Genomic DNA, 55,196 nt, shown 5'->3' on the forward strand with positions numbered 1-55,196 from the left:
TTGGCTTCTTCTACCAGACAAACTCTTAACTGGAAATTTATGAGTGGATTAAAGGATCCTGCCTCAGGAATCCTTCTGCCCTTGGCCAGGCATATGCTCCTGTCTATGCTCACACTTCTCAGCTTTGTCTGTGCAGAGCTGACTTCCCTGTCACAGTTTTGCCTCTGTATCTGTTTTTACTGAGGTATTCCAGGTAAGCAATATTTCATAAGGATTATTTTCTGAGAGGTCTGACTTGCTTGTTGCCTGTCACATAGTCATGACTGGGCACAAAGAGCAGCCCCTAAGGCTGACCAAGCTGTGCACTTGACAAAAGAGCTGACAAATGTCACTGACATGTGGTGTAGGGCACTGAGCAGAGCACACAGTGCTGAAACACAGCCCTTGCCTCTATCCATGAGAGGGGATTGATGGCTCATACACATCACATTGGGGTGCAGATGCCAGTCAGGTTTGGTCCTCAGGTTCATACTGCTCTTGTGCTGGGCAGTAGTGCCTGATGTTTTCTACTAGTTTTGGCTGTACATCTAATGCACTGCATGTTCAATTTTTTGTTGATTATTTTTTTAAACAAGCTTCTATTTCTCAGTACAGAGGGTATCATTATCAATTATCAACAACTGTTGTTTCCTGAAGCTGTGGTGGTATGTTTGAAGCATGGATGCCTACACAGCTTCTAGTCAAAGCCTGTGTTTTATCTACTGACTACAGAGCTGCCTGCTATCTAGCAAGCTGTAAAAGTAACCTTCCTTTTGGGCAATACAATCTGGCATCAGGAAGAAGCATTTTGAAAATAGAATTAAAACAAAACAAGCCATCAGATTTTCAAGATAATTTTCTTGAATACTTGCCAGAAGAATCAGTTCATTGTAGTCAGATAAATTACAGCAAGTCATTTTCATATGACTGCTATATCTTTTAATTACAGATTGCTAATTTTAAAAAATGTATCCTAATCTTATTAGTGACCTGGCAGCTGGTTCAGGCACTTCTACCCCAGTATGCTTATAATCCCACAATCATCTGAATGAGCTTCTTTTGGATTGACTTATGCACTTCATAATTAATGCCTAACAGATTACAAGTAGGTGTAATGTAATCGCAATTAAATTCAAGGTGGTACAGTTTTTTTTAAAGCAAGGAACCACAGAAAGATAAGCAAAAAAGCCTTTATTAAAAAAAAAGCCCTTATATAATAATACAATAGGAACTTACATACCTTAGATACTTACAAAGACATGTATTACATTTAATATATAAACAATAGAGTTTCAGAGACTTCATGCTTATGAATTATTAATACATTTTTTGGTAAAAAGCAAGAAACTGCCCTATTAACACATTCTTACAACACCTTTATTTCAATAAATAAACAAGTCTCTCTGCAACCACATAGAATATCAAGATAGGAATAATTAGAATAGAAGCAATATCAATAAATGAAAAAATTAAATATTACTTTAATCATTCTAAATCACTCCTCTACTAAAAAGTAATAGTTATGAGTATTTCATTAACTATTAATTAACAAGTCCAGAGAAGAGCCATGAAGATGATTAGAGGGATGGAGCACTTCTCCTGTGAAGAAAACTGAGAGAATTGGGATTATTCATCCTGGAGAAGGCTTTGGGGTCAGCTATTTGCTGCCTTCCAGTACCTGAAGGAAGCCTATAAGAAAGATGGGGAGGTGTGGATATTCTCAGTTCAGTCAGAGGGAAAAAGAGAAAGATTTCTGCCAGGCTAAGCCTGGGAGAAGAGAGATTCTCCTGTTTCCTGTTTTTCAGACTGAAGAGAATTTCCCTAAGATTGAACACTTCCCCATCTTTCGTGGAACAAGTCCCTCCCTCTGGATATTCTCAGTTCAGTCAGTGGGAAAAAGAGAAAGATTTCTGCCAGGCTAAGCCTCAACTCTCAAATTGAGAGAGCAATGTGACCAGTGGAGAGTGAGCCTGGTGAAATATTTCCCTCGTTTGCTGGAATATTTTACTCATTGCTGGTGTGTGTGTAACACGCAGGGTGGGAAGGAAGCAAGATTTGCTCTTGCTTAACGTTAGGCAAGAAAGCAGTAAAACTGGCTGGGTTTTGTTATATCTGGGACCTAAGTATTAAAACAAACGTGAAGGCCATTAGTGCGATTAGTGGAAAAGTAATTCTGTTTGTGTTAGTATTTTAGAGGAATCCCAGAGTTTTGAGATGAAAATCTAGCTTCTTCAAGGGAGCTGGAAGAGAGACATAGAAATTCTTCATTAATGTTTGCTACAGAAATGCTGGTGGGTTGTCCCTGTGTGTGTGTGTCACCATGAGTTCCCCTGAAAAACATCCTGTTTCTCCAAGTTTCAAGGAAGGAGTGTTGAAGTAAGAGAGGGAAAATACTCAATTGGGCACCAGCCAGTTGAGAAAAGGGGGCAGGATGAATGCCTCAACTTTGAGAGGAAGCTTTGGAGTTGGTTCTCCACTGAGTTGGTTCAGAGAAGTTCTTCTCTTCTCTGAACTTGCAACCTCTTGCTCCTGTCGGAGCCGGAGGAGAGCCTTCTGGTTCAGAGCCAGCAAGAGTCCTTCTGGTTCTCCAGTGCAGGCAATATGGTATGGGCCCTTTGACAGAGCCAGGCTCCTGTGCATGTTCAGCTGGAGGCACCTTACAGAGAAGCACGAAGAAGACCCAGAGCTGTCTCTGCACTGCTTTTCCCCGCCGAGAGGACTCATGAGAAATGCCCCAATGAGAAGGTCCTCAGAGCAAACTTGCACCAGAAGAAGTAACAGAGGCAAATGTGGCCTATCCCTGTTTCTGTCCTCTGGGTCCCCTGGGGTTCTGCATGGAATGTTGGGCTGTGCCTGTAGCAACTGTCGTTGTCTCCTACTCCTGCGGCCGTTGGTGGAACACTGGTGGAGCAGCGGTGGAGCAGCAGCTGCAGGATCTGCTCCTGGGCTGCCCATGACCAGCCGCCTTATGGCCTCAGCACCAGATCTGGCCTCTGGATCGACATCCTCATCTCCTTGTCTGCTGCCAGGCATCCCCACGGCACTTTGGGACTGCCAAAGGTAAGAAAATTCCTGTTTGCCCTCAAACCACTAACAGAATGGCAGGAGGCTCCAGCTGGCTGTCCCACCAACCATGACAGATGTGGTTTGTGGTCACTTTCCCCAGTATGACAGAATTTTCTGGGTTGGACAGGACTCCCGAAGATCATTGAGCCCAGCTCATGGGCCTGCCCATGACAGCCTCAAAAATCATAGCCTGTACCCAAGAGCAGTGTCCAAACACTTTTTGAGCTCTGTCAGGCTTGGTGCTGTGACCCCTTCCCTGGGGAGGCTGTTCCAATGCCCAACCATCCTCTGGGTGAGGAACCTTTTCCTTATATACACTGGCACATCTACCATGCCATTCTCTTGGGTCTTCTCACTGGCCCCAAGACTGAAGGGAGTAGTGCATGGCCTTCTGCTTCCCCTCTTGGGGAAGCTGCAGACTGCTAGATGGTCCCGCCTCGGAAATTCCAAGTGAAAAAGGCAGCAATTACACCAAAACTGAGGGGAGCTGGGATGGAGGAGCTTATGGTTTGTAATGATGAGGATGAGAAGGAAGGCTACAGACACATTTTGGCAGAATGATTTTTATCTGGAGAATTGTTTTGATCTCTTTCAGGTGGAAAGGAGAGGCACAATGAAAAGGACAGGAGGAGCCAACATTCAGCTGTGAGTTTTGGCGCAGGGGTTAAAGGATAGCAAACTTGAGGAATGGCAAGGAGGAGAACTGCTATTTCAGAGTCAGGGTGGGATTGGTTCAAGCCTGTGGGTCCATGGGAGGTGTCTCTTGACCATTTGCCTTTCTTACGTTCACCTCCTTCTTCCTTTAGGCACATCAATGTTGGCAGTGACTTTCAGGCCGAACTCCCTGAGCTGCAGATCGGACTGCCAAGTGAGGATGAAGAGCCTGCAACCCTGGTCTGGAAGCCCTGGGGGGAAGATGACTCTGACATGGAAAAAACAGACAGAGGTAGTTGTCAAGCTTTTTTTCCACCCCTGAGATACTCGAGTGTGTAAAACTCTCTTTTTTGGGTGAAAAGTCTGGTTTTTGCAGGCTCTGCTTCTCTCCTTGTCTCGCCCATCTTCCCACGTGCGAGTGTTAGAGGCAAGGAGGATGCTCTGCTTTTGCAGCAGAGCAGGAAAAAGAACAACTGTCCTGCTCTCCAAATTGGTCAGAGGCATTTGCCACTGGAAGAGGGGAGATTGGCCCCCACTTCTTATTACAAAAGCTGCTTTGAAGGGAGAGCCAGCACTATGTGGGCCCTTGGTTCAGCTGCCCCTTTCTTTGCTCTCCTTTTCATGCTCTCCAACCTGCTGTCTTAAGCTCTTGTGCTTTCTTTCTGCCTTGTATGGCAACCTTTTCCCTTCCTTGGCTCAAGCCTGACTTTCGGTGGGATTTGTTGTGCTTGCAGTAAGAGAACTGTTGGACATGGCCAGCTCCCATGGCATTTCCGGGGCAGCAGCTAACCTGGAGCTTGCCCTGCACTGCCTGCACCAGGCACGCGGCAGCATTCCGGTAAGAAGCGGCTGTTTGGGTGCAGAGAAGAGTGGACAGGGAATTAATAATGCCCGGGCACTGGGACAGCCTTTACTGGCTGCTCTTTGAAGAAGGGAGTTAACAAGAAGCAGAGCACTTGCTGCCTGCCATGTCTCCTCCAGCTGCATCAGGAGTGAGCCCAAATGGCTCGAACAGGGAGAATATCTCTCCTGGAGGCACTGGTGGAGGGTCCTGCAGCCTGCTCCCTTGTAAATCTCCTGGAGATCCGTGTTCTCTAAGACATTTTGAGGTGCATAGAGGGGAAATTCCAAAAGCCTCAGTGGGCTGAGGCAATTCTGGGTGCAGGAGGAGCAAAATCATTGAGTTGGTCAGCAAAATGCCACCCTTGGGCACCAGGATCAAAGGGATGGGCAGCAAAAATGAGGAACTAGGAGCAAACCACAATGTTTGACCCATATGAGCTGCAGTGGCTGGAATCTCTGAAGAGGCAAAGTAGCTGAAAGGCAGCACTTCTATTTTTTGGCTCCTTTTTTTGTTCCGGAGCAGCTAAAACCTTTTTCTGTTTGATCCTACAGGAGGCTCTGGAGATGTTGCTCTCGGGGGGGCCTCCAACACCTCAAGGCCATCCCTTGGCTGATTATCATTACGCAGGTAACCAAAGCACAGCTTGTTCCTTCACTGACAGGTGCTGCCGTCCTCTTAATTGCCCTATCAAGCATTTCTGCTTAAACAAGTAACACCGGCACAAGGTCTCATCTTCTCTGGGGGCTGGGAAAGCACCAGCATCTACTCCTTCATCTTGTTGTCCATTATTTTTTCCCTGGGGAATGCCTGCTCTTGACTTCATTACCTTCTGAGGGAGCAGACATGTACACATGTGAATAATGGATGGCGCTGATTTTGTTTCTACTCCAAGTGGAGAGAGGGATCAATTTACCTGCTGCTTTTTATTGCCAGACTCTGATACATGGACACCTGAGGAGAAGGAGTCCTTCCAAAAGGCTTTCCACACCTCTGGCAAGGATTTTCATCTCATCCAGAAGCAGGTAAAGCCATAGGACATTCTTTACTTTAGTAGATCATCAGAAGGAATTGTTGCTTATTTCTGGTACCAAATACTGGAATTCAGTCTCTCACTTCTCAAGTACCAAAATGTTAAAGTAGTAACGAAATGGGACATTGAAGGCCTACGTGAAAATGATGATCCTGCCTCTCCAGCCCTTTTCTTCAAGCTGTTTTGGAAAACGAGGATTTATTCTGTCAGACTTCTCTTATAGGTATGCTGGTGCTTCCACAACACATTATGTTGGGACAACTGCAGTGAACGGGGGAAAGAAGAACTGTGCTAGATGGATTTCTTTTTGATCTGTGCATTACATCTGTTACCATGTAGCTTAATACAAGGTTTACTACATTGCATAATGCCTCTCTCACTCCATGTTGATCTCATTTTACACCCTACTCAGTTTACTCCATGATTTTAATTCCTAGTTTATTCCATATTCTACTTTTTCTCCAATGCACCTTACAGGATGGCCATTTTAGATTCCTTCTTTTTTTCTTCACAACAGATTCAGAGTAAGACTGTGGCACAGTGTGTGGAGTACTACTACTCCTGGAAAAAAGAGCATAAACTTGCCAGCGCTCTTGCTCAGGTGAGCAGGAAGGAGATCCGGACATGCCAGGAGGGTCAAGAAACTGGGAGAAGGGGACAAAACCTGCTGGCGAGCTATGCGAGACGCTCCTTTGCCAGGATCACATTGTCTTATGCACTGGGAAAGGCACAGCAGATGCTGCCCAGGGCTTCATTGTGCTGCTGCCCTGAAATCCTAGAGCATAACTTTGACCCAACAAAGCAGCACCATCACCAAAATGGGTTTTGACTCTCTATAGACTGATTTCTCAAGGGCTGGCACCCTTGCTGATTGCAGTCAGATCCTTAATTCCCCACTGCTTGCTAACATCAGTAATCTGGGCTGCATTCATGGAGATGCTGCAGATTTTCAGGGATCTTTTTGTAGCATCCCAGTGTACTCCTGAAGAAGGAGCTGCCAATGCTGTGGCTCTGTTAAAACTTTCCTTACCGACAAACAACAATTTGGTTCAGAGAAAGAGAGAGAGAGAGAGAGAGAGAGATATTATTTTAGTATTTTAGTAGAAAATGGGTAACCATGTGTCTTCATTAATTTGACTGAATTTAATTTGACCCATTCCCTAGACATTTGTGGAGGAAAAAAAGAGATAAATAGATGTTAGGCAGAGAGGTATAAATAAGAAATGTAGAACTATGGATACCCATGTATTTATGCCACCCCTTCGGGCTGTAGAAAAGAGGAGTACTTTCCTGCAAGTGCTGTGTTGGCAGCCTGCTGCAGCTCGCTGCCAAATCCAGCCATTTTCTCAGCTCTTCAGGATTTGAAGGAATTTGCTTAGGCCAATAGATTTTTGTGCTGGGCACTCTGAGTTCCAGCTTTCTGAGAGGAAGGAAACATTGATAAGGATTCTTTGATTTCCAGACTGTGGGCGAAGCAAAGAGGAACAACAGCCCTCCCAGAAAGGAAAACGGGGAGACAGGGAAGAGGAGCCGCAAGAGGGCCCGCAGCGCGGAGTGTCCCTGCTGCCAACCGCACCAGCCACCCCATTCGGCGGGAGGCCCCTTTCCATGCAGGCAGTGCAAACGGTGCGGAAGTTCCTCCTCTTTCTGCTCAAAGCTGTGCCTTTGGACTAAAACAGGCTGACCATTTTCAAAGGCACCACTGGGGAAGCTGAGGGCTCTTGGAGGATCGCCCCTCACAGCCGTGGTCAAGGTTACAACCCACTTTAAACCCAAACAGCTTAGTTAAAACCCAGCATTCAGAATGAAACCTTGCCGTAGCCCAACAAGACACAATTCATACAGGTAGGAGTAGATACATCAAAGCTTGGTTTGATGGGGCTGATCAAATTAAAAATAGGATGAAGCAAAAGGAGGAAGAAATTTGAAGGAACTGAAACAAGATAGATCAGACTCATGGTGCTGATCATTTTACAAGTGTGTCACAGCCTGAAAAGACAGAAAGTCATACAAAAACTGAGATCGCGGTGCTTGGTTTAATGGCGTGTCTTAAATTAACAATAGATGGTTTGTCTCCTATCTTCCAGGGTATTTGAAACCATGAAGGAAAGGAATAAACACAGGAGAAGGCATTGCCCACGGAAGGAAGCAGAGCCTCTCCCCAAGAAAAAAAGACCAAATTAGCCCTGCAGCTGTCCAGGGCTAGCAAGAGTTAGCTAACAAGAGGACTAGACAGAAATAAGATTGTTTGTTAAATTTTTAGGGTTGTTTATTCTTCTGCTTAGTTTACTAGATAGGAATCTCTCCATTTATTAGTTAAGATTCATTAGTATTATTAAAGATGTATTAGTATTATTAGATTTATCAGTAAATGTAAGAGGTTTGGTGTTTGCTATCTTTTGTCATTTTGTCTTTGTTGAGACACAATATGTCTTTATCATTAAACCAAAGTTTGCTCCACATTGTCTTTTTGTCTGTATGAAATCACTCAAGCAACGTTTGTTACATTTGCTGGGTGTTGCAAACACAGCGTTTACCCTGAGAGAAAAATCTGGGCACGTGAGTCCCTCATAAGCCCAGCCCTTTACTGCCATTGAAATAATTACTGCCAATGAAATAATGGTGGGGTTTCATTCTTTGATTCCTAAAAATCTCGGCTGCGAGTCAACTCAGAATCTCAGGGCTCTTACTTTATAACAGACTATACTGTCTTATGAACAATGATGTTATTGAGCGGTCTTTGCCTCATTGAGCAGAAATATTGGGAGTACCTGAACAAGGTGAGAGCACTGCTGGTGGAAAGAAAACACAAAAGCTAGATTGAATTCTAAAGAAATATTTAAATTGCTTTTCTTTCCGACCTCTTTCCTTCCCCTTGTTTTTCCTGCACCCAGTTACTTAAGTCAGGGTCACAGTAAAGGTTACCCATTTTGATACTCATATTTGGGCGGCAATTTCCAGAAGGATTTGTTATTCCACCAACAGTGCTGGGTTGGGGTTTTCCCTCCTCATGGTACTTGGTTGCAGCTTAGCCATCCTGGGAAGTGTCTGCCCAGACAAACACTTCCAGTGACTTTGAAAGGGTTTCCAGCTGCACAATCAGTGATTTCCAAGTCCTGTTTCAGGCACTTATCTTAGGCAATAGACAAACAAAAACCCCCTTTCCCTTTACGGTGATTGTTGAAAATTGACTTTTTATTTTTACATCCAGTGCTTTGTAAATGAAAAAAACAAATATTTATCATTTTATAAAACAGAAAAAAGCCACTATAGCCACCACTGAAGGTAGTCTGCCCAGCTCAAGTGGTCTCATAGGACCCACAAGAGAACATATTGTACACCATAGCTTTGGGGGCTGTTTCCTACTGTCAACTATCTGCAGCTGACCTTCCTCTTTGTTCACTTTGCAGCTTCTTTACAGTCTGGGTGAGATACCTACCCAGCACCCAGACAGTGTTCATAGTCTAAAACATTATAGCACAGGAAGAGGATTCATAATACAATGCAGGGCACAATTAAAACATGGGATTGAGTAGCAGCTATCAGGTTTTAAATAAATGATCTAAGAAAGTGCATCTGATAGTGAACTACCTCAGAAATGTTTCTGGCTTAAAAACCTTATTCTATCAGGGTCTTCCTTGTAGTAATGGAAGGGAGCATCTAAAATAGCTCATGCTCAGTCTGTGACAATTCAGAAGAGAAAGTAAAAGAGAAGAATAATGTGCCATTATGGAGAAATCACACATTCAGTCTGTCAGATCCACAGCTTGGAAAGATAGCTCCAGCTTTGCAGATTTCACTCATATTTTTTTTTCCAGGTAGTTTTCTTAAAATATAAGTCTTCTGGGCATTTGATTAAATGACTGAAAATTACCATCAAGCTTTGATCAAATAACTAACATTGATCAATGAATAAAATGACAAAAAAAAGACTACTTGTGTATTATATTGTACTCTCTCATATATGTTGAGTGTATAAAGGTGCATATAAATTACCACATTTCTGAGTAAAAACACAAGGTTGTGTTCTGCACTTGTAATATTGCTAGCTATTACACTTCTTTCATCAATACATTAAGAAAGCTGAAAATAATGATATGCAAGCCAAAATAGATTTGGAAGTGCTCTTTGTTGGTTTATAGCTTATAATTTTAAGCTTTCTAGCAGTTTTATTTCTTAATGAGACCAGATTTGTCACAGGCAATATGCAGCTGTTACTCCTCATTGCTTTCTGTTTAGAGCTTGTTTGCAAACATTCCTTTCCATATTTTGAGTAAAAAAACACACAGCAGAGATCATAAAGAATTGAAAGCATCATGTGAAATCCTGACTCTGCTGAAATGAGTGACACAGCACTTAAGTCACTCAGGTCAGCATTCACCCACAATATATGTGTTCCAGGGAAAGAAAAAAAAATATATTTGTAAACACAGCCATATGATTTATGGGACAAAGGAAAAAGGATGTAGGAAGCATGTGCATGAAAATCCTTTTGCCACACTGGGGAAACAAATGGTCCTGTATTAGGTCCCTCCAACTGTATTGTTCTTGGAGATCCTGACTGGTGTCTCTTTCCATGGAAGCCAAGATATTAATTCAGTTTGTTTCCAAACCTGTTCCCTGAAGTAGATACCAATTAATGTAGCACAGAAATGCCTGAGGACCAGCCGCTAAAAGTCTCCTTTAACAAGGCTTTGCTCCAGTTAATCCAAAGCCTCAGAGGCTTCAGCTGGGATAGACAAGATGGACGGAGTATGAGAAAACAATAAAGATGGAATAAAGGAATATAGTCTGCTGAGCTCTTATTTTTAGGGTGATTTTTGTGCGTGGCATAAGTAAACATGCACATAGATCAGAGAGAAAGTACAGTGTAATAAAGCAGAAAAACAGTATAATGAGGTCTAAGGCTGAACCAGAGAGATTGAGTGGCAGAGAGAAGAAGAATGATACAGCCACTTATCCCAAAGAAAGAAAGTATCTGTAACACTGGAAAAAAGTCTGAAAAAAAGTTCCCATTGGTGTCCTTACTCCTTTCCGACCTCCTCTGGCTCTTCCCTGAAGTTGTGTTACTTAGGAAATGCAGAAGTTCTCCTCTGGCCTTTCTGGGATCACCTAATTATTCTGGAAAACCTCTATATTTTAGAGATGAACACTTATGGAAGGGAGAGTTTTCTCATACAAGAAAAATGATGATTGATATAAATTCGATATACTTGCTTATCTAAGCCAATTTCTTCAAATTGACTTTTCTCTGCCAATGGAAATCATCCTGGCTATATTGCAAAGAATACATGGAAGCATTAGCTCGTGAAGACACCTAACCCTAACTTAAACAACTCAAAACTTCACATATATGACTACAGATTTGCTTGTTAGGAGCACATGGAGCACAAGAAGATAATAAGCTTTTAATAGGTTTGTAATTCATTACAGGAAATAGCTACTTAGTCAAGTCCAAACTATATATAAAGCATAGCTAAAACATTTGCAGAAATGTTGCAAGACAATAGCACTACTTAACTGCAACAAAGTTTCAAAAGACATGTTTTAGTACAGAAAAGTAATACTTAAGATATGATCCTATTCCCATAAGGGTCCATAGAGTTATCAATTTTAATCTAAAAAACAGAGATCAAAATCAACTTGAGTAGCAAGAAAAAGTATACTTCCCACCAATCCTAAGCTATCAGATTCTAATATCTATACCTAAGAATTGAAAACCAAACAGTGCACTTTCAGATTCTGCACAGAATGACAAGGTACCAAGAAAAAATATTTATTCAATGGGAATTTGGCTTAGTTATCAGGCACTGGTAGAATCGGAGTATAATTACCATTTGGATTGTGTAGAGAAAATATAAAATCCATATGGCATTTGTAATTTTACTGACTGTTGTGTTATTGTTTATGTCTGGAAAAAACTGATGAAAATGTTTTTTTCAATCTAATATATTTCATTCTAGTTCTGCAGAGAATTACTGCAAGCAGAAGCTTCATTACAGCAGAGAAATGAGTGCGTGTTTCTACATCAGTTAACTATGTCAAACAGTAAAGGAAGAAATGGCCACATTATCTCAGCATTAAAGCTGTTTACCATATGGACACCTCACCCTCTAAGCAGAACATGCAAAGAACCATCATTCACATCTTGGGGCTTTTTATTGATAAAGAAACAGAATATTTGAAGATCAGTCCTGAAAACATGTTTTTCTATATGGACAGGGTTTATTTCTCCCTAGGTGTACATATGATTATCTGGGGTGATTTAGATTTCTAGAACCAAGAAGTGTCACAAAAGATGCAGCTCCTGACAAGGGTATTGATAAGATGTGTGTGTGTGTGAAGGCAGTGTTTTGGGCTGTGAGTGACTAACCATTGTATTCAGAGAAGCAAATTTCCTGAAGGCTAGAAAAGGTATGTGACTTTCTTGTACTGTCCTGAAATTCCTTGGTATAGATCTTGGAGGTCTTGGGCACTGAAACACCTTTCTTCCTCTGGAAAGGTCTTGAAAGTATTAAAAAAAAAATTCAGCATAACAGAATCACAACATATTTTTTCATCATGTTTCCCTGTTTAAATAAACTATTTATTTATTGTGTGTGACAAATCCAGACTTGCCCACCATGGAAAAAATTGACCCTTGCTGAACTTTTACACCACTTTTTTTGCCTCTTGAACACCTATTCCAAGAATAGAACTGTTTCACTTGATTTGTAACTGAATTGAGAGAAAGCCAGAGATTTCTGCTATGCAGATTATTATGGTGATTGTAAAATCACTGGGAATACCTGTTCTGTGAAGAGGCCACACAGGGCAGAGGTTTGGCAATCAGAGCCAGCCATGACTGGAGCCCATGGAAGAACAGGACTGTGCCACATGGGCTCAGTAAGCGGCCCAGACGTGACAGGGTCCAGCTCCATTTCAATGGAAAACTCAGGGCATAAATCATATGCAGTAGGTTTGGCTAGCAGCTCCCAGGCTGAACATGCCACATATTTGCACGTGGACATATGGGCAAGTATATTTTTGCTGTGCTCCAAAGAAGCTGAGGGTTTCTGCAGGTAACCCAGCATATCCAGTAATTTCTATGGTAATTCCTGAATTTGTGCCTACCCAGCTCTCTGCATAGCACCTGGTCTGCCTGGAGAAAGCATGTAAACATCTCTTGCCTTCAGCAAGTAGGAAATGTCCCAAAGTACCTATTTTTACCAGAGTGGAGTTGCTATGCTACAGCTGAAACAAAGAGTAATTAGCAATTCATTGAAAAGATACAAGAAAAGAAATCATACAAAGGGGAGTCCTTGCTGCTATCTCACTTTCCTGATTCTTATCTCTTACTTCCTATTTCTGGCTTTTCATTTTGGACTTAGCAGCTCAGCTTCCTTTCGGTGTTTCCCTTTGAATCTTTGCTTCTCATATAGCATTGTGCTTATGGCTTTATGAAAAGGAAGCCTGGGAAAAAGTTGGCTTGTTCAGGAATGTTTGGTAACATATTTTTAGTTTAGGGACTGTCTTTTAGAAAAGAGCAACAAGGGTCATGTATTAAACATTTTCCTATGTTTAAAGAGATATTAGTGCTTCCTGCTTATCCCAACTTTATAATTCAAAAGACTGGATAGTAACAGTAGCCAGAATGCTTAAATTGAGAAGACTGAAGGTGAATGTTTCTCTGTCTAAAGAGTAAAATTAACAAAACCTATAAGCTATTGACGAGACTGTGCCCATATACCAGCACAGACTAATCATGCATGTATCATGAAGATTGCCGTTTCGCCGGGATTTTTGACAGGCGGGAGTCACACTTTTCAGAGGCCATAAATGTAACCTCAATATCGTCCCACGGGCTGGTTTTGCTTGGGAAATAGATTATTTACAAAAGAAATGCAAAAATGGTTCTCAGAAATATTCTGCTGGAAACACAACTCACTGATATTAGATTGTTGGTTCCCTGTAAAGCATGGAACCCAAGGGTTGAAACCTTTTCTTCTGCTTCTAGAAGGAGTGACAAACATTATATATGGTGATGTAATTATGATGTAAGCTGGCAAAAAGACAATTTATGCTGTAAATTTAGGAAAAAAAATTAGCTCTGATCTGAGCCAGAAGGTCTTCAACCTTTGAAATATATTTATATCACAAGTTAAATAATGGTGGCAAATTTTCTGCTGTTGATATCTGGGGAAGCTCATTAATTCCCATTGCATCAATTTTCATGGAAGAACATAGTTCAGGGTTTTACAGGATTAAACTCCTCACTGGAAAGGAAAGCTTAATGGATTCCACAGATAAAACAACAGAGAAACATTAAAACCAAAGAGAGTGACACTGGATTTATTTTACTATTTGATCAACAGACAGTGTGGAAGATCATAATAGCCTTATTTCTTCCATGATACTCATGTATAATTCAGATATTTATCTGTTCATATTATTTTCTTCCATTACATGTATTTTTAAATCTATTGTAATAATTTACTTTGGCCTCTAGCTCCAAGCATAGGATACAGTTTCCATCTTATTCCAAATAATATTGGCTAGTTGCTAGGAGAATGTGCTGATTCCTTTTATGATTTCTTTTCCTCACCACATCTGTGTGTAATTTTTTTATTTATCATCTCTCTAGGACATTTTTCCTGTGAGAAACCCAAACGTGAAATGTAGCTCTTTCAGATCTCATTTAGTATTTTAGACAAGGAGCATTTCCTATAAATATTTACTGAATAGGATTTTACCAGCTGGTAGTTAATACCAGGCATAAATGTCTAAGTATATGTGTGGATGGGTCTGCACTCTACACATCATCTGTTATCTCCTCTGAGTGAGCAAGCAGGTGAGTTTGAAGTGCAGGTGTGGATTAATTTAAGGGTGAGCCTTCCTGCTCCTTACTGCTGCAGACCTATGATGCACCAAGTGTGAAAAGCTCTTTTTTTGGTTATTTCACTCTTAGGAGCAGATCTGACCTGAGTATTGAGTTACTGGCCTTAGCTGTATTCCCTGGTTCTCTGATTGAACTTAGCATCTCTCCCACATGAGGGACTGCCCAGTGGGGTTTACACTGGTTCTTCAGCCCCACAGCTTACAGCCTGACCTATAAACATAAACCAATGTCAGTTTTAGTCAATTCTATGCCAGCAGACATGGGTAGTGGTTTATATTATTCTGCTGACCTGAGAACTATGGAAGAAATATTGGGCAGTTTTTTTTTTTTTCTAAACAGACCTTTTTTTTTTTTTAAACAGGACATAAATTTCTAATTGATCTCCTCATTATAACTTAAACTTGTGTTCCTCCTCTGGTTTTGGCTGCAATTTTATTTCCATCTTAGGAGTACTCCTTTCACTTCTTAGAGGATAGATGCTTCGTAGTTTGAAGATAAAGCTGTCTACTATTAATTGAGCTAATTGGTGTCAGCTCATCCTTACTAATAGTACTTCCTTGGTTTATATGAGACCTCAACCTAACTCTTTTATTTTTTACCTTTTTTTTTTAACATTGACTTCTGACAAGTGTTAAACACACCAGCCCCTCCCCTCCCCTCCCCTCCCCTCCCCTCCCCTTCCCTCCTCTCCCCTCCCCTCCCCTCCTCTCCCCTCCCCTCCCCTCCCCTTCCCTCCCGGATGTTTTTTTTCTGACCAGCTTTTAGTTCTGGCAGTAATCTTTGAATGAAATGTTTAATTCACCTCCACTTAAATACTGATTAAAAAGTACTGTTTCAATGTAGGCAGAAAAAAACTACCAAAAAATCTGAACTTGGCTATTAAATGACATTATCTCATTTAATTCCCCAAAATAACCATCCACAGTCCCTAAAAGAGTATGGCAAAGATTTATTCTATTAAAGGTTATTCTTTCAGCAGTAAGATGATTCAGTGTGATTTTCTTCTGGCCATACATGCTGTGATAGCAAGGCAGAGCTCTCCTGTCAGCAGTGCACCCAGCGTCAGAGCAATCCCTGTCCTGCAGGAAGGTATGCAACCTCCTTGGGGTTGATTGTTTTGTTTTGTTTTTTTTTTTACTCTTGGCAGACGTCCTTGAGCATTTGAAACCGATGTGAGAGAGTTTTTAGTCCTCATGCAAAACAACCAACTAAACATAACACATTACATCAGCGCAGGCTTTTCAATTCCTGGATGGCAGCAGAGTGCTAATCCAACCTTCATCCTGGATTTCATAAACTGAAACAAGGGAGGCTGGCAGGAGCAGCGCTGCCGGATTGAGGAAGCTGACGACGGTGCAACATGTGGGCAACACACTTTATAAAGCTCATAAACTTGTAGGCTGATGTGTGCAGCTACTACTTTGGATTCTGTACCGCTGCTTCCCTCGGCAAGAGGCACCAGCAGGCTGAGCACTGAGACCTGCTCTCTGGGATGGAGCATTTACCCCTGCAAGACATGAAGGGCTTTCTGTTCCTCACACTCCTCCTGATGCCCGTGCTTGCTGGAGCTGCTTGGAATGCGAAATACGCAGTAGATTGCCCTGATCCCTGTGACAGTAATGCATGCAAAAGTACCGCACGCTGTAAGCGAACGGTGCTGGATGACTGTGGCTGCTGCAGAGTGTGTGCAGCTGCTCTGGGGGAGACTTGCTATCGTACTGTCTCGGGTATGGATGGTGTCAAGTGTGGTCCTGGGCTGAAGTGCCAGTTTTACACTGAGGAGGATGACTTTGGTGATGAATTTGGTATCTGCAAAGGTAATGATGTTCACTTTGTATGCACCCACTGTGGCAATTTGACAGCAACATACATGCAGAGTTTGCCACTTGCTTGAAAGGAGTTAAATGGGATTTTTACAGCTCATCCCTTAGCCAAGAAAAAAGGGAAAAAATACCTGCTGTCATTAGAAGGCATTACATGTACTGGGGCATGTTTATTAATGGGTGTTATTGTTTACACCTGGGGACATGTGTGAGGAAATACAGACAGGCTGTGCTTGAAGATGAGATTTTTGACTGGGGCTTTAGATGCCCAGGCACTAGTCCTGTTCTTTCTGTAGATTTGGTGGGTGGCTTTCTATAAATTATAAAGACTTTAATCCTGAAATCCAATGTTGTCACAGGTCCCTGTCACAGCTGCAAGTTCCTGGGGGTGATGCTTCCTCTGGCACTGCCAGCTGCCTGCCCAGGGACCAGGTGCTCATGCAGGGGTCTGGGGGATGGAGAAAATAGCACTGCCTGAGTGCCTGAAGATTTTGCCCTGTTTAATTTAGTCCTGCCTTTGAGGTGCTCAGTCATCCTAGGGATGTGGTCAGGGGAGGCAAACAGAAGCCCTCCTACCTGAAGGATGGCAATAACAGAACAGAAGCTGACTGTGAGATGAGCAGCCAGGCACTGCATACAGTTTATTCTATGTGTGTTGCATGCTGATTTCTTTAGGCAGAGGCTGTAATCACATTTTTCATTTAGGAGCTATTCTCACTCAATTTAAACAGGGGAATCTTTAAAGCGTGGCAAGGTATTATATTCGTAAGAAGTAGGGTGAATTTTTAAAATAATAAACTATTTAAAAAAAAGAGTTTGCAAAGCATGAATGCAGTGGGTTTTGCTGTGCTTGTATACCACTTCAGTAAGTAGATACAGATAAGCCTTAGAATAACTTCCTTAAAAGTGGGAATATCTTGGCAGTTAAATATCAGAAGTATTAATAGACTCAGTTAAAGTTATGACTTAGGACCTGATGCTGCAAAAATCACTTAGGCTGATTCACATACAGCACACACATATTTACCTTATTTAAAATAAACTCATGTGCATGGTTGAGTGTGAAACCCAAGATAGTACTTTATTGCAAACAAGTAGAACTTACACATACTTTCCTGGTGCACTCACCAGGAAAGTATTTTACTGAGATAATTGACTGATCTTCAGTTTATTAAAAAACATCGCAGTGCAAGATACTGCCTATAAATCCATTAACAATTGTTTTGAATTAGTGTGTATTTTTCATTTTCCTCATAGGAGTTTCTTTGCAATAGCACCCTTTGAATGGAAGAAAAGAAATATTATGGGACTTGAGATATGAATCCCCATGGCTAAATCTTCAGTGCTCTGTAGAAAATGTGAAGTAAAATGTTTGGGTTTTTTTCCCAATTGGTCAGTAGAAAAACTCATTAATTTCAGTAAAGCCGTATCTTGATTTAAAATTTAGATTGGTGTTTAAAGCTTCTATTCCCCATATATTTATTTCCACTAAATATAATAGATGTAATTTTGAATTATTTTTCTTTTTTCATCTCAGCTCTGAGATAGCACAATCTCTCCCTCGGGCCATACGTTATTTTATATATTCATTTGTAGCTATAGTACCAGGCCACTCACTCATTTTAATAACTTCCATGTTTGTAATAGCTGTTTTTAATAACTTCCATGTTTGTAATAACTTTGTAATAAGACGCAGGATGGCTAAATTCTCTCTGGCTTCCTGTTGACAATTTACTCTGAGGTTCTGGCAAAATGATCTGAACTCTCTGTTTTTCAATTTCTTATTTCTAAAATGGGCAGTATATATTCCAGAACAATTTTTGGGATACTTTTATTATTATGAGAGTGCATTGTACTATTATCAATAGCAATGTCATTATGGCTCGAAGCAAAGTACATTTTGGTGCCCTTGCTTCCATTAAACCACTAAAAGCTATCTGCAATTTATTTAGGAGCAGGACCATGTTAAACAAAAACCTTCTAAAAGACAAATTTGCTCAGATCTCAGTTTCATGAAATCTAAAAAGTTTCATCAATGCCAGGATTATTCCACACAGAGCCAAGTGCTTTGGGCTCAGACTTGTGTCTATGCTGCTGTGCACATCTTTGCATCCCACCTCCTCAGGCTGAACACCTGTAGCAGGCAGATTGATGCTCCATGTAGTGTGTGCTCTTTGCTTGTCTCCTAGGAGGATATGCACACAAGAACAGTTCTACTTGGGCAGGATTTTGTTTTTGTTTTATGTGGACAAGCAGCAGATCAAGGAGTCATTATTGGGAAGGGGAGTGTGCTGAGGCCTAGTAAGATTCTCCATGCTGGAGTGACTCACTGTGCAGCCCATTTCTGGGAACTGGTTGATCTTCTAGGGCTTTTCATTTATAAGAATAAATCCATATATACATTTGAAACACAGAGAATTGTAAAATGTTGGCTGAACTATAACTATAAAACTATAGTGCCTTATTTTGGTATTACCTAGGCTGTATGGCAAAGCTAAAATTTGCATTCACTCAAGAGTAGACTGAACAAACTGAAAAGGGTAATTTTATTGTGGGGTGTTATATGCAAAGAAACTATGTTTGGATCAAGAAGTCTTGTAGCTGAAAAGGAGAGACAAAATGAGGAGAGAGGCATCATTTGTACTTACTATGTCACCTTTCTTAAGTGTTTTGTGGAGGCCTGGGCTAGATGGTTCCTTGGTCCAGCCCTGAATAGTCATTCATCTGCCCTTAGGAGGTGAATCAGAAACTCTCCAGACCTTGCCATTTAAGGTGCCCATGTACATTGGGCTGACAAGGACAGTGAACATAAAGGCCTTTCTCCTGGGATATGTCAAGCCTCTCCTGGGAATGATCACCTGTTGGTGGGTTTGGAAAGGATGTGTTAGACATGGATTTTCCCAGTCTCTGCCTCTTTAGCAATGGTTTTGAGAAGGTATCCTATTCAACAGCAAGGCAGAGGAAGACAAGGCTGTAACTCTTAGTTTAAGCCCTCTGAGAAGTTATAATGACCCAGCATGTGATATGTGTCAGCTATGGGATAGGGTAAATCTACTGTACCTGACTTAATATTCTTTGGAAAACATTTGCTCCCATCCTAGCAACTGCTTTGTAGTGTTCCTCCTCAAGCTTGCTCAGGGATGTGAGGTTTGAATTAGGGCATTATGTGACCAGATGCAGCATAACCAGGGTGTTGCCTTAGTGCCAGAGATCCCTTCAGGGCATGCTCACTCTTTAGGCTAGAGCTGCAGCCTAAAGAGTGATCTCTCTGCCATGGGAAGGTAGAATCTGGCTGTCTGAGAAGGTGTTGGGTGGGAAGCTACTCCCCAGGACCCAGTAGCATCTCCAGGTGGATGGTGAGTTTGCTGGATAGCTCCTCAGGGTCAGGCTGCATCCTCCACCCAGACTGCTGGCCCAGGCCACAACAGCCCTGCACCAGCATCAGACTGCAGCTCTAAATATCAATGTTCATGAAAGTTAGATAATATCGTAGTGAATCACATAGTGAGTTCAGGGAACTTCTGGAGTCATCTTCCTTTCTAAATTCAATGCTACTCCTTTAACTAAATCCCCTATAATTGTATACCTACATATTCATATTCCTTTAACTAAGGCAATTTAATGTAAGAATGCGCTTAAATCTAGGAGTGTTTCTGAGAAGGATTACCAGTAGAACATTATAAGTAAGTTACAAGAAATGAAATTATGTATGTAAAGTGTGTCAAGGTTTGATAATACTGGAAAATACTTGTAAAAAAGCAGTCAGCATGCTGAAATCCTGTAGCTGAGGTCTAGCTGACCTCCACTCAAAGGTTTTCCACTTTCAAGCAGACCAGCTATTGAGACAGCAGATGACTTGGATCACTGAGAACAGCTTTGTTATATTTTTTTTCCAGAGTGTCCCTATGGTAGCTATGGAATGGAATGCAGGAAAGCCTGCAACTGTCCCTCTGGCATCTGTGACAGAGTAACAGGGAAGTGTCTGAAGTTCCCGTTTTTTCAACTGTCTGCTTCAAAGCCTCCAAATCGACGAAAAATATCTTCACACACAGGTAAGACTTTGTGGGACAGTTGATTTTAGCAGAAAACACCTTGCACATCATCTACTACCACTCTATGTGTGAGTGCTGGGTACTTTGGTGGAGCTGTGCAAACCATTAACAACACAAGCTAGGTTTATTTTTCTTATTGTCAGCTAACTTAACATGTGGCAATGAATTAGGCGAGCTGCGACACATGCTAGAAACATTTTGAAATACTTTGCAACTGTTTCATGTTCTAGCAGTACATCACCTCTGCAGCGGCAGGCTGTGCTAGGGTTTACGTCAGTCAGTTCAGGATTTCACTACATTGCATTTACTAGTGTTAGGTAATACATAGTAAAAACAATGTTTATTTTTCTCCATGAGGACAGAGCTTTATATATTTTCAGTTGTCAGTGAATGGTTTTATTAAATGTTATATTGTAGTCATTTGTCACAGTATCACTGGATTAAATTGTTTCCTTTACATTTATGTCTGAAGCTTGTAGTAGATCTGTCCAGAATTAAAATAAAAATTTAAAAAAAAGGAGTGTCACAAGCTGGAGTGTTTTTGATACACCAAGGGAAGATCACTGAAATTTTTAGAGGTGGGATAAAAATTTTCCCCTTTTTTTCACACCTGATGATACTGAAGTATGTTTGACTGAATGAAGTTTACTCTAAATATAAACACAAACCAAAATAAATGCAAATGTGTAGAAGAAAAAAAATCCAAAAATGTCCAGAGATTTAAATCTAGGTCTACTGAGATCTTTTATAGGATTTCACCTAAAGGTCTTTCGATTTAATTTCTTCTTGAACTGCAATATCTGTGCAATTCTGAATTTTCGTCTGTTATATTAAGCTGTGTAGACTTTGCTGTCTTAATGCAAGATTTATCTTTCTTCCTTTTTCTGCTTAGAGAAAGTTAGATTGAAGCAAACTTCTGCAGCTTATATCACATTTAAAATAATCTCCAAAAAAACCTCTTACAAGATCAATCAGTCCTGATATTTTTGTATTTTTCTACATGATTGTGCTCTTTTGCTTTTCCTTCTATTTATTACTGAGGGTACCAAAATAACGAGGGTGCCTGCTTTTTTCTGTATCTGTATTTTATCTGTATCCACACCTTCCTGGTCTATTTGCATCAGTTCCTCCTCCACTTTTCTCTTCCCCACTTGCCTATGGTCCCAAACTTTCTCTGCCTCAATGTTTAACTGCTTGACTTATCCCAGCCAGGATGAGATATCCACTGCTTGGAAACAAACAGTGCTTTTTACCTTTGCAAAGGTTTCCCAATTACTTCTGTCGTCAAAGGTCTGTCACTGTTAGCAGCTGAGGGACACAACGAGCAGTACTCCATGGGGTGGTCACACAGGGTTTCATTTAAAAGTGGTCTTCAGAAGTAACTATAGCATTTAAGTGATCTTCAGTGAATTAAAACAGCTGTAAATGCTTCTGCGTTTTAAACAGACAAGTTTCTGACCCATATGTTTTATAAAGACCACTATGTCTACACATGCCTAGCAAACTTAAAGGTGTCAGAGGTCCTGTACATTGCAATTTTACTCCTTTCACAGTCAAACAGTAGGGCAGTGGACAGCGCAGTCCGTCCCAGGCCAGCTAGTTGTGCCAAACAGCCTCAGTCACAGGTCAGGAATCAGCCTCAGCCAGGGACTGTTTCCAGTTGACAAACTGAGTATCTTTTACCTATTTTTGGAGAGTAAGAGAGTTTAGTGGCACAGACCAGGCTATTCTATGCCAGCTGGCCTCAGTCAGAGAATAGCTGTAGGGGAGTTTAATTTACTGCTGTAGTTATTGAGGATGTGTTGCTTGGTCCTGTGTCACACTGGAGTGAATGTTACAGTCAGAACTGGAAACTGAAGTCAACTCATCAGCCTTATGCTTAAACTATTAGAAAATAGATATGACATATGCCTTAATTTGGTAGAAATTTTGTAGCTAGGTAATTGGACGTAATTTACTGAGTTTTCTGCAAATATGTCAGTTAAGGATTTTCCAAAGTATTTGTAAAACCAGGGACATTGCTGCAGGATAATATTTTAAAGAGCTCACATTCATGAAATCCACTTTTATTTTTGTGTTTTTTTTCAGACAATGACATGGCATCAGGGGATGGAAATTCTGTAAAAGAGGAATTTGTTAAAGAGAAAGTTATTCGCTCTCCAGTAATGAAATGGCTAAATCCTCGCTGATATTTACTTACACTTGTAAGACTTTCAAGTGAATGCATTTCTCACAGATTATTGAATATGCAACAACACACTTTAAGAGCAAAGTAGATCTATAATGTATGAATATGTAATCTCTGAAGCTCAAATGTGACCTGTTTTTAATGAGAAAAATGTTTACTTAAAAATAGACTGTACAGTGTATATGACTTTTGATATTTGTTTTGATAAGTATTTGAACAGAGAAATGTATTGTGGCTTTTTGAATGTATAGTAATGCTGAAAACCCAACATGATCATTTAAATAGTGCCAGAGGCTGACTCTTGCCGACCTGGTGCTGGAAAAGCTCTCACTGAATGAAGGGAACAGTTTGGGTGAGTGATACTATTTCTGTGGAACCACCGTGAAAGAAACACATATAAACAACACCTCAGATGGAAGGAACACCCCTGTTTAGTAACAATAATAACAACAAAAGCGCAATAGTGTATATTAAATAAACCAATATTAGTTGTTAAAAATTTTCTAGTTTTTGGAAATTTGGTGACAATTCCTTGGAGACAAATATGCCTTTGTTCAGAGAGAAAACATCCAGCATTTCAGTTTATACATTGTGAATAACTTAGGCAAGACACTGCAGATATATATTGTATTTAGTTGAATTTCTAAAGTTAAATTTTGTACAGAGAAACAGCAGATTGGTAAATTCTACCGATTTGTAGAAGGGGATCTGAAACAAAAAAAGCTGCTTATCATTATTTAAATATATATGTTTTTATAAACCAGCTAGTTGGTGTCATTAAGGCGATATCTGCATTTCTTCTGGAAGAGTAGTGAGAGGCCAGCAAAAGGACCTTCATGCTTTCTATTTTCACTGCTGGCTATGGCCCAGATGTGACTCACAGGGAGTTTATTTGAACCAGGAAAGTCTTGGACCCTCAGCAAGTGATAATGCAGCACAGATTACAGTATTTTGGTACCCAGTCCTTTGTTTCTCAATTGCATGAGCAAGTGGTCCCATTTCAGCCAGAAGAAAAACTTAAATGTGTTAGAGTGTTGCAGGAGTGGGCAGCCCCTCATTCAGTCTAAGCTGGATGATACACATGGAAGTCAAAAATCACCATTGAGAAGGGCTTGCTAACATGTCTGAAAACAAACAGATCCACAGATAAAAACTGACGTTGCTATGTTAGGGTGAACCTAAATGCCATGAGTTTAGGAGCAACCTTGTAACACAGAGCACTCTCATCGGAAGTGTGGCTTGATTTTAACATTTCCTTTGAAATCAACCTTTGACAATGACTGCAGTTAAAGAAGGAACATACAGTACAACAGCCAGAGTTTAGTTCAGGATCTGAAAGCATGCTTTTAAAACTATGAACAACAGAAGCACTGATGCCTTTAAAGAGATCCAAAGTCAACATCTGTGAAAGCAGGATGTTTTCACCTGGGAAAGCAGGCATGAATCATGCTGATTTGGAACAAGAGGATGATGATAGTAGTAGACATCCAAATGTCATGCTGAAAGTGCAGGTTCTCTTGCAATGATAATTGGAGACATACAAACATAAATCTCAAACTAGCATAATACCACATTTTAACCAGTATTGAATGTTAGGTTCTGAGAGGGAATAATGTTATCTTGGGCTATTTACTAGCAAGTGAATTGATTCTAATCTACTGATATCAAAAGTAATTTTTTTTCTCAATTTCAGTGAGAGCAGGATCAAACTCATGTCTTCCAGCAGACTGATGAGGAATATTTAAAGAATGTAGTAAATACTGCATACATTATTAATATTTTGCAACAGTGTCATAAATGACATTACGAGTTCTTGAATGTAAATCTAATAAGTCAGTTGGTTTTAAAAAGTGTAATATTATTATTGTTCAATAAAAAACCCCAACAACTGAAAGCATCACTGTCTATTGTGTCCATCTATTAAGACAGAGTAAGCCTGCTGGTGATGGTACAGCCATGGTTCATGTAGGCTAGGTATGCTTTTGCTCTCAAACCCACAGAAACAGTTTCACGATGTCTGCATCTATTTCAGCAAATTTCTGGGACCTTTCATGATTGCAGAAAATGAGTGGTGTCCCATGTACAGAAAGATTTGTGTCTACACCATTTCAACCACCTTCATCTTCAAAATAAGGTGGCTGGACCCTAGCTGCCTACTTGGAACAGTCACTCTTTGGTCAATCCAGTAGAGGAAGGATTTGGAAATTGTCTTTTCTTGTTTGCCTGGCCATTATCATGCCTGGAGCACAGCCTGTAACTTCTTGATACTCTTTCATTTGTCATACAGGAATAACCTATGAATCCACAACTAACAAGTCAGGAGAAAGGAGGAGATGGAGAGACATGCCTTGAAAACATTTTTGGATGATTTTTACTCTTTTCCATCAAATTTATAAAATTCTTTTGCATCTCTTCAGTGCTTCAGTGCAGCTGCTTCAGTGATAGTTCATTGCAAACAGAATAGATTTAATAATGAGATTACAGTGTTTCATCCTGTTTTTTTATCCTTTATCCATTGAAATATTTATCGGTTGCTACCAGTGACAATGGGACTACACCAGGATAATAAATAATGGAAATGATCATAGAGCCATAGAATAGTAGAAGTGTTTAGGTTGGAAAAGATCGTTTAGGATCGTTTGAGTCCAACTGTTAACCTGACACTGCCAAATCCACTACTATTCCTGAAGTAAAAGCTGTGAAATGGTTCATCACAGAATGTGGTCTTGTCATCTAGTATTTAATTTGATTTTAGTGGGGTCATATGTTACTTACAGTATGAACATGTTTGGCAAATAGGCCTCATTTCTGGAAGGCAGCTGTTACTTTATGAGCTACTGGACTGTAAGCTATGTAATATATGCAATGACTCTTATATTTTATTTAATGTGTGATGACACTGATAAGAACTGTGCTTTAATGCAGTTTGTACTACAGTCTGTATTATAGGGTGTTGCAGATACTATTACAGTTCAAACAATATATAATCAAATGTTTTAGAGCATTGTCTGAAATACACAGAATAGAGAAGCCTGACATATATTCAGATGTATTTCACCCACAATTCAACTAATATATAAGAAATATATTTCCAGTGTAGATAAGCCTTTAATGAAAAACAGTCTTATCAATATCAACTGTGAGAAACATCTTTAATGTACTCTGATGTATGATTTCATTATATAAAGCATTCATAATTGTATTGTGAGATTTATCACTGCCTAATCATTATAGTGTGATTAACAATATGAATTTGCTACTCTAACCTGCTAGGACACAGATATTGGAGCAGACACATCAAAGTATATATTTTTAATTAACATATATGTATTATCACCTTTGTACATGCTTGCTATCTATTTAAATGGACTGTCAGGTCACAGCAGCATTTTGAAAATATTCCCTGACAACTGTAAAATTGGTAAATTTTTCCTGTTCTTGTTGTGTGTGCCAAAAATAGGAATTTCACAAATTGGACCAAAAACTTCACAAACATCATGATTTTCACTTTGGCCCATCTTAGCGTGGTATTCACAAGGGTTTGTCACTGTCCAGGAAACTGTGGCTGACAAACTGGTGTGTCCAGGCTTTTTTTGTCTTCCAGAAGTGGCACCATCTATCTTGTGGGTGGCCAGAAACCATGCATAACTCAACTACTTGGCTTAATTATTTCAGGATGGGTGAGTTTAGCAAACAAATAGGTGTTAAAATAGCAAGACATCCAAATGGTGAAGTATTCCTTCCCCTCTCCTTTGCAGCAGCTGCCAGTGACCCCTGTACACATGCTGAGTACCTCAGTCATGGCTGGGTGGTTGTGTGGCACCTACACCTGGAGAGACTGGCTTTTCTACAGGTGCTGGCAGGGATCCAGCTACAGTCCTGGCAGCCCCACATCCCTTAGCTGCCTTCTTTGATATGCTCTGTGTAAACAAACAAAATGCTCTGTGTAAACAAACACAAGTGTGTTTGGATGAAGAGAAAGACAGAGATTTCCTTAACTTTATTAGTACATGGTGCTACTGATCCTCCCTGATCATTCACTATGCTTCCAAAGTGGTTGCACCTCAGATTCATTTGTTTGCTCCCTTCCTACTTTTGAAAGCTATTAAGTAAAAGCTCAACTGAAATTAAGGGCAACAGTTGATTATGCATGAGCTTATCTTCACTATTCTAAGGAGACAGATTAATTTTTAAAAAAATATATAATCAATGTAGTTTTTCTGTTCTGCAAACACTGAGATTGAATAAAGCATTTTTTTGATAAACTGAAACAACTGAAATCCTATGAACATTACTTGAAAATATCTTTCTTCACAAGAGAAACATCTATTTTTGAAATACAAATAATGGTTTGGAATGCCATTGAAATCCAAACACACTATTAGTATGTTCCTGAAAAAAAAAGGTACAATGCTGGGGGAGAATGCACCAGAGCCCTTGCAGCTGTGTCACACTTTCCTGTTTGATATTTTTAGTTTTCTATTCCTGCTCTTTATTTTGGGCTTTGCTTTGCTTCCTATGTTGCTTCCCCTTAACTCCTGTATTGCTCTGTCTTATATATTTCAGGCATTTGGCTTGCTCTCCTTTTTTTTTCCTCCTTTTCTTTTTTTTTTTTTTTTTTTTTTTTTTTTTTTTCTTCAAAGGAAACCTGAGCAATGCTGTCCAGTTTCAGGAAGTCATGTTTCTCTTGGCAGTGACTGAGTTCTTGGTTTTCTAAAGGCGTTTAGGAAAGTTACATTGTTGGTTTTCAGCTTTTAACATACTCAGGCTTCATAAGCATAAGAAAAGAACAGCACACAAAGAAAACTCAAGCCTGTTCTGTATGGCAAGTATGTCCTGCTCTTTCCATCTGGGAAGCTGCCAGCATCCAGTCTCACCTTAACTTCCCAGCCTGGCATTTAATAAAAAAAGGAACATAAATGAACTCTGGTGAAACATTGCATCATAAAGAAGTTTTGTGTCTTTCCCCACTTCTTTGTTAATGTATTGAAGTACTTGTAATCTTGTAGGGCTAAGTAACTTATCTACAGAACAGAGAATGTTTACACCTGTTAAAAATCACACAAATTTTGTGTAATGACTGAATGCTTTGCTAGCAGCCTAGGACCTATTTGCAAAGAATTAGTTAGGAACCTCATCTGATGTTTAAAAACATACAGAGATGTTTGGGAAAAATTTTTGTTTACCCTGCAATGAACTTCTCTACAGGGGAATGCATTTCCTTGCATGTGTGCACTCACAGATTCAGAAATCAGCAGCCATGTGCTCAGTCTAAGAGATAGTGTTAAAAAGCCCAGACTAAATCCTTTAATACGTTGAAACTGATGTAATGATTTCTTGGGACTTGGCTCCCAAAAGAGGCTGTGAGCTTGGGGCTGGCAATATTGACACTGTCCAACACAAAGTACAAAACCAATCACAATGAACAGCAGAGTATCTCTTTCCCTTCCCTAATCCTCTCACTCCTCTACTTTACAAAGTCTCTTCAAACTGCAGTGGCCATGACAAGCATCAGCCTCTGGCTTCACCTGGCCAGTGTAAGGGCTGATATCCACAATACTTTGCCACAACCACCACAACTGGCTTAAAGCAAGCAATAAAGCAATGTTTGATGAAAACTATGCACAAATGCCCTGGGCATTAATTAAGTTAATAAGGTTTGCATAAATGATCTTAAATAATTATCAAGGCTTTACCAATAATTACTGGGATACCAGGTGCCCACCAAAGATTGTCTTTGTTGATCCCTTCCACAACTGGACAGTGGAGAGAAAATAAAACAAAAGACTGAATACTGAATTACTACCAATAAAAAATCAGATCAGGGTAATGAAATATAAAACAAATCTTAAAAAAAAACCTTGTCCCCACCTCTCTCTCCTTCCTGGCTGCTGCCTCCTCTCTGCAGTGGTGCAGGGAGATAGGGAATGGAGGTTATGCTCAGTTCATCACACATTGTTCCTGCTGCTGCTCAAGGAGAGGAGTCCTTTCCCTGCTCCAGTGTGGGGTCTCTCACATGGGAGACAGTTCTCCATGAACTTCTTCAACCCAAGTCCTTCCCATGAGTTACAGTACTTCAGGAAATACTCTAGTTTGGGTCCCTTTCCACAGTGTGCAGTCCTTCAAGCACAGCCTGCTCCAATGTGTGCTCCCTGCAGGGTCACAAGTCCTACCATGAAACCTGCTCCAGCATGGGCTCCTCTCTCCATGGGTGGGCAGGTCCCTGCCAGCACCTGCTCCAACATGGGCCTCCCATAGGGTCACAGCCTCCTCTCAGGCATCCACCTGCTCCAGTGTGGGTGTCCTCCAGGGGCTGCAGGTGGATCTCTGCATCCCCAGGGACCTCCATGGGCTGCAGGGGCACAGCTGTCTCATCATAGTCTGCACCATGGGCTGCAGGGGAACCTCAGCTCTGGAGCCTGGAACACTTCCTGTCGCTCCTTCTGCACTGACCTAGGTGTCTGCAGGGCTGGTCCTCTCACATATATTCACTCTGCTCTTCTGTGAGTACAATTATATCTGCACAATATATTTTTTTCCTTCTTAAATAAGTTATTTTTCCATTATGTCAATGAGGTCTTATTATCTTCTCTGATGTGCTTAGTCTTGGTCAGTTGTGAGTCCAATCTGTTCCCATTGGCTCTGTCAGATGGAAGCTTCTGTCAGCTTCTCATAGAAGCCATTCTTATAGTCCCCTCACTCTACCATAACCTGGCCACACAAAAGCAATACAGCAACATGGACTATACCTGGATCCAGATCTCTCCCTGGTACTTGAAGTTGTTCAAGTCTGTAGGTAGCTTTGCTTTGTCTTGAATAAATAGCTAAGTAGATAATCATAGTGTGGTGGCTGTTTTCTATTGATCTCAAGGATGGGTAAAAAGTAGATGAAGGTGAGATCAACCTCAGCTGATTCAAGTGTGTAAATACTGGGACACCTGGAACTTGATGATTTCACATAGGAAGTACATGGTAGCTGAGCTCTACCCTTACACATGATAAGATCGTGTCATCTAGTGCTGCAGTAAAAATGTAACCTAAGGAGGGAGAAAAGCCATATTGGTTCAGGCTGAAAATTCTTCTAGCCCAATATGTTCCTCATAATGACCCTTAGCTCCCTATCAGCCATCAGACTAGACAGTCTTTTTCTCAGGACTTCCTTGGCATCTGGCAGCTCTTTCTAGTGACCAGGTCTGTAATAACAATAAGACTGTTCTTCTGTACTTCAAACTGTGCTGGCAGCAGAGATACTTGTGCTATGCTGAAAGACTCATTTGTGAACAGAGCTGTTGGGCAGATCTCAGTTTAATCACTTCTTGAACTTACTGTCCACCTGCACCATCCAGTTTCTTGTAGTCTGAAATAAGACGAATTTTTTGAAACTCATGGTTTTCTATTATATCAGGCAATTTTTAAAGAAACACCATCCAGCCTTAAGTTCCACAGAGTTCATTATCTGACTTGAGCCATGAGAGCCTCCATATTCACAGCACATTAACAAATTCAGCTGTGGAATTTGCATCTTTTCCTTACATAGAATCATATAATGGTTTGAAGTGAAAGGAAACATAAAGCCACCCAGTTCCAACCTCCCTGCCACGGGCAGGGACACTTTATGCTAGACCACATTGCTCAGAGCCCCATCCAACCTGGCTTTGAATACTTCCAGGGATGGGACATCTACAGCTTCTCAGAGCAACTTGTCCCCATGCCTAACCACTGTCATAGTAAAAATTTCTTCCTAATATCCAATCTAAACCTACCTTATTTCAGTTTAAAGCAGCTCACCTTTGTCCTGTCACTACATGCCCTTTAAAAAGCCTGTCCCCATCTTTCTTGTAGGTTTCCTTCAGGTACTGGAAGGCTTTCATGCTCCCTTCATGTACTGGAGGGAGTTGCTATGTGCCTGGTCAGACCTCAGCCATAGAGTACCTACTCTGCTCCAACTCCAATTCCCTGGATGCCTTCACAGCATGAAACAGCCCTTTCCAATCACTAAAATTTAAACAAAATTTTAAAAAACTTTTTTTCCTGTTCCTTATGCTCTTAACTTTTCAGTAGTCTCAGCAATGGAAGGAGGAGATCAGATTTAAAGATCTATTGAAAGGTTGCATTTCAGGGGCAGGCTGTACTGCTGCAACTACATGTGACATGGCAGTGGCTGGAATTAGCAGGAGAGGAGAGGCTGAAGACCTTATTTCTCCAATTAAGCCTGAGCCTATAATCAGCTCACTGGCCATACACTGTCCTCTTTTACCATACACTGGATAAGATTTCTCTCTCAGGACACCCGATTTCCTAACTGCCAAAAATAGGTCTCTTTGCTTATTGATGTGAATTACCTGGGTCCACGTGTAAGTTTCTGCCTGTTCCATGTGCTTTTATGCTGCAAAGGACTGGTCTATAAAAGTACTAGAATGGCTCATTTCTTTATTTATGTTTTTAAGCGTTTGAATGGAGAGACCAGTTCATATCTTTGTGACATTTTCCCCCGTGTTATATTGAGACAAGGAGAAGATGAAGAACTAAAAAGCAGTGAAGAAAGGTGAGAACCTTTCTTACATCATGTTTGGGGACTTGTTTTTTTCACCAGGACATGAAGTACTTCTGTATTACATGTGAAACCTGGAGAAAAAAAAAATATATATACAATATATAGCATATCTAAAACAACATTTTACTTTTATGCAATATATGTCATTTTCCTTTTCTGTTTGGGTTAGTAGAGCCCAAAAACTTTTGAGCAAATCCTGCTTCCAATGAAGGAAATAGTAAAGAATTCTGTGACTGGCAAATAAATAATGGGAGCCATAGCATGCTTGCAGAATATAAAAGTGTGCAAGAAAGTATGAAACTTCATATGCTGTTTAGTAGCAGAGCAGGAGTTACTGCAAGAAAAACAAACATAAAACCAGGGTTAAACATTCAGTGGACAGAAATGTCATTGCATTCATCTGTATTTATTTGTGTTTATTAGTTGGATGTTCTTTACTTTCCTGCATGCATGTGAAAGCCCTTACTGAACGTTCCCAATTTTTCATCCATCTCTGCTCTCTGGAATGCTTTGGATTTGCAGCCAGGTCTTTGTTGTGAGTAAGGAGTAAGGTCTGTCTATTATCTTCTGCAGGGAAAAGAGTTGGTGCTCTTTTTAATGAATCAAAATATGTGTTCTCTATTTAAAAAACACAATATAACCTTACTCCCTGTAAACAATCTGACCTTTAGGTGGAATGCAGCCAGAGGGGCTATAAATAGCACCCTTAGTAAGAGAGGAGACAGAAGCATTGAGAATTCAGCTGGCAGTGCTCACAGGGAGAAATAGCAGATGAGCTACCTATAGATTTTGTGCTCTGAAAAGCTCAGATGCAATGTCTGTAGGACCCTGGCTGAATTTGTGCTAGCCAGGTAGGAATATTTTTCTGTAGCAAACAACAACAGGGAATCCTGTGTATTATACAAACATTTGCCCCTCTGTGTTGCTTCCTCCACCATTTCACAAGTATCCTGCAGTCCTTAATGTGTTCCTATGGCCACACTCACAGACAGAAAGGCACTACAGGCACTGAAGGCAGCAAGTAGAGGGAAGAGGAGGCCAAGGTTCCCACACAGGACCCCACTGGTACTCTGTGCTAAAGCAAGGGCTCTCACCAGCTGTTGTGGGTACCAGACCAGTGACCTACCTACTGCATCATCCTCTTTCATGAAGTGCTTTCTAAATATTTGCAAGGCACACATTCAGGTATCCTGTGGTTCAATATGAAGAGGAATGTCAATTAGCTTTATTTCTCTTTGTTATAATTTGGTATGGGAAAACTTGACTATGGTGCAAGGTGTGTACTTTTTCTATATCCTAGAGCCTAACAATTTTAATGAAGAAGATCTGAGCATAAGACTGCTACTGCTCATCAGAGCTCTGCAAATTTGTTTAAGAATCATGAATGTTTTCTCTGTCTCTGGACAGATGTTTACTTCCAGAAGGCTTGTGCATCTTTGCAACCATTTCTCCAGAAAGACTAATGTGAAAATATTTTTATTCACCCAGGTATTTTGGGAACTAGCATTTTTTCACACAAATATGTTTGTATGTAATACAGATGATGCACATAAATTATACTGACTGACTGTCATTTGCAATTAAATTTTATTAATTTCTCAAGGAATATAAATCAAATAATAGGAAGATCCTCTCCATAGCCCCCACTCACATATCTCTCTGAACCTGCTGGGACTGTAGAAGCATTGAAGTTCAGAAGGACAGATAACTCCAATATCAGTTCTGTTATAGTTCTCAGACATGCTGTAAAAACACTGTATGTCCTAGGTTTTATTTTATTTCCCAAAGTCATTTCAGTGGCATGTAAATGTGGAAGTCCTGCTTCCCTCCTCAAAACTAGGCCTTCTTCTCTTACAATGGAAACAACATCCTTCACATCAGAATAAAACTGAATAGACAGACCATCAAAGCTGTGTAAAAGCACCAGCTGCCCGGACACATACTAGGACAGCAAAACTATTTACCCCAGGAGCCTTTCAGAGGATTCAGGTCAATTCCATTGTATGTGGAGTTGACTCACGTAACTTTGAGACCTCATTGTCCCTTTCCCTCTCTGTTTCCCTCCTTTTGTTTCATGCCATTGTTTCTAGGTAGAAATTAAAATGCTCTGGGACAAAGACCATGTCTTCCTGTGAATTTACACAGAGTAAAGTACAAAGAAGTCCCAGTACCATGTGGGACTGTGCAGTCCCACACTGCTTTGAGAAAACCACACACATCTAGAGCCAGGTAGCTAAGTATGCACATGTGCAAACACCTCAACTTCAAATGCTGGCTATGGTTAACATGCGTGGTGATGTATCACACCTGTAACTCACAACATAAGTTCAATATCCCTGTTATTTCCTCTATGACTCTAAGGTTTAAGTCACACAGAAGGAGAGTCAGACAAGCGGTATAAATTTGTATGTGGACAACATGCAGGTCACCCAGAGAAGCTGTGGATGCTGCACCGCTGGAAGTGCCCAAGTCCAGGTTGTATGGGGCTTTGAAAGACATGATCCTTAGGTTGCCTTCAAACAAAACCATTCCGTGATTCTATCATGTGCTATATAACACTGCTGTCTCTATTAAAGTAGTTCTTTGAGCTCCTATTTAGCGTTCTCTTCTTGAGTCTTGCTAGGCTGAAGCATATTCAGCCTCACTACTATGCTAGTTGGTTTCATCCTGACTGCATTTTTTTCTAATTCTTATTATAAAACATTATTCTTTATATTTTTATCACCACAGACATTATTACAGGCTGCAGTTAAAACTTATTTCTCAAATAAAGCACGTTTCATTCTCCTCCAACTCTGTAAGACAAAATGACTTCTCATTCTAAAACCTATTATCTATTCCCTTTCCCACACAACTCTTTATGCTTGAGAATTTTATTTATTACTTTTTTTACTAAAATGAGGCATCACTTTCAGAAAAGAACTTTCTTTGTGCCTTGCAAGTTGGAATTTTAAATTCCAAATACTGTAGAGTATTTCTGAGTTTGGGAGAAGGGGCCTTGCCATTGAATTCACACAGACACTCAAACTTCTACGGAGAAATAAAAGCAAGAAAGTATAAATCAAAAGGAAAGAGAAACCCATAAACCTACACCCATCAATGCTTACTGTAAAGCTGTGGCTTGTCTTGCCTACCAGGTTGTGCCCTACTCAGATCCTATATGTCTCATTACTTCTCTCCACCTTGCTTTCCTTGTTTTCTTTCATTCCCCAAGGTGTGACTTCTCTTCTAGTGCTTTGGTCCTCTCCCAGGCTGTGTCTCCCTTGTCTCAGGCACACTTCTTGCTGAGTGCTACATACTTCCTATGCCATTTCCAGGCATTTCATTCACAGCCCTCCTGAAAATGCTTTGGGTAGAGCCATATGGGCAGTGTGGAGGTTACCCTTGAGACCTGGCAATAAGCCTGCAGTCATGGTCTTTCCTCAGCTGGAGATGCCACCTCTGAGGGCCAACATGAGCATAACCAGTAATACTCTTGCATGTATGGACTAGGGGATCCATGGAAGCAGCCTGGCAGCTGGCTGGCAAGTCCTTCTGAAGTCTGTTCCTCTTGCTGCCAATCTGAATCCATTTCTTTAGACAAAGCAGGTGCTGGGGGACAAGCAGGGCTCACCCATCACCTTGGCAGCTGTGCAGCACCAGCAGTGCATGGTGCACCCACAATGTTGGGCTGCCTGCATGCAAAAGACTTCCTGTTCCAGCAACGCTGGCAACATTTTTTCACCTGAGCAAGAGAGTACTTTTGTTGGCGCTGCCTAAACCAGTTCAGAGTGGAAGAAACCCCACTGACAGGAGACTCTTTTACCAGAATAAATTCATAGCCACTAAGGCTTTTCTTGGCAATTTTCTTCAGACTCACAGCCAACACTACCATGATGCACCAGCCTGCTGGTGGAGTGACTATTTGCTCAAATCATAATGTCAAAGAACCCTGATTCCGAGGAAAAAAGCCATGTGCTCTGTTCACTTCTTGTTAAGGAAGAAATAATTTCTCTACCTCTGTAAACTTAACTGTGATTGTGCTTGTAGTCAATCTTCTGAAAATTTCAGCATTAGCTGAAAAAATGTTGCTTAGCTCTTGCTGATCTAAATCTCTTAATTAAATATGATTTTACTGGATGGAATCTGAGGAGTTAAAAGTGAAAGAAACCAGGTGGAATCAAATAAAGAATTGACAAATGATGTAACCTGGACATTTGTAAGAATTAATGTGTTTGGGTTTTTTTCCTTAAAGCAGTATCAAAGTGCTTTGTGAATGTTGCAGGTTTGGATATTGGTGATTATATGTTTTAAATTGTAGCTTAGTACATTTTATGTAAAATCCAGATTAAAAATAATGAAAAATATACATCTTAGCATCATGCCATAATCCACTATAATTGTAAGTAAGCACTTTGTACTTTAAAATGAAGTTCTCTAAGTAAAATCATTACTTATTACCCATCAAATATTATGGGTAAAATAGGTAAGTAAAATTGTTATGATAACATATTATGTTGTTGGTATTTGTTTTAACTAAGAACTATCAAGTGTCATCTATATTATACTTCATTTGTTCCAGAATGTTGTTGGTAACATTAATGAGTGATTTTTGGTTATCATAACAATGGATACCTATTTAATTCTGGTGAAAAAAAAGAGACAACAGATAAAGGCTTTTCTGTTTCTATTTTCATTGTTTGTTTTGTGTGGAGAGGAAGAGTTTAATATATTGTATTCTGAGCCAAATATTGTTGTAAAATGATATTGGCATAAATATCTGAAAAATGTCAGAGATAAACATAGCTTCAGAAAAGAAAGAATAAATATTTTTCAAGAGCATGATAGTGGGGTTTTATGTTTTAAAAATGCACTCTCGGTGCTAGACCTCACTGACTGTGAGCTCAGTTCTCACATGAGATCAGCTTTCTGACTGGTGTATTTAAATTTTGGAATATAAGTAATACTGTAAACTCTATTCCATCATGCAGCTTTTAAAACACTTGGAAATTTCCCTACATGAGATGCAAATGAGATTCATGGGATTCTGTAGCTACCTCTGGGATAAATGGAGAGGCTGTCTGCACACAATTACTCCCATTTCTTGTCAGTCTCCTGATTGCTGTGACTCAGGTCTCCTTAGCCAAATATATCATGAGAGGACATCATCTCAGCTGAAGGGACTTCAGGACTTAGACTCTACTATGACTGTGTTACATTTTCTTAGCTAAAACGTAGATCAAAACTGTTTGGAAATGCTATTTGGGGACTCAAGACAACTAGATCTCCTGCAGATATTTCTGGGGACTTGTGACTCTGTCACTGGAATTCCCCTTTCCCGCTTTATGTATTGGGTTTGAGCAGTGTCTCAGTGAGACCAGACTGCCTCCAAGGTGATGTCAGACAAAATCTTAGACTTCCTTGGCCAGTAAGATGGTAACTCAAGTATTTACACTTGTCCCAGCCTAAATTTATCTTCAAATCAATCAGATTTTCATATTAAGGGATGCTGCTCTCTGTTTGCAAACAAAACAGCAGGTAAGAGATGTGCACAATTCATCCATAGGCATTTGCATAACTAAAATCGCACCTGTGTAATTGATCTCGCAGGTAAAAAATACATGTTTTAGCTGCAAAACTGGTATCTTGTTTAGAAATCTAGGACAGTGTTAGGCCTACCTAGGGTTGTCTTGTGTTTGCATCCTGCCTCTTCAAACGCAGAATGTGTCTGCCATTCCTTGTAACAGTGGCTGAGCCCTCAGACCATTCATTGCACAGCTTGGTGACAATCTGTGTACCCACTGTGTGCTGGGTGCCTCTGTAAGTTTGAGTTTGCTGGTAAATCACACCTAGAAAATGAACAGTGCTAACCCCCCAAAAAAGAAAAAAAAAGCTGACAAGGTGAGAAGGGGATGCACATGCAGTACAAGGGTTCGGAGCAGGGCTTACCACATCAAAAGGAGATGTGCTGCAAACACCACCAGTTTGGACTAAGAGAGCTTAATGGTGTGGCCAGGTAGTGTGTGCTAGTGCCAAGGTGACATAGGGCTGTCTTGTCAGCCACAAAGCTGTGGCTGACCTCATGCAACCTTGCCTGGAGGGGCAAGTTGGACTCCAGCCCTCCATTCATTGTCCCCTCTAACTACCACCTACACAATTCTTATTTAAAGCGCTCATACAGCTGTAGAGTAATTTGCTTTCCTTCTAAACCTCTACAGTTGTAAACCCATTCATTCAAGATCATTCACAAAAACTGTACACACTCCTCTGACCCACTCTTGATGTTTAGAGGGTGAGAGGAATTGTCTCAAAAAACTTACCATTCTCTATAAATTATGTAGGGAATCTAGGGAGAACAGATTACAGAGCCACAGAATCACAGAATATTCTGAGTTGGAAGGGAACCACATAGAAACAGTAGTTTTCTGTACAGCACTTGTGAGTTAATTGAGGTGAACACTACCTCAATCTTTCTTTGTGAGATAAATATCACAGCATTCTTCTGGACCCTCTGTTAAAATAGTACTTATAGCTATATACATGTTAGATATAGCAAACTATAACACAGCACCAAGAATGTACATTATCTGCATTTGGTGAGTGGAAGTTGGAATGGAATGGAATGGGTTGTTTCAGTTGGAAGGGACCTACAAAAACCATCTCACCCAATGCAGTGGCAGGGAAATCACGGACCTTTTTATTGTTATTTGACCAGTAGGAAATAATAAGAAGAAAATAGAGTTGTCACGAGGGAAGTAGGGGAATATGTAAAATTGTGGCTGATTGAATAGATAAGCGCACATTCTGTGTGAAAATAAAATTTTCCAATAAGACATTGAACTATGGAAATAGAAGAGACCTATGACTTTTTGAGGAAGTTTAGTTTTCCAGAACTTGGGTATTTATGGAAGCAGGGCAGGGTTTGTGAATAAGCTTTTCTAGCTAACATTGGCCTTTGAATATCTAGTTTTGACTGTTACCTTGAACATTTGTCCTCCTAATTGTGACAAATATGAAAGCAATCTGTTAGTCAAACATAAAACAAATCAAAGTGGCCAAAGCATCCATGCAGAGGAAAAGGCATTCTGATTTGGTGTTGTAATTCTGTAATGATTGTGACAGACATCTCTGTTTTCAAAAATCACTTAACAGCAACAGAAAGAACTTTTTCCTGTGGAATGAAAGAATAATAATAGAAATATCTTGAGAGAGATGTTAAACATATCAAGATCACTTACTGAGGTTTCAGAGACATATAACAAAGTACAAGCATCTCACCATTTTGTTGGAAATGGCTCTTGAGGTAGTTACCAGAAAGCAAGAACTACAGAGAAACAACAGCAACAAAATATTCAATGACTCAGAAAAATGACAGAACCTTTCTCTTCCTCTTTCCTGAGGAGTGATCCCAAACATCAAACCAGTAGGAGTAAAGAATCTGAAATATTTTGGATAAAATGTAATTCTGACTACTTTCCATCCTGTGTGGTACTTAAATAGAAGACCCAGACTTGTATCTTAAACCCTTACCGAGGAAGGAAGAACTGTGTTAAAACTGTGCATTCACAGTGTATCTGTGGATATGACTAGGGAATTAGGCATTTCCTAAATTTCCAAAACATTTTATCTGAGTTCATCTTCACCAGGTCAGCTGGGTCTGGCAGTAGGTTAAAGAATACATCAGCAGTATGAGTGAAATATTAAGCCATGGCTTAATTCAGGCCAGACAATTGCTGAGGCACAGCCAGGGCACAGCTTGCACAACTTGAAGTTGACACCCCAACAGGTGATGCTAAAAAGGCAATGTGTGGAAAAAAAACTGAAGGGACTTCTGGACTTTATGGATTCTAGAGGACTATGCACTGGGAGAGAACTCAGCACCAAAGGTCTTGAAGGGTGATAACAGAGAGAGGGAGGTGAGCTTGCTGTTGTGCTGGGGACTTCATCAGTTAGTCCTGAGCTTTGCTTGGAATGGAAAAAATTTGACTTTACTTGGGGGCATGGCCCACTTTTATGATTTGACAGATACTTGCACTTATTGAACAACATGAGATAGAAAACCTTGTTATAGCCTGTTTAATAAATAATTTGTGGGTTTTGTAATTTTTTTTACCCACAAAGAGAAAGGTATTTTGTCTACTTTATGAATTTGGCCTACTAATGAATTCTTAAACTGATAGCTTTGGGAAGAAATACATCTGGCTCAGTAATGGAACCAGCAATTTGCTTTCAAGGGGTGGAAAGTCCGGAGGATAAAATGAAGAACCTAGAACTACCTAATAACCTGAGATTTCTTAGCATTTCCTCATCTGAAAAGCAGACAGATCTCATTTGGCTGAGCTTACAGATGAGGACAAATTCACGGAAATCCAGTGGGAGCAGGATTGAAAACCTTTTTATGGAGCCATTTAGATTACATGGCCTGCCTGGAAAGGAACAATTGAGTATTTTAAGAAATCATGTAACATCTACATGTTACCCAGAAGTTAAACACTTCAGGAGGAGAAGGTAGTTAAAAACCTCAGTATGAAGTTATATGACATGGAGAGAGACTTATAAGAGCATGTGGTGACAGAATAAGGGGGAATGAATTCAAACGGAAAGAAATTTTAGATTAGATATTAGGAAGAAATTCTTTATTGTGAGACATTGGAATAGGTTGCCCAAAGAAGTTGTGGATGCCCCATCCTTGGAATTGTTCAGGGCCAGGCTGGATGGAGCTCTGAGCAACCTGGGACAGTGGAAGGTGTCTCTTTAGAACTGGATGACCTCTAAGGCTCCTCCCACCTGAAGCCATTCTATGATCCTATGATTTTTATTAATATTATATCACATACAGCTTTTGTGACTTTATTCTTAATCCCTAATACTGGCAGCAGAAATGAAGAAAAACAGTTTCACACACTCAGTGCAGCACTGAAGTACTAAGTACTGAATACAATAAATCTGCAGCCGCAAATAGGTTGTGGACATGTAGGTTCAACTCAGAGATTTTTCTCTAAATCTTATAGCACAGATGCTAAGAAAGATGCTATTTTACAATGATGAAACAAAAGTATTAAACTCTGAGAATTTGGTAACGAATCTGAATAGCTACTACATTACTTATGAGTTACTTTAGTGGTAGTTTACTTTAGCCAACAGATCTATTGCTCAGTGGCCTTCGTGGTGTGAGTTCTCTAGGACACAATGCCATTTTGCCTATAACCACAATATTTCTACAATGCTTTGGAAGAAAAAAATATCTAGACCTCCCAAAGTTTGTTTTGTTACTAACTTTCTTGGTTCTTCTACTGCAATTCCTTATTGCAAAATCAAGATATTTTGCAAAGATTTTTGGCTAGGAGTGTACCACTTATCCATGAAGACAGACATAAAAGTAGGATAGCCAAAACCACTGAAAAATATTTAGGAGCTACATCTTAGACACACTGGTAAATACGATTTTTATAATAATATTTTTTTTCAGAAAGAATATAGGCTGAATGTATTCTTAAAGAAAAAAAAACTTGGCAAACTATCTTAAAGAAAACATTTTTGGCCATGTTTGACAGTATTTGCTGAAAGCACTCTGGATTTTTGAATTACCTCTGTGTCTCTTACATGATCTGTATTTTCTCTCAAATGAAAACAGCCCAATTATGCAAATCTACACACACAGATGCAAACCATTCAAGGTTGTCTTCATAAACTTTTGAACCCTTCTGGCACCTAAAAAGGAACACAATCACAAAAGAATTTTAAAGAATTATTGGAATAATTTATCAGAATACAGGAGCAAGTGCTAGCAAACAATAAGCTGTCATTGGTGTTTTCCAAGGATGGAAACCTAGTTCACAATTCCACATTGAAAGTATTTGTGAGACTTCCAATACGATACTCAAGGACTGTGATTAATGTCGTGTGCCTGTTTATTTTTCCCCTGAGAACCTGAAAGAGTAAAAAAAAGACCACAACTAAACAAAAGCATATCAATAACAGGAAACTGTTGGTGAGAAATACCCTGATCTTCCTGTAAATTCACGTCACCACATTCCCCAGGGACAAAGGTGCGTGAACAGCACGGTAAATAATTATGATTTAATATGAGGCCTTGCTATGCTGTTTACAGTTTAACAACAAAAAGGAATTGTTTCTCAAGGCGCAAAATAAGCAAATAATAGAAACACATATCAATATAATCAGGAAATGATGATGTTATGTCTGGGTCAGCTGCTGAAAACAGATTGCAATCTATCAAAGTATCAACCTGATATCCCTGTGCAGTCCAGAGAAACATCAGTGATGGAAGAGAGTCTTTCCCTGGTTTACATGCCAGTTATCTAATTTTGATTGTTTTATGAAAGTGCTGGGGTTTTGCAGAAGATTTTCTACAGCTATTTTTGCTTTCTGATGTTTAGGGAATTTGGCACTTTTATTTGCTGAAAGCATCCAGAGGAATTACTTGCATTTTGCATAATAAAAACTGAAAATAAAACAGAAGAAGGATCGAATGGAAGGAGTAATAGCTGGTCTCTTCTGAGGACATTATGTTGTTGAATCTAGCCAGCAATAATGAGAAAAAAATAACATTGGAAAAGCAAACGCCACTTTCAGCAGACACCAATGAAGATTCTTAGATCCTTTTTAAAAATATATTTTACTAAGAAATAAAAAAAACCATAGAATATCAGATTTCAGTAATTTTTTCCTTTGGAAATATTTTTTAGGGCTGCCAAGACAAAATCAGCTGTATGAAAGTGAAATAGAACAATTTACCTTTGATTAGAGGACCAATATTGATAGTAGAGGTCTCAAGCATTTAAATATGCATTCAACTCTTAGTTACAGAAAAAATAATTTCAGACCCTGCTGGTCAGATTTTAAAGTTAAGCAGGGTCAGGTCAGGTCAAAGCTTGAACTATAAAACATCAAGAATTTTCTTAGTGTTGCCTGAAATAGCACTAATGACTGGAGAGACTTTCCTCTATCACTCAGGGCTGAAATAAAGCATCAAGACTTGAAGTCTGTCAGGTACCAGCTTCTAGGATTGCAAACATTCCTTAAAGCTTCCAAGAACAATTAATATTTGAAGAACTCTGGGTTTTTTTGCCTTATTCAGACGATTTTCCTTAAAAGTATGCTGGAGCTTAGCATCTACATAAATGGCAGCTCCTGCTGAAGCAATCAGTGTGTGCAGGCCTGTCATGAATAGGAAGCCTAACAGGCTTTGCACAGCTGTTTTAATTATCCTGAAATTAAAGCATATGTTTTATCAAAGCCACTGCAGAATGAAGCTACAGTCAATTTTGTTTGGCTGTGCCTGCCTGCCTTCCCAAGCAGATGATTTCTACACTGTTGTCAGAATAATGCCAGTCATCTTAACAGATATTTGCACTTTTATCAGTACTCTGCATCACATTCCTTGAAGAGACGGCTGCCAGAAACAAATAAGTTTTCTGAGAGTAAATAAGGGAACAATGGACAATAGGAGCTTTTTTATACTGCTGGGTGTAAACAAGGACAACCTAGTTCACATGAAATTAAAAACACTGTTTGTCAAGACATATGTCAGTGGCTGGCAGGTGGCAAATGATATTTGGGATCTGACAATGCATTAGAGCAGGCTACAGGCATTGAGTTTGTTTAAAAAAGGCAGTTCTGGGCTTGGATGGAGAGAAGAGCACAAATTAGGTTGGTTCCGTAAACCAGAGTAAGAAAAAGAAGACCAGATTTATTTCTCAAAACTGAAGACATGTAATTCTAAAGTTTCCAAATAGACTATTTCAAATGTTCTTTTGAAATGACACTTCGGGACTATCAATTGTCATTACTGTTTTCCAAAGACCAGATTAGGAAAAGCATATCACTTTAAAAGACATTAAGCTAGCTGTCAGATAGGGTGTCATTTCCCTATAAGTAGACAGGATACTTAGAAAGTATATAAGGAACAAGAGAAAACATCTCTGTCCTCTCCAAGCTTTTTTCTCTTCTCTCCCCAGTTGCCTTCCTGTATACTTTCAGATCCCAGTCTCTGGTTCTGTTGGGTGACATGGCTGGGTAAGAAGAGAAAGAGAGGAAGGGAAACATTTGCCAGAGTTGCATGGGAATGGGAGGTGGTGTTGGCAATAAAGCTGCTATTTTTGGCTGACAACTTCTTAAATATATTCTTTCAATTGATTACTAGGATTAAAGACCAAGGTTAAAAGATGTGTTTAAGATAAAGCTCAGCTGAATGCAAGTAAAAAAGTTGTAAGGATGCTTCTTTCCCTTGCTATCCCTTGACAAAGAAGAAATCAGTTCTGTTGTGATAAAATGGGCAAACTCATTTGTACTTGCCTATGTGCAAGCAAACTGTTTCACTGTGCTTGCTTTTCAGCACTGCTGAAAATGAAATAAACATTATGTTAATGGATCTAATAAAATACTTAATTTCACCACATTTTCAGCACTTTTCTTTCCCAAAGTACATCCAAGATATTCCACATGAGTTTGCTCCCTAATTGAAAGAAAAAATAATTCTCACCATCCTACAAGAATATAACTAAGACTCAGACACTTCAGAGTTAACTGCTTCTTTGACTATCCTTGATGTGTCCAGAAAAATGATAACAAACAAAGGTGCCATAACTTTAATCCAAACATTATTCTCCATTGTTGCAAGAACAGTGTGGCTGCCTTGCATGCTTCCTAAGAATGTCTTAATGTCTTCCTATGAATGTTTTAAGTGAGTTTTACCTACGTACCAAAACAGGTCTGAGAATTAGACAGAGGCTGCATATATTTTCCCATTTACATTTGAAGAAGACAAGGTAAAAACAGGGGATGAGTCATCAGAAACATCAGGAATTAATCACATTCACACTGGAAAATGAGTCTAAGATTTTCATCTCTTGACAAGAAGAGTGGGTAATATTTCCAAATTTAACAAAATATTTGCAGACAAATAAACTTAACTTACTGTGTCCCTATATCAGCAAGTGAAGTTTGTAAAAGCCACTTACAAAATATTGTATCTGAATTTTTGTATATTTTTAATATACTTTTATATTTTTATATTTTTAATATTACTTTTTATTTTTAATATTACTTTTAATATTTTTATATATTTTTATATATTACTTTTTATATATATTTTATATTTTTAATATTACTTTTTCTGTTGCTTGTAACATTAATAAGACAGAGAGAAAGTGAGGAACGAGAAACAGAAAAATAATTAAACTCCAGAATGCCATGTTACTCAGCTCACTGGAATATACCCTTCTCACCATGGTTACAAACAGCAACATGAACTCAAATGCTCAGATGGTATCATCATTGCTACAATCACTGAAGCAAAACTGAGGCAATTTCTATCTCATCTGGACTTGGGATCCAGTTAGTCTGTTGTAAGTTTTCACAAGTTCTCTGTGGAAAAACAAATTACTGTAATGTTCAAATTCCAGTGATTAAGTAATGGACATCTATTTCTAAGTCTCAATGATCTCCAAGGCATCTCTTTTCACAAGTCAGAAGTTTTTGTCTGCCTGATACTGCAGAGGTGACTGCCACATTGGTGCTAGCATGTGCCTATCCTCACTAGCTGGCATAGGCAAGATTATATGGCTACTCTGTGATTTCACAGACAGAAATAACTGGTGACTTTGTGGTTTCTTTGGCAACACTGACATTTAATTGCAAGCCTTTCCACTGAAAATGAACACAATGAAGGAAGTGTTAAACATTTAATTTGATCATCCAAAACAAGAGTAACTGGGGAATATTAAGTTTCGAGACAGGGACAAGATGTTAACATGATTGGTTAAGATGTGTACAAATCCTAACTCCATTTTCTAGACAGGTGAACAAGATGTCGGCTTTTTGAAAACAGCTGGCCATGAAGCAGTTTGTTTTGGAACTGGAAGGAGGTGCTGAATGCTCAACACTTTCAGGTAAGAGGAAGCACAGAGGAAATTCTTTCTGCTGCAGGATCGAGGGCTCAGCCATGCACTCTCTGTATTGTGATTCTGTAAAAGGAGGAGAATAACAGAAGAAGTAAATTTCTCCCTTTGTTATTACTTCCCTTTTGATTACTGCTACACAGATGGGGGAATATTCTATACTGAAGATTAAATATCAGGGAAAGTAGTGCTCTCAATAGGTCTATTTCTGAAGTCATGCTGCATTCAAAGAAGTCTGAGCAGCTGCGAAATATAGTTCCTAGGCTACCCATACCAGAAAAATTCCTGTTTGACTGTCAGACAGAGGATTAAAGCTACCTCCTCAAGCAAACCCGAATGTTAAGGACATTTTTACAATCGATAGATTTTGATTGTCAGAGCAACAGGTAGCATTGTGTTTAAGGGAAAAAGACTGCAACATAACATGACTCAAATGTCAGCTATCAAATGACTAATCCTGTTTTTTCTATATGAAAAATGGTATTCATACAAAGGAAGGCAACTGACTGCTTTCTTTCAAAACTCCAAATTCTTTAATAACAACAACAACAAAAAATCTATCTAGACCTATCAAGAATTATACTTTATGAGCATCAGCAGTACACATCTGAAAACAAAGTTAGGAGTGGGATGGAAAAAATTACAGACAGATGTAAAATATACACAGGTGAGTCTGATGCTGCTCTCATTGTCAGCAATGTTTTCAAACATTGGCGTTCAACTGGATTCAGTGGTGTCACATCACTAGGACTGAAGATGGAGCAGGAGTCCTTGCAGGCAGTCCGCTCTTCAGAAAACAGCTATGTAAGTGCTTAGGCCTGAGATTTTATTGCAAGAATTGAATTAGATTTGGCTCTGCCATTCTTAATGAGAAAATTGGGATAATACTGGGAAAATAAAGCTTTTGTAGTTTTAAAGTGTTTCGGTCAATGTCTGCCACAAAGGGTTCTCAATAACCACACAAGATCAACAGTAGCAGAATATGCAAAATGGCACAGATCAGTGTGCTGTGAATACAGAGTGCAATGGAGATACATGTCTGTTTTTCTAATATGTTGGGTAAAAAGAGAAAGGAAGCCAAAATAAACCAGGCATGCTGTGTTTAAAAGCTGAAGTGTTTGCAGAAGAAGCATGGCCAGAGTATGTAACAATAAAAGTATTGTTCTGTGCAAAGAATACAAATAGAGAACCTCAGAAAATCACACTACATTTTGAGCATAAAAGAGAGGGGAGAGAATCTCTCTTTTGAAGGGGAACAGGAATCGGCAATTTGCAATTGGCAGCTTGGGGATATGCTTATGAATTAATTTTAAGGTCTCTGGATTACTCTAGCTTTAGGAGAAACATTGACAGACTGTAAAAATAAATGGTCAATGAAATCTCTCCTGTAATTCGTTATAACATTCTTCTTTCTAGTATCTCTATCCCAGTCACACACCTACCACCTGCAGAGCAGACAGAAAGGGAGACACTCTTTCCCTTCTCTTTCCTTTCCACATTTTTCCTTTTCTGTCAACATTCCTTCCTCTGTCTTCTTTATCCACATCCCACAATCCTTTCTAAGTCTCCCAGATAGAAGTTGGACTGACCACCAGAATCGAGGCTACCTCTGTTTTGAAGCAACTAATCTCTGATTCCTTTTCACTCCAGTGGTGCTGCAGTGAAGAATTTCTACTTTGAAACTCCATTTGGAGTGGACATATCTTTAAAGAAGCCTGAGGCAGCCTGGATGTAACTTGGAAAACAATACTGCCACCCCACATACCTCGCCCTATTTTTGCTCTCAGAACCAACTCAGACACACTCGTATGATGCCATGGTTCAGCGAAGCTGCCATAATCTCCAAGCCCGCTACTGCTTTAAACCACCATATCACTAGACCCACTCTTCAACAAGAGCACAAGTTTTGCTAGTGCTGATAGTACACCGGAGGCAGTGGGAAAGCATGGAGGTAGCCTGCCTTGATGAGATGAGCCATTTTTAAACTGTTGAAGAGAAAAATAATTCCCATTCCAGCCTGAAGTGCTAGTGAAGAACAATAGCACTACACAGATCTGAGATGACCAGCAAAGCTTCTCTGGAAGGAGAAACTAACTCTCACAACATTTCCTTTTAAAATATTGCACTGAAAGACATTGCAGATGAACCCCGCTGACACTTGTGATTCCTCAGGGCCTAAATGCATATTTCTTGTTCTACAAGCAGTCCTTGGTAAACACAAGCCATCAAGATCTTTAAATGATTGTTGCCATCTGTGTCTTTTGTACTGAGTCTTCCTACCTAAGTAACACCAAGAAAACAACTTTCATCAGTGATCAGTCTAAAAGAGGTATACAGGATTAGCACAAGGCCTGACAGCTGGAAAAAAAACACATTGCTGACTGGATTACCAATACTGGAGACCCTGTCTGAAGGGGTGTCTGGGTACATGCGCAATAAACTGTGGGACTATTTCCAGTGCCAGCGGGTGGGCAATGGTCAATTTTATGGACAAGTTATACACTAGGTAGGGAAGAGAGTAGAAGTCCAGTATCTCCTATAGAGTAGTCTACAGGTATATGACATGGAGTAGTGAAAACACTTGATAAAATGGAGTAGGTACCATAGATACCATTTACAGCTAGGGAGGTCTGTGGCTGGTTTCAGAGTACATCTTTCTCTCTCCCAGCTACCCAAACCCCTGAAACATTCTTTGGTAGTAACAGCACAGTGTGAACTGGCTCCAGTTCAGTTGGTCTGGACAATGGAGTGGGATACAGGACTGCTTCCAACATGTAATCTCAGAGTTGAAATACCACACACCAGGACAAAGTGTTCACACCAGATTTGTTATGGCAGTGAGAGATCCGTCAGACAGGATGAGTCAAACATGTCCAAAGTGTTAAGACATTGCTTTTCAAATCCACACTGTCTTTCTTAAGGAAATTAATAGATTAAAAATGAAAACAATCTTCCTCTTCTTTGTATAAGAAATTGTCATGGCTGGGAGACACTAGGAAACTTGGCTGCATGACAAGTTAGCCACAGAGCAACAAAAAACTGAAGATATATCAGAACTTTTTCCTGCTGCCTGCAAAAATTACAGCCATTAAGAATCCACTTCTACTGGTGACCAAGACACCTTGAGACCTCCCATGTCTCCATGCTTCTATAAGTACTAAATGAAAAAAATTTTATTAAATCCCAGCCCTGTGAAGCTCAATGCAAATGTTTTTGATAGTGCAAGCAGCCCTTTAGGTCAGTAATATTATTTGTTTTTCTATCCAAGACCACACATCACTGAATTTGTGTCATCTGCTTCATCAAGGACAGTAGCTTTGATGGTCTTTTTGATATTTTCTTCACTCAAAAACTCTCATGGACTTTTTCAGATACTATTATCTGATGCAATGCTCCCAAGCACCAGAGCACCAAGCCAACAGCCCAGCCTTCAAATTCTATTCTTCCAAACTCCGTGGCAAAATTTACACTATATATAAAATATTAACCCTATTAATCATTACAGTAACATTATAACAAAGTATTATAAACCTACAGGCTGCCTTTGCAGTCCTGGTCATCACATCACACCTAGGCCCACCATTTCACTCTTTTCTCATTATTTATCAGACCCATTTCTGAAACTATTGGGCTGTGACTGTTTTTAAGCTGTCTGTGAAGGGAGGAGTACAGCACTTGTATTACCCCAGACAAATAAACGACAATGATGCAACAAAAGAGAACTGGCAAAGAATTCTCAAGAAAAGTTGCAATGAGGCAACTTCTTTATATATGAGAAAACCAAAAGAACACAAGTTCTAAAAGGTGCATGAAATTAATAACATAATTATAGAGGTTAAAGAGCAACAATAGTGACTCTAATACAACGTGTACACAGGCTCTTGGTTGGGATAAATGTGGTAAACCCTGCTGAGACACAAGGCCAATGCCAATGCCAGCTGCGCTCCTCACATGGGGCATGGGGAGCATAGTTAATAATCCAATGTTTCCATTGGTCTGATCCATCACTGAGAGGTTGCTATCAGAAAGACAAATCAGAGAAATCTGGAGCCTCTGGACAGCAGCATAGTGGCAGCCATCTCCCGTGCCAGATGTTGTAGTTGTCCCCTCCTTTCCCAGGTTTGAGGTGAAGGATTTCTCTTGGATTTGAGAGTCTGGTCCACTGTCTAAGGCAGCGCCAGACCATCTGAAGCAATGAAAGTGTGAGACAAAGCCTTTCTGTGACCAAGTCTGAGTGGCTGTACATTATTCTGTTCACCTCTGTTACAGAAAGGTGGTTTCAAACCAGCAAAGGAGGAGGAGAAGGCTGAAAACAACAGTGAGGGTACTGAGAACTTAATTTGCGAGAAGAGGCTAGATAGACAAAGCAGGCTTGTTCAGCTAGGGCTTTTGGGAAAATGAGTGCCAGCTACAAGTACATTGAGGAAAATGTCAGCACACAAAGTTTGCTAACTATTTCGATTCAAAAGTAATGTTGGCAAAAATTAGATATCAATTGCCCATAAAGATCTTCAGCTGAAAACCAGTAGTTTCCAATCTTATTCAGGGCAGCTTTCCAAAAATTGCATTAGGTAAAGGACAGGGATGAGTCCAAGCCATTTGAATGCTTTTAAGATAGAGTTCAATAAATGAGTAACAGTGATTATTATATGAGATAATGTTTGCAGTAGCTGGAAGGTCTCATTTAATGATACAGGTGGTTCCTTTGATCCTATGTTATTATTCACCCACAGCCAACATTGTTCTGTAACCATGGCTAACACAAAAAAAAGGCAAGATCACATTACTCCTAATGTGAGTGCTTTAGTAAGAACAAAACAGTCAAAATCATGAAGGCTGTAAAAATAGCTAGCATGAGCCAGAGGTTGCTTAGCCAGTACAGCAGCATCTCTGTAAGATTGATGCAAGACAGGAATCCCATCCAGATATCAACAGAGGATATTGATTAAGACAAAGAGATAGTTTTCTGCATAACAATGGTATGAACTTACTACAGCTTCAATTTAATAAGTAATCCAAAAAGAAAAGTCATACAAAATACATTTGCAAAATACATTTTTAATACAGGCAGCAGGAATGAGAGTCATGTGAGTATCAGAGCAGGAGGCACCACTTACTTATAGTGATGCTAAAGACAGCATATGAAAAAGTACGAGATCCTCCACCAGAACAATAATATTGGCACTGTGGACAGTTCTCACTGATCCAGGATGAGTTACTTCTGTTGGAAGAATCCAAACCATTTGCACAGGGAAATGAGAAAAACAGATTGGTGTGGAGGAATATAAGTGGTTTTTCTAAAGAAAATGTGTCTAACCAAAGGAGATTGGGTACAAACAACACTCATGAAGGTTCCGATTGGCAGAAGTGTCATAAAAATCTGCTAAAGCCAAAAAGTATTAGTGAACTGCACAAATCAGTGCAGCAAAAAAGCCCCCAAACTCAAAACTGTAGGAAAGTATTTTTTTTTTAATTTATTTAACTACTTTTACTTAGCATTCTGACATACTGCTTGTAATTGAGCTGCTTCACTCTCTGATCCCTACACAGTCTCTAACTCAGCCATTTAATGGAATTAGATGATATTTTTCACTAAAACCTAAGAATCTGAATTCTTCAAATATCTTGAGAAAGACCATACACAACTTCCCTGGAAGTGAAGCTCTCTCCAGGGAGTTGCTTTATCTCTTTCAGTGTACTGAAGCCAGGGGCATGAAAGCATTTTCTTTAGCAGTATCCCTTTGAGTTCCTCTGCCTCCTTTGACCTGTACAAAAGTTGCATTCTAGTCTCCTCCCTGTGCAAAGATAACTTGCATAGTTTTGCTGTAGCTGCTGTTTTTTCTTTGCTGGACTTTTAGCTGTTGATTTGCTTTGGCAAATAGGACTGAAGGTCTGTTTCAAGACTCCCAATTCTGAAAGACTATCTCTGAGGAAAGATTATCACTTTTGGAGTTGGATGTTTTAAATAGGTACCAAAGAAAGAAATGACCTGAGACTTTTGTACAGATTTTCAGAAGAGAGGACACTAAACTGCAACACTTAACACTGAACTTGGGGCAAAGGGAGGTTCCTTTTAAGGCCAGTGTGAAAATTCAGACTCTTTCATATATGTAAATCAGTAAACACCTGGAATAAAGAACAACATTTTTCACATAGTGAAGCAGAACAAGCAAGCAAAAATAATACAAGCTAAGACTTCTGCATGATTTCCTGCATTTCCCTAATTTGTTTTAAAAATAATAGATTGATTTAAATAATAATATGCAAGCTATTATACTAGTTATTATATTCTGTAAATTAGGTAAATGTGTTGCTAGAAAATAACAACAATTTGATCTGTAACTAGGAGGGATCACAGGGTGAGTGTCCTGTGTTTGCTAGCATTTACCCTACAGGGGATAAGGGAGACTCTATGCCATGGCATCATAATATACACGCACGCTTTTTTGTCTCTTCTAAAGCTCTATTGCTTTAGCAGCCTTTATTTGCAGAATTGAGCAGCCATGACAATTCAAGCATGAATGTGAGGACAGTAAGTGAGAACAGCAGATCCTCCACTGCACAGCCTGAAGACGTACACAGCTGCAAACTGATGTAATTGAGCCTTACCACCCACAGAGGAAAAAGGAGGATGAGCAAACCTTTACCTCATGAACAGCTTAAGGGAGAAAAGTCTGCTATATGGCCTGCTTACATGGCTGTGATTTTTCTCTTGCCCTGGTAACATTACTACAGTGGGGATCTCCACTGGGCTGGCTTCTTAATAGCTTGATCTCAAAGGCACACTACTGCCGTGCAAGTAAAGGGCACCACTACCCACCAGAGTATTTCCTCCAATTTCTTCTCTGGGTTCTCCAAACCTCTTCCTCCCAGTAATATCTCCAGCCTCATGCACTGACTGCTGTGTTGAGTTTCTCAGACTATGCCATTGTAGCAGAAAAAGATAATTTTATTTTCCTGGATGACCTATGCCCAAGTCAATCTCAGAGCTTCCCAGTATTGCTCACTCAACATCAGGAGAGGAGCAAGAGGTGAGCACTCATTCTGTGAGATCCTGGAGGGGATGAGAATATGGTGAATACCTGAAGCAGGCTAATAGGTATTGGTTTGATGCATGGGGAAGAAAGGAAGCATTTTGATCCCTAGTGAATACCTATGTCTTCCTCCTGCTTAATTCAGAGCATAGAGCTTTGCCTTGCTTTAAGCTTACAATTTAGGATCTGCCTCACAATAAATATTCCCAGTCCCAGTGGCACAGGAAAAACTGTAATTGTGAGCTACTGAGGACTTCCAGTCCTGCATGCGTATGAATTTCTCTTTCAGATTCCTACAGTTTTCAAAAGTTTTAATGTGGTTTAGGAACATGCATGGACCAGTACAGCATAGTAACTTGTGGAATGCACCAAGGCACTTTTAGCCAACCTATTTTTATTGCAAATGTGATGCTGACAGCTGACAACTTCCATTGACTTCAGTAAAAGTCTTTAGTCTAACTTGAAAACTTAGAGCCTATCAATCTTAAGTCTTCAGTTATGTATCACGAGAACAGCATAGCTTTGTAGAACAGGTACCTTGTAATGTAAATTACCAGAACAGTAATGTGAGAGATTAATTTTGAATGATGACTCTAAATACATTCTTTACTGGAAAAAAAAGCTCTTACTTTAAAAATGCCCTTTAAAAAATTCACTTGTATTAATGAATCATTGCAAGCTAAGAATTTAGAAGTTAAATCCCATCTAAATTAACAGTTTGATCCCATCTAAATTAACAGCTCCTTCATTTTTCCCAGAAGCTCTATTTCAACATTTTCATTTATAAGGTAGTATTTACTTAAGGAGCTGTTACAAGAAAAAAGGACTCCCTCTAGTGTCTTTCCAGTCAACATCTTTGGGGATCTGTATGGACCACTGAAAGTTTGTGTTGCTTTTGACGAGACAACAGAGCATACATACACAACTACTTTGTATCTGTGATATTAAGAAGCTTTGGTCCACTACTCTGCACCGCCATTTAGGAAATTAAACTTCAGTATTTTCCACCTGACACAGTGTAGCCAATGTTCAATCTTTCCCATTATATTTTTCCAGGCATGTCTGCTAAGTGTTTGTTACTCACCCACAACTGCAATTTCAGCATAATTTAACCAAATTCAAAGAAATAGGAAAGAAGTTGTTTCAAAACATGTTGAGACCTTTTGTGGGGGATTTTTGTTTGTTTGTTCTTGGTTTTGTATTTTTCCCCCCAGCTGTCTGAAAGCCTATGGGAACCTGAAGAAAATCTTGTCTGCAGCAATTTCCAAAGAGTACTATTAACTGAAAATCAAATAGGAACTAACCTTTAAAGTGGTTTCCAGTACCACAAGAAAATCCTGTCTTCTCAATGGAACCTTTTCCCAACCAAATAAAATAAAAATAAACTGTTATACTGATAGGTTGTCAGATGCAAACAAGCAGATCTCCATTATTATTAGGAAAGAATCTGTCAACTAGTTGAATGATTTTACACATTCGCACAGAACTATTCAGCACTGAGATCAACTACTAGATATACAGCTGGCATACAGGAACCATTCCATGACTAGAATTTTTTGTAGGCAACAAATCCTGCTGTGCTTTTCAGACATAATAAATCCTTAAATAATATATGCTAAATAATATAAAAAGGAAAAAAAATTAACCCCCCCCCCCCCAAAATCACAGACATATGGGAAAAGCAGAAATAAATAAGGAAGTATTATGAAGTATGTTTTAACAGGAATAGTGTTTATCCAAATCTTTAACGTATTTCTTTAGAAACATCATACGTTCCACTAAAAGCAAGTAGGACCCATGGTTGGAAAATCCTAAATGACTTAACAAAATGTGCCTTAAAGCTATAGCCATGTAGGCATTGCTCAAGATATGGCCTTTCTCTTTTCAGAAGTCCAAATGTTTGTTTTAAATGTCCATGAAGATTTCTGAGTCACAGCACCACAAAACACCTGAGGTGGTAAGGCACCTCTGGAGACTGTCCAGACCAACCCCTCTGTTCAAAGTAGGGCCACTGCCAGCTGGTTGCTCAGGGCTGTGCCCTCTCAAGTTTTGAGTATGAATAAAGATGGAGACCCTGTCTGAGCAACCTGTTCTAGTGCTTTATCCCAAGCATGAGGAGGATTTTTTTGTATTTAAATGCAATTTCCTTTATTGCAATTTGGATTTAATTGTGCTTGAACTTTCCCTGGACACCTGTAATAAGTCCTACTCCCTCTTTTCACATTCTCCCATCACCTGTTCATAAACATTGATAGAATAATTGATTAGATTCCCCTGAACCTCTCCTCTTCTCTGGGCTGAACAATCTCAGCTCTGACAGTCCCTTCAATTGACCTCAGAGTCAATTGCCTTTCTTTGGACAAAAGGCAAATTTTAAATGAGCATATTAAAAAAAAATTGTTTAAGGAAAGCATTAGTTCAGTGATTCTTGCCATTACTCACTAGAGACTGATTACATTTTTGTGATTGTAAGTGAAACAGGTTGTGAAATAGATTACCTAAAATAACTGCATCATATTCCCAAATTTCATCCTATACCATGAATAATATTTTTAAAAATATGGCTTGTTCATATTTTTTCATATTCACAAAGTTTTTGTAGCTCAGTATCCAGTGTGATACCTCCAGCAACACTGCTTATTTATTTTCCCTTCTCTGAACTCAGACCTCCAGTGGTGCTCTGGTCCACCACAGACGTGCCCTCTGTTTGCACAGTGTCCTCCTGCATGTGCCTCACCACGTATGCACCAGGGCCTTCATGCTCCCTATCTTGCTGTCTTTGCATTTGGCCCCAAAACCGCTCTCATGTATGGGATACTCCTTTACCTACCTTGTGCCCCTCATTTGGGCACCTTGTTGCAGTATTTTTTGACTACTACTTCTCAAGGCCCACAGTGCAAGTGATAAGATACCCTTCTGAGGTATAATCCAATGACTTTCCCTGCAAACTTCTCTGCACAAGGTAGGGATAAGTTAAGTGAGACCTATGTAACTCAGGTGAATGATGCAAAGGCAAAACTTCCCCAGGCTTCCTTGCTGCAGCACAGGGGTTTGCTGATGCACATCTGGAGACCTGCTTTTCCAGTATTAGTCATGCTATAAATTGTTATCCCACATTAAATTCTCTTTTTGACCTTCTTGTTCACATCTTAAATAGATGCTTTTCGCAGTACCTTCTCCAGGTTTTCACAAA

The 55,196-nt window shown here is 39.7% G+C and overlaps 2 protein-coding genes across 5 annotated transcripts; both read left to right on the forward strand.

Moving 5' to 3' along the window:
• The first annotated feature begins 2,410 nt into the window (after positions 1–2,410).
• Positions 2,411–7,933, forward strand: LOC128822296 (zinc finger protein 541-like). Its single transcript, XM_054003987.1, has 10 exons — positions 2,411–2,575; positions 2,839–3,039; positions 3,641–3,690; positions 3,852–3,991; positions 4,434–4,537; positions 5,095–5,170; positions 5,477–5,565; positions 6,091–6,174; positions 7,036–7,199; positions 7,661–7,933. Exons 1-10 carry the CDS (start codon positions 2,411–2,413, stop codon positions 7,755–7,757), a joined length of 1,170 nt encoding a protein of 389 aa, XP_053859962.1. The 3' UTR covers positions 7,758–7,933.
• Positions 7,934–15,943: 8,010 nt separating this feature from the next.
• On the forward strand, positions 15,944–24,411 carry ESM1 (endothelial cell specific molecule 1). 4 transcript variants are annotated; one of them, XM_054003404.1, is made up of 4 exons: positions 15,944–16,268; positions 20,171–20,326; positions 22,415–22,530; positions 22,800–22,854. In XM_054003404.1, the coding sequence occupies exons 1-3, from the start codon at positions 15,944–15,946 to the stop codon at positions 22,513–22,515; spliced, it is 582 nt and encodes a 193-aa protein (XP_053859379.1). In that variant the 3' UTR covers positions 22,516–22,530; positions 22,800–22,854. The 4 variants fall into 4 exon arrangements, with proteins under 4 accessions (XP_053859379.1, XP_053859378.1, XP_053859377.1 ...); XM_054003402.1 differs by having other exon boundaries at positions 15,968–16,268; positions 22,415–22,488; positions 22,800–24,411; XM_054003403.1 differs by having other exon boundaries at positions 22,415–24,411.
• The last annotated feature ends 30,785 nt before the right edge of the window (positions 24,412–55,196 follow it).

This window comes from Vidua macroura, chromosome Z, assembly GCF_024509145.1.
Source record: "Vidua macroura isolate BioBank_ID:100142 chromosome Z, ASM2450914v1, whole genome shotgun sequence".
Taxonomy (NCBI): domain Eukaryota; kingdom Metazoa; phylum Chordata; class Aves; order Passeriformes; family Viduidae; genus Vidua; species Vidua macroura.

Excerpts from the sequence above, each read along its gene's own strand:
- LOC128822296 (XM_054003987.1), top strand. The coding sequence starts at position 2,411 with ATGAATGCCTCAACTTTGAGAGGAAGCTTTGGAGTTGGTTCTCCACTG. Across the intron at positions 3,691-3,851 it reads GGAGGAGCCAACATTCAGCT|GCACATCAATGTTGGCAGTG; the intron begins GTGAGTTTTGGC and ends TTCTTCCTTTAG. Across the intron at positions 5,566-6,090 it reads TTCATCTCATCCAGAAGCAG|ATTCAGAGTAAGACTGTGGC; the intron begins GTAAAGCCATAG and ends TCTTCACAACAG.
- ESM1 (XM_054003402.1), top strand. The coding sequence starts at position 15,968 with ATGAAGGGCTTTCTGTTCCTCACACTCCTCCTGATGCCCGTGCTTGCT. Across the intron at positions 16,269-20,170 it reads TGAATTTGGTATCTGCAAAG|AGTGTCCCTATGGTAGCTAT; the intron begins GTAATGATGTTC and ends TTTTTTTTCCAG. Across the intron at positions 20,327-22,414 it reads AAAAATATCTTCACACACAG|ACAATGACATGGCATCAGGG; the intron begins GTAAGACTTTGT and ends GTTTTTTTTCAG.